Source organism: Diabrotica virgifera, chromosome 9 (assembly GCF_917563875.1).
Source record: "Diabrotica virgifera virgifera chromosome 9, PGI_DIABVI_V3a".
Classification (NCBI taxonomy): Eukaryota; Metazoa; Arthropoda; class Insecta; order Coleoptera; family Chrysomelidae; genus Diabrotica; species Diabrotica virgifera.
In genome coordinates this window covers 202,054,596-202,110,205 of record NC_065451.1, presented here as the reverse complement: position 1 = coordinate 202,110,205, position 55,610 = coordinate 202,054,596, and the positions used below count along the sequence as shown (strand labels likewise).

At 33.0% G+C, this 55,610-nt stretch overlaps 3 protein-coding genes across 3 annotated transcripts; 1 reads left to right on the top strand and 2 right to left on the bottom strand.

Annotated features, from left to right (window-relative positions):
• Positions 1–7,705: 7,705 nt before the first annotated feature.
• Positions 7,706–9,295, bottom strand: LOC126891610 (uncharacterized). Its single transcript, XM_050660792.1, has 2 exons — positions 7,921–9,295; positions 7,706–7,815 (listed from the first exon to the last, which is right to left on the bottom strand). The coding sequence occupies exons 1-2, from the start codon at positions 9,293–9,295 to the stop codon at positions 7,706–7,708; spliced, it is 1,485 nt and encodes a 494-aa protein (XP_050516749.1).
• A 6,199-nt stretch (positions 9,296–15,494) lies between these two features.
• On the bottom strand, positions 15,495–36,033 carry LOC126892091 (zinc finger protein 235-like). Its single transcript, XM_050661526.1, has 2 exons — positions 35,855–36,033; positions 15,495–17,986 (listed from the first exon to the last, which is right to left on the bottom strand). The coding sequence occupies exon 2, from the start codon at positions 17,961–17,963 to the stop codon at positions 16,899–16,901; it is 1,065 nt and encodes a 354-aa protein (XP_050517483.1). The 5' UTR covers positions 17,964–17,986; positions 35,855–36,033; the 3' UTR covers positions 15,495–16,898.
• Positions 36,034–37,515: 1,482 nt separating this feature from the next.
• LOC126891609 (uncharacterized) lies at positions 37,516–38,307 on the top strand. Its single transcript, XM_050660791.1, has one exon. The coding sequence runs from the start codon at positions 37,516–37,518 to the stop codon at positions 38,305–38,307; it is 792 nt and encodes a 263-aa protein (XP_050516748.1).
• Positions 38,308–55,610: the final 17,303 nt, after the last annotated feature.

The following is a 55,610-nucleotide window of genomic DNA, read 5'->3' as shown; positions in this document are numbered from 1 at the left end:
CAACTGAAAATACCAGAGACATGTTAAGGATAGACCGGACTAGTCACAGTGGCGTAGCGTAGTGGGGGCGGCACTTTTTAGAGGGCGGCGAAATTTAACAACAAATAATAAAAATATTTTGTAAATATTTGAACCATTTACTATTTCTATCGCAACGACAAATTCGGGGAATTCCTTTTCTTTGAATGATATTCTGACTTGTTGGAATTAACAATCAGCTAGAATGGCTTCTATCATGGGCGCCCATATAAAAATTTTGAGCGGGGGCAGACGTGAAGATGTTGCACATTATATTTTGTATAATTTAGATAACCATATATATTATACAGCACCCGAAAAGCTAGGGGGGGGCACGGCCCCCCTGCCCATGGGCATGGGCTTCTATTACATACATCGGCAATTATTTTACTATCCTATACGATATTCAGTGTGTGGAACACAGAAAACACGTAATTGTTTATTCTTCATCTAAAGCATCATTATTTCGCTTTTGTTGTCGTTCATTTGAGAACATAAATACACTTGGTGGAGATACGAACGATTTAATACTTGGTGGAAATTAAATCCTAATGTTTCAAGTCACGAATCAAGTGCACTACACATCCAAAATTATTGCAAATGGAAGAAGTTGGAGAGCAAACTTCAAAAAGGACAGACTATTTACAAAAAAGAGCAAGACATAGTGGCAAAAGAAATAAAGAAATGGCAGCAAATTCTTATCAGAATGTTTGATATTATAAGATTCCTTGCCAAACAAAATTTGGCTTTACGTGGACATAGAGAAAATGAGACCAGTACAATAGAGGAAACTTTTTAGAATTGGTTAATTTAATTGCAAAATACGATCCTGTACTTCGTAAACATTTTGTAAGGTCTAAAATGTGTGGCAAAATTTCAATGACTTATATGTCACCACAAATACAAAACGAATTTATTGCCATTTTGGAAAATAATGTTTGCCAACATATCATCGCCAAAGTATTGTTCAATTATATTCGACAGCACTCCAGATCTTTCTCATAAGGATCAAACAAGTCAGGTATTAAGATACGTAGTAATTGAAAATCAGGAGGTAAAAGTAATGGAATCTTTTATAGATTTCATTGAAACTAAAAACAAAACTGCTGAAGGAATTTCAGAGATTTTGGATAAGATTCAAGCTGATGGCCTAGATATAAGCAACTGTAGAGGCCAAGCATATGATAAGGCTGCTGTTATGGCTGGAAAATATTCAGGAGTTCAGCAAAGAATTCAAGAAATAAATCCTAAAGCTGAATTCGTACCTTGCTCAAATCATTCGTTAAATCTAGTTTGTTTGCACGCTACACACCTCAGTTGAGTTGGCTTCAGTAACTTTTTTCGACAATTTAGAACGTTGTAACCCCCTCTGTGGCGCAGTGGTAAGAGCGCCTACCTTTGAAACGAAAGGTCGGGGGGTTCGAATCCTACCAGGGGCAGAAATTTTTCATTTATTATAAATTAATAAATGGAAAATAGTTTCTGTCCTTGTGGGATCGGTACTCACCGGAGGGACCGCAGACGTTCGGAAACAATTACCGTCTCTTTGCAAAGACAATGACGTCGACTTTGCAAAGTAACAAGACACTTACTCAACACACACACTACACATTACTCCCCTGACTTAGTGATAAGTTATACAGTTACGTGGCTAAAGGTTCTAGTTCTAAACCAAAGCCAAAATCAGAGAGAAAAAAAAGAACGTTGCTTTCTTTTTTTTCCTCATCGACACATAGTTGGGAAGTTCTGATAGCAGCTACAGGCAAAAAGGGTTCAAGACCAGAGATATGTAAAGAAAATAGATCTGGCTAGGGATATGCCACTCAATGCATCGGGGTGTAACGCCGATATCAAGTACGGTGGTCTAGCTATCTCTGTCTGTCGTGTGAGCGTATCTACCAAGAGGTGGGAGTAATGGAACGACAGTTACACACAGGCGGCAGCCATCATATGCTAGAGAGAGAAAGCTAAGCGCCGGTAGAGAGAGATAGATAGACCACCGACCCGAACTGTTCCGCGTTACGCTATTTTTCCGAGTTGGGCATATCTATGTGTATAAGATCTTTGTTCAAGACACGCGGTGGAGTGCAAGAGGCAATGCCGTAATAATGGCATAATTACAAAGACATTCTCGTCATTTCGGAAAAACTGACAGATTCAGGTGAAAACTTGAACACTAGGAGAGATGCAGGTGCTTTACTAGTTTCGATGCAGTCATTTTCCTTTCTTTATATTTTGGGCCTGTGGCAACCGGTGCTACATGAAGTGAATGATGCACAAAAATATATACAAACAAGGGGACTTGACATAATATTTATGCGCTCAGAAAGTAAATGTTTTGCAGATGATATTGATAGAGAAAAGAGAGGAATGTGCAAATGGCGCTGTAGGTTATGCAAAAAATATGTGTGAAGTGTGAAGAACTTTGAATTTCCCATGTTCCCAAATGAGTTGAGACGAAAACTGTTTTCTTCGTTAGATAGAGTTATTGTAGAAATTCGAGAGCGTTTTCAACAGCTACAGAATTTAACGGGTAAGTTTGCTTATTTAACGCGGGCTGCATTATTAGATCCAGACAACACTGAATGTAATCTCGACTACGCATCTGACGAAATTGACGAGCAGGATTTCAAGCTGGAAAGACTTCCGACTGCGGACTTTCGTTGCTGCTACAGTCAACGAAAATAAATTGATTAATGCAGACTCACTTGAATCATTTAAATTTATTGTTAAATCCAAGCTGGAAGATACTCTGCACAATATTTTAATAATGTTCCGAATATGTTTCACAGTAGTTATAAGCAATGCCAGCTGTGAGAGAAGTTTTTCAAATTTGAAACTGATTAAAAATTATTTAAGATCGACAATGAGTACTCTAAGAATAACTATGTAATTTGGCTATTTTGTCTATTGAGCAAGAAGTGTGTGATGTGATAGACATTGATGGCGCAATAAAAGACTTTACTCTTAAAAAAAGTAGACGTATAAATTTTTAATTGAAGACGGAAGTTTTGTTTTTAATTCTAACAAATACTCATGTTACTTTTCAATAAAAATATAACATTATAGTATCGTTCTAGTTTTAATTAGAAATTTATTTTATTTAATCTTGTCGATCGTCAAGGTGTACCTAATCTAAGTGATAGGTACCTAAGTTATATCAATGTAAATGTATCTAATTGGTTAAAGCAAAAGAATTTTCGTTAAACGTGATTGTAAAACTTAGATAAACTTTTTTATTTAAAATCTAACCTGTATAATGCAAAATAATGCTGATTGTTCTCGCCGAAAAGTTCTCTATAATTAATGTATGTAATGTATAGTATACATTAAATTAAAATACCTAAATAAGAGGGCGGCAAAATTGTCTTCCGCCCCGGGCAGCCGACACTCACGCTACGCCACTGGCTAGTCATATGCCACTCAATGCATTGAGGTGTAACGCCGACATAGGATAGCCATCTTTGTCTGTCACATGCGCGGGATCGTTTATTTAAAAGAGATAGATAGGCCACCGATCGACTGTCTCCGCGTTACGCTTTTTTGGTGAGAATGCATTGTCTACGCTTAATATGTCAATGGAAAATACTCCTGTAGAGGGCGTCTGCACAAAGGCTTGGGGGAAAGTGGGAAATGAGTAAGAACGGAACGATTTAACTAATGCATCCAGGCTTAAGAGGCTACATCAGCACGTCATCAAAACGGAAATCGCGTTCCAAGATTGCAGCTTTAATTTTGAATATTTTGTTGAGATATTTGGCGCACATAGTCGTAATTTAGTAACGAATGGCGGTTTCAGAGTCCAATTTGAGAAATATGTTAGTATAAAGTCGATTCCTAGTAAAATCATACCTACAATACGGCACTAACAAAACACCAAACAATTACCAACAATACAGAGATACATGAAATTACATCAATTCTAAGGTAAGAAATATTAAATGAGAATATTGGACAAGCTTTCAAAGAAATGGAACACGATTTGTATGAAGCGCAAAGAAAAGTTTGGAAAATATTAAAAAGCAGGAAGAAACTCATTAACGAAGATAGAAGATTAAATAAAATAGAAGTAGAACAATGGACCGCCTATATAGAAGAACTATACCGGGTGGTGAATTGGAAAGCGGGCCATAGGAAACTCAATGTAAAATTCTAAACTGTTGAATTCCCTAATTATTTTACATCAAAAGTCATAAGAAACTATTTGTAGAGAATTGAAATCTGTATTGAAAAAAACTGTTAATAGTGTTCTACGTACAATAATTATTCAAAATTTTGTAAAAATATAATATAATTTTCAGAGTCATACGCCAAAGTTAGGCCACACACAATACAATAATGTGTATAAGGTTGCATTTGTTGACAATGAATTTATTATATTAACAGTTTGAACCATAGAGTTATACAGTTATATATTAGCATAGAGAGAGTGTCATTCAGAGCGAAGTGACGACACCATCTTTTTTATTTAGATTAGTGCTGTTTCACTCTTACGCATAGTAAAGCTGCTACAGTTGTCCTCCTCTTCCGTGCCTATATTCACACTGAATGTAATCATAGATTTTCGATACAATGTGTTAGAAAGAGATGCCGCAAACCAGTCCATGAGATCTTGTCGTCAGGAAGCGCGGAAGGTACGCTCCCTCTATGTTAATATATACCTCTATGGTTTGAACTGTTAATTTTTTTTATTTATTTTATCATATATTGTTTAAAACACAATAAAGTTGATGAGATTCCCTTAGTTAAGGAGAAAGTATTAATAATAAAGATATTTTCTTCAGTCAATAATGTGCTCACTGTCAGTTAAATAGTAACGTGTGGCCCAACATGCCCACACATACCTACTGCGGTAAATACATTATATTTTTCAAAATTTTGGAATGTGTTTAAATCGTAGAACAATTGTAACTTCTGTTTTTAATACAGATTTCAATCCTCTACAAATAACTTATCATGACTTTTGATGTAACATAATTAGGGAAGCAGGAATTCAACAGTTTAGAATTTTACATCGAGTTTCCTATGGCCCGTTTTCCGATTCACCATAGGCGTAACCAGGATGATCCTAAGGGGAGGGTTACAACTACCTAAAAGGGGGGGGTTACAACTACTGGACGGTCTCTGAGGGCTATGGTGTTAAGCGTATAGAGCTCAAAGTACATCCCAATGGTTATAACCCCCAAACCCCCCCTGGTTACGCCTATGCGATTCACCACCCTGTATAAGGAAGGTACTATAATATCTGAAGAGAAAGAAACAGGAAATGAAAACGAATCCAACATAGACATAGAACTAGAAATCACAAAAGAAGAAAAAACGGAAAAGCCCAGGACCCGATGGGATACCAAATGAAGTAGAAATCAACTCGGCAATCAGGCAAGGGGATAGCTTGAACCCATTGCTTTTTAATTTAGTAATGGACAAAATCATAGAAAACATTACAAGTACTGGAAAAAAATGTAAAATGGCAGAAAAACAAATAAAAATCCTTTGTTATGCTGACGACGCAATCGCGAATGGCACAAACTTTCAATACAGTGGCGAAGAACTACAGCATGAAAATACTAACAGCTAAGACAAACTCCCTGTTAGTTCAAGGGAACCCATAAGATGCAAATTAGTAATTAACAACGAACTAATTGAACAATTCTCGAGATTCGAATATCTGGCAGTCGAAATATGTAGTTATGGAGATGTTAAAGAGAGCGTCCGAAAGCAAGCAAATAAAGCCAATTACGTCTCAAGATGTCATCTGGAGAAATAAAAATATGAGGCTGGAAGGGAAAATACGCATATATAAATCATGTATAAGACCGATCATGACGTACGTGACAGAAACAAGAAGTGACACAGCAGAAACCAAGAGGATATTGAGATCATCAGAAATGAGAACGTTAAGATCAATAACTGTGAAAACACTGAGAGACAGAATATCGAACGACAGAATAAGAGATATCTGTAACATAAACGACATAGTACGGTGGGGAAGACAGAGAAGACGAGATTGGAATCAGCATGTGACGAGAATGGACAGCGAGAGAATAGCCCGTATAGCCAGAGATTCGAAGACAAAAGGCAAGAGACCAATAGGAAGGCCCTTTAAAAGGTGGTGAGATAGCTGACAGTCAACATCACAGCTACGAATAGGATCAAAATCGGTTAAGAACAGGCCAAGAGGCCTAATATAAGAAGTAGAGAGAAATTAGGTTCCTAGACGTGACTGGAAATTACTACACAACCAAACATACCTGCTCATTTATTTATTTATTTATTTATAAAAATCCAAACAGGTCCTAAAACCTTTTTACATGGACAGTTATAATCATAAACTTTATATAACAAATATAACTAATATATACAGTCATTAGCACAACTATTGATAGGCAGATGTAGAAGACTTTAACACAAAAACAGCTAGACTAATGATATCTATTATCCATCTACTAGTTTAAAGTGCTCTTGCACTATATGTCTATAGCAACCAACTGACATTGTAAAATCAATGTTTTTTACTAAATTTATATTGTTCGCTAGTTTCAACATGGCCTCTAGAGGAGAGCAAACAGATGTTCTTATTTTTCCAAACAACAACTGATATCTCGTTGCTTTTCGAGGAACATTAAATGGTATCCGCATTCGTAAATCAATTGTACCTGAAATATTATTAATTATTTTATATAAAATCATTGCCATTACAAATTTGCGCCTACTAGTCAAAGACAAAACTTCAAATTCTTCCCTTAGCATGGTTGATCTTATGGTTCCATAATCAGGCCATCGATGATGTTTTTTGAAATACAAATAACGAAGAAACTTATTCTGAACTTTTTCTAGTGCCTCTAAATGTACTTGAGGTTGTTGTCCCCAAATAATGGAACCAAATTCTAATATTGGTCTAACTAAAGTATTATATAATATTTTTATACCCTTAATACTAGTAAAATCACAAGTTTGTCGACATATAAAACCCAGCATACGGTTCGCTCGTTTTGCAGCTTTACCAATATGTGTAGCAAATGACAGTTGATTATTATAAATCAAACCCAAATCCTTGACCTCACTGGTCCTTTTTAAAACATTCAGTCCTATTAAATAATCAAATACTATTGGTTCTCTTTTACGGGTAATAGACATAACGTAGCACTTATTTATATTGAATTTGATCTTATTATTGTCACCCCATAATAAAATGTTCTCAATATCCCTTTGAATCATTACGCAATCCCTAACAGTTTGAATTATTTTGAATAACTTCTGCAAATAATAAGTAATCTGAATACTGGATGACGTTTGCTAAATCATTTATAAACATTAAGAACAAAAGTGGTCCAAGATTAGACCCTTGTGGTACTCCCGAGTTAGCCTTAAATTTACCAGAAGTATTTCCATTGTGTTTTACAACAAAACTCCTATTCTGCAAATAACTTTTAAATAACTTTATTAGATTATCAGATAAGCCAAAATTACATAACTTTCTTAAAAGAACATCGTGTTTTACTTTATCAAAGGCTTTTTCGAAATCCGTATACACTACATCCAATTGCAATTGTTTTTCTAACGCATTGTTTGCAGACTCGGTGAATGAAATAAAACTTGTGTTTATCGAGCTACCCGACATAAAACCATGTTGATGATCATTAATACTATTTTTGACGTGATTATATACATGAGCATGCAATATTTGTTAGAAAATTTTTGATGGAGCACACATAATAGCGACTCCTCTATAATTTTCAATATCTCTTTTGTTACCCGCCTTAAATATTGGAGTAATTGAAGATAGTTTCCATTTTTCTGGAAATTTTGAATAAGTTATTATTAGAGTAAAAATATGTAATAATGGTAACTTTAACCACTCTTGGCATGCCTTTAAAATATACGGGGGGATGCCATCTATACCGGCAGCTTTCTTTGGTTTCAGCTTTTTGACTGCATTATCATAATCTACGCTTGTTATTGATGGTAAATTCAAAACATTGTTATTACTAATAATATTTGTAAAATTAGTGTTATAGCTAGAAATGTCGGTAGAATAAACAGATTCAAAATATTTCGCAAACTCATTAGCAGTATCACTCTGATTTATTTCTTTACCCCCAAAATAAAATATTTCTGTTTGATTAGACTTAGAATTCTTATTATTAATGAAATTCCAGAAATTGTTAAACTCATTTTCTATATTTTCCTCAATTTTCCGTATATATTTCCTGTGCTCTATGTTAATTAATGATTTCAGTTTTTTTCTGGTCTCTATAAATTGATTGTTAAAATAAATTGAAACATGTCTTAACTTTCTAAAATTATTTTTTTGTTTGAGCAACTTTTTGATATCAGGCGTAAACCATTTCGGAAAATTAGAATAATTCTTGTAAATATTATATTGTGGTACAGATCCTTCAAATATATTAAGTACTTTTGAGTAAAAGATATCTAGAGCTTTATCTACCTCTATTTCCTCTGTTACAGCTTCCCACGTCATATTTCTCATCAAATCACACATCAAATCAAAATTTGCTTTTTTAAAATTAAATCTATTACCAACTAACTTATCTGTTTGTCTAAAACTTGATACTGTAAATGAAAGTTGAATTTCCAGAGATGGATGTAATCTATCTTCCTTTACTAACGGTAACTGCTCTTGACATACCTTACAACTATTTATATTATCTGCAGATGCTACTACTTGATATAAAGTTTTGCCCTGCCAGTTTTTTACATTGTTATAAAGCAAAAATGAATTAAAATTTAAAAACTCAATCATACTTTTAAACTTAGCACTTCCATTAGTAAAATCTAGATTTTCGGTTCCTTTAATTTCTGCAATATTGAAGTCGCCAAAAATAAACGTGTTATTAATATCAGTAATACGTGTTTGTAACAATTCGAAGCAATTCGCATAGTCATGTAATTTACAATCTGGTGGAATATACACTCCAATTAATTTTATACTTAATTTGCTATTAATTTTTAAATCCGCAACCAAAATTTCAAAAGATAAACAATGTTGTGTTACTTTTAAAATCTTATGCTCCTTGTTTATTACCATTAATACTCCTCCTCCCTTAGTTTTGCCAGAAATCTCCTGGTTTCTGTCAGATCTCAATAAGTTAAATACATTTATATCAATTAGTTCTCCATCAACCATATCCTCCCGAAGCCATGTTTCTACAGCTACTACTACATCATAATTACCTTCCAAGCAATTTTTATAGAATTCCGCAGTTTTCGTGTTCAGTCCCCTACAATTCTGAAGGTTTATGTGAATCCCTGTCATGAATTGAGTTGTCCCCTGATATCAAATCCTAATCATATATTTATTATTTAATATATTTTTTTTTACACCTATTTTATTTCTACTATACCGTAGTAAATTCTTTTCATAAATTTTTGACAAACCAAATAACTTAAAACAATAATTGAAATAATTTAAAACATCCAGTTTTTCTATAAGTAACTCATTAACAACATCAATATTTTTATCCTCTTATACACTACAAACCAAAATCAACGAATTTAAGTTCCGAATTAATATATCTAAATTACTATCAACAAAAACTTATCAGTCACTAATATACACATTACAGAAACTTTGAGTATAAAGTAGCCCACACACGTTAATTGTCAAGATCCGATTCGCAAGTAATCACTTTAATTTCATCATTCTTCTTTATAAATACTCTACCATCGTAACTCCATGCCTCAGTCTTCCCGAACTTACTCCTTGCCTTCTTCAATAATGAATACCTATGTTTCGTTAGATCTTCATTCACAAATATTTTTGTTTCTCTTAATTGTTTTCTAGCACTTAGAATTTCATTTTCCTTCAAATAAGAACTAAAGTCTACCACCACTGTTCTCGATTTATTAGTTTGCAAGTTTAATTTACCTTGTCTGTATAAATTAGAAATTTCGCTGGAATTGCATTTTATTTTCAATGTGTTGTTTATAATATTTATGACAACGGACATCAAATTTTCATTATTAGTTTCATTAATGCCATCAAAACGCAGGGTCCTTTTCTTTTGAAGTGCCTCTATGTCATCAATTGTTTTTGCTATGTTGCTAATTTCTGTTGTGTGTGTTTCTATGTTTGTTTTCATATTTAATATTTGTTGTGATACATCATTAAGTGTATCCTGAACTGCATCAAATTTTTTCTCCAAATCATCAAATTTTTTCTCCAAATTATCTAAATTCTGGTCCAGTTTTGTCATAAACTTTTGACATACTTTTGATATTATGACTTCTAAACTGTTTTCGTCCAAAGAAGCACCACTTGATAAGATTCCGCTTCTAGTTTTTGTTGCCATTATACGTGTATGGATCCCTTTAGCAGTTATTAATTTAATATTCACCAATACACTGTATTACTGTAATTGCTCAAATTTCTCTATTAATTAGTATATTTCTAACTTACTTGGACCTTCAGTAAGTACTGCAACATCAGTTGTCACCACTCAACAAAGATGAGAACTTTATTACTGAAACGAATTACTACTTATTTTAAAAATTTCGGGAGCACTCATATACACGACTATTCACAACGAGTGACCATGACCATATACTCATAGCCAATATATTATTAATAGATAAATATAAATAACATAAGACACAAATAACATAAACCTTACGCCAATTAATAATTATTTATTTACACCATTATAATGTATTGATAACAAATGAGAAAATTATTTATTATACAAAATAAAAATATTTTTTAGAAATAAATTTCATAAAATTTGCTGAGTTTAGTATACACTCCCACTATTTCCAATTATTTCTCTTTTTTAATGAAAGATTATGTTGATTTGAGCAGGTAGGAATTTTTGTGTTGTGTTTCCTATTCCGAATGTGTCAAAATGAATCTCGGCTGAGCAAATTCAGTATAATATGTGGAAATTACTCTATAATATCATAAATATTATGTATATTTTGAGGAGAAGGCCCTCGAGTCACACTATATCAAATGCTTGCTGTATATCAGCTGCTGTATATCAAAGAATGCTGATAAACAGATTTGTTTCCCTTCTAGGCTCTCTTTTATTCTGTTGACTAATCTGTTGTATGGTTCAGTAACCACACTGTTCTATGGTTGAGTGATTTGGGCGAAAATTTAAAAACATGTTCCTTTACTGACCGGTTTTACAAGTATGAGGTTTTGCTCTAGTGGGGTTCTCAAATGTTTTTTCAAATAACTTGTAGTAAAAAACCGTTTTAAGCAAGTTTCACACCTGTATGGTTTTTCTCCAGTGTGTGTTCTCAAATGCTTGTGTGTGACCAACCTAACGATTCAACTGCCCGCCTATGCCGATGATATATTATCAATAGAACATCAACAGGAGCACAGGAAACATACGCAGAGTTAAAAACACAAACAAAAGGGCTAGGTCACAGAGAAAAGCAAAAATAATGATACAGACGAGAAGAAATATAGTCCGACAAAACATTATAAGTACAAGAAGATGACATTGAAACGGTTGGAAAGTTTACATACCGAGTAGAAATATATGCCAACGGATCAGAAATCAGAAGATGGAGAAATACGTAAGAGAATAATGCAGGCAAACAGAGTCCATTTTGCCCTCTCCCATATATTTCGGCATAAAAGTTTTCTTCTTCTTCCTCTTTATAAGCAATTCTGCTGGTTCATTGGCGGATTGATACCTCTATGGAAGGTTGTCACTCAAATCTTTTGCGCGGTCGGCCGATACTTCTACCGATTGGTGATTTATCTCGTGCTATTTTGACCACAAGTGTCTCCCCCATTCTAGTTATGTGGTTGTTCCATTATTTTTTCTATTCAGTGTCCATTCGTTTATACACTGTACGTTACATTGTCTTCTGATATCTTCACTCATCTTTTGATGTCTCAGTGTATTTCCTGAGCAGTTCCTGAGAAGAGCAGCCACAGACAAACAAGGTGGAGGCAAAAAATAAGGGAAGACAAGGCTCAATTTAGACTGTAGTGCCGTAGAAGAAGAAAAGAAGAATAGGCCAAGTACACTGCCTTGAGGTACTCCGGATTTTATTTGGATGTAGCTGGATAGGATCCCTTCGTATTTAACTTGGAAGTATCTGTCAGACAAACACGATTTAAGAATTTTATTTTATTTATTTATTTAATCAGTTAAGCCCATTCGTACCTTTCGGTGTTGGGCTGTTTACAACTAGTTCAATATCTACATTTCAATACATTTTAATAATTATACAAAACTTTTATTTTAACAATACAATTTTAATAAATATAAATTACTTATTTGACCCATTTTTCTGTCCATATGTTTTAATCTTGTGGTGCTTCTTTGATACTTCTTTTCCATGCTGTTCTATTTTGAGCCAATTGTTTTGCCATACTCCATTGCAGTCCTCTCTTCTCTGCTTCTTGTCTAACTTGTTCTTCCCATCTCATTCTTGGGCGACCTACTTTATTTTTCCCTTGTACTCTGACTTCATATACTTTTTTCGTTATTCTTGTGTCGTTTAGTCTGTGGATGTGGCCCAACCATCCTAACTGTCGTTCCCCTATAATTGTCTCTATGGGTTTTATCTTTAGAGCTTGAGTTATTGTGTCGTTTCTTATTTTGTCTCTTCGTGTGACCCCTTCTATTTTTCTCAAGAATCTCATCTCTGTAGCTTTGATTTTTCTTTTGTTGTTCTTTGTTAGCGTCCACGACTCACTCCCATAGACGATTGATGGTCGAACCACTTTTTGGTACACTTGTGTTTTGACTTCTTTGGGTACCTCTTTCTTTCCAAAGAACGTATTTCTTAATGTATTATAAATTGTCCCTGCTTTTCCTATTTTATTGTTTATTTCTTTGTCTATTTTACCATCTTCTTCAATAATTGTACCTAAGTAGTTGTAGCTGTTTACTTGTTCCAAAACTTGTCCTTCTACCTTAATTTTTATCACTTTTTTTGTAGTTGCCATAACCATTGTTTTACTTTTATCTGTGTTTATTTCCATGTTCATTTTTCTTAGTTCTTTTATATAAGTGTTTATTATTTGTTGCAGTTTCTCTTCCGTGTCAGCTAACAATACTATATCATCTGCAAATAGTAATTCTTGTATTTGCACATTGTTCATTTTCCATTTTCCCAATATCATGTCTTTAGATTTCTCCTTGCATTGCTTTATTGCGTCATCTAGTACCATTGAGAAAAGTAATGGACTTAGTACACAGCCTTGTTTTAGTCCTATCTTTGCCTGGAATTCATCAGATTCTTGATTGTGAGTCCTTATTTTTATTTTATTATTTTTATATAAGGCTTTAATTATTTCTATCATATCCTTTTCTATTCCATTTTTCTTTAAACATTTCCATATATCTTCCCTTCTTATTCTATCAAAAGCTTTTTTCAGATCAATAAAGCATATGTGTATCTCTTTGCCTTTCATCAATAGTTTTTCTCCTATTTGTCTCAATATGAATATCAGATCTTGGGTACTCCTTCCTTTTCTGAAGCCATGCTGGGATTCTTCTAGTTTTATTTCTAGTTTTTCCCTTAGCCTTTTTTCAATTATTCTATTGAATATTTTGGCAGGAACGCTTGTCAATGTAATACCCCTATAATTTTCGCAATTTCTTGCGTCTCCTTTCTTAAACAGTGGTACTATTATATCTGTTTTCCAATCAGATGGTATTTCCTTTGCTGTGATTATTTCATTTAGTAGTTCTCGGAATTTTTCTTTTGAATTTTCACTCATGTACTTTAACATTTCAGCTGTGATTTCATCTTGGCCTGGAGATCTTCCCAATTTTAATTTGTCAATGGCTTCTGCAATTTCCTCTTTTGTTATTTGCTGCATTTCCTCTGTATTTTCGATCATGTCTTCCTCTCTTTCGTGTTGATATTGTTTCCATTCTGTTAGTTCTTCAAAGTACTGCTTCCATCTTTGCATTATTTCTCTTTCTGTAGTTAATATATTTCTTTCTTTATCTCTTATGTTTCTTAATCTATGTGTTTTCTTTTGTCTTAGCTGTTTCAATGTATCATAGAACAATTTTTGGTTATTAAAATAGTTTTCATTCATTTTGTGTCCAAAATCTTCCCAAGACTTCTTTTTTGCCGTTTTAATTTCTTGTTTAATGTCGTTTCTGGCCATTTTATATTTTTCGAAATCGTCCTCCGATTTGGTTTTTAGATACATTTTCCATACTTTTTTCTTTTCTTTCACTTTGCGTTGTATTTCCGCTGTCCACCATTTACTTTTCTTCGAATATATGTTTGTGATTTTAGTTGTTCCGCATACTTCTTTTGCTGTTTTCAATATGATTTCCTTAAATTGCTTCCATTTATTTTCTATTCCTGTGTTAATTGCCTTTATAGTCTCGAACTGTTTGGTTAACTTCTTCTGGTATTCCTCTTTACTATCTATTTCTCTTAATTTGTAGCTTTTTATTTTTTCTTTAGTTATCTTCTTTCTTTTTTCTGTTGTGTTATGTGTGTACACCCTTAGTTCCATTATAAGCAAGTAATGGTCACTGCTTATTTCAGCCTCTCTTTTTACCTTTACGTCTTTTATCATCTTTAGGTCTTTTCTTTTTATTAGGAAATAGTCTATTATGGATTTTTCTTTTCTCGATGAGATTTCTCTAGTATATTTGTGTATGTCTTTGTGCGTAAATTTTGAATTCGTTATAACCATATCATTTGCTATACATAGATCTATGATTCTGTTTCCGTTATCATTTTTCATTTCTTCTCCATGTTGCCCTAAGTATCGTTCAATCCCTTTATTGTCTCTTCCCACCCTACCATTTAGGTCTCCCATTAATATAATGTTTTCTCCTTCGTTGTCCATCTCTGCTTGTAATATTTCAAAGAATTCATCTTTTTCCTCTTTTTTGGCATTATCATTTGGCCCATATGCTACGATTATGCTGGTTATATTTGTATTATCTAGTTTTACTTCCACTACCAATAATCTTTCGTTTATATATCTTTCACCTATTATGTTATTTGTCTTTTCTGTTTTTACTATTAGGCCTACACCTCCCGCGCCCCATTCTTTTAAGTCAACTCCTGACCAATATAAGCGGTAATCATCATTTAGATCTACTATTCCTCTACCTTTCTTTTTTATTTCAGTTACTCCCAAGTAGTCTATATTTTGTAGTTTCATCTCTTCAATTATTTCCTCTTCTTTACCGTTAATACCTCGCACGTTCCATGTAGCCATTTTTATGATTTCCTTTTCATTTTCCTTATGTTCCGTATTTTTATATATCTCACCCTTTTTGTTCCTCGCTATATTTGTAGCTTCATATATATTTTTATTCGTGTCCATTTCATTTGCCAGGTTCGTTGTGTTTGTTTTCATGTCGCTTTCAATTTCTGCTATTCGTTTTTTGGATTTATTACTTCTAGTTTTTTCATAGTCTTATTCCATTTCCATATCTCGCCATTTATAGTTATTTTATTGTATCCAATTTTCACCTTATTTCCTTTTAATTCTTCTTCTTTTGCCATTTTTCTTATTTGCTTGTTCTTCTCACGCTCCTTTGTTGTCATGTCATGATTTATGTATACCTTTTCCTGCTGCAGTTCTTTTAATTTGTATTTGTTTTTCATGATTTGTTCTTTTTCGTCTTCATTATTTATTTCAATTAAGCATACTTTTCTTCCTATTTTATGAGCTGTTTTTACATTAATATTTATCTGTAGAGTGTTTTTTATTATGTTCTCCACGAATTGTTTAAGTTCTGTTTTATTTTCTGTCTCAATTTCAATTCCTGACATCACTATATTATTTTTCCTTTTCTCTCTTTCTCTAGCCATTCAATTCTATCATTTGTTTCCTCTAGCTTCTCTTTTATATCTTTATTTTCTTCTTTTAGTTTTTGATTTTCTTGTCTCAATATCTTATTTTCTTCTCTTATCATTTTTATATCTTCACTGGTTTTGTCACTCTGCTTTTTGAGCTCCGACACCATCTCTATTAATAGATCTAGTTTTTGTTCTTTACTATTTGTTTTAGATGGTATTTGTGAGAGTTTTCTATTTTTTGATCTTTGAGTCGCATCATCCGGATCTCTTTTCCTTTTGCTGTCGTCCGAACAGTCGTCGCTGTCCTCCATGTTCTTGTTTGTTTCGCTTTGTATTATTTTATTATCACCTTCCGCCATGTTCTTGTTTATTTCACGGTATCTTAGTTGGTATCTCAACGATAGGAACTTCGCCCAGATCGACTCTTCAGAAGCTAGGTTCCTCTTTGAGTTCTCAAAATAAGTAGTTTATTTTATTTTTCTTCGCTAAGTATTTTAATTTTTAGAGTTTTCCCTTTTTCCGCGACTTTTACTACAGTCTGGCAACGTCGCCGTGACGTGGAGCGTGACCCGTCTGCCAGCTGGCTGTTGAAACCCGTTCACTTTCCTATGCCAGTTTTTTGTGTTTGATTGTTTATACACTCTTAATTCACACTTAATTAGTAATTTTTGTTTATTTTTTCACTTGTATCGTCAGTATGCACTTTTATAATCACTTTATATTGGAAACTGTTATTTAATTTCCACTACTACATCCAAAATTCGGTAAAATAGTAGGTGGTATTTCAATAACCTTCTCTTGGCTCTACACCGTTCCACGATTTAAGAAGGAGATAAATTTGTAGTTAACTTGGAAGTGTCTGTCAGACAAATATGATTTACGCCCGGTTTCATAATCAACTTAATGTGAACATTAACTAAAGTTCACTTTAACGTTGACATTTACCCATATGAATTGCACTGACAAGGGTACCAACTTAAAACTTAAAGTCCACTTTAACTGATTATGAAACCGGGCGTTAAGGAGGAGATAGATTTGGTAAGTTACCTGAGTTTTTATTTTGAAGAGAAGACCCTCGTGCCACATTCTATCAAAAACATTTTTCGTTACTGACCTGTTTTACATGTATGAGGTTTTTCTCTAGTGTGCTTTCTCAAATGTTGTTTCAAATAACTTGTAGTAAGAAACCGTTTTAAGCAAGTTTCACACTTGTATGGTTTTTCTCCAGTGTGTATTCTCAAATGCACTTTGAAATTACTTGCCGTAAAAAACTGCTTAAAACAAATGTCACACTTGTGAGATTTTTCTCCAGTGTGTGTTCTTAAATGCTCTTTTAAAGTACCTGCTCTATAAAATTGCTTAAAACAAATTTCACACTTGTGAGGTTTTTCTCCAGTGTGTAGTCTTAAATGCTCTTTTAAAGTACCTGCTTGACTAAATTGCTTAAAACAAATTTCACACTTGTATGGTTTTTCTCCAGTGTGTACTCTTAAATGCCTTTTCAAAATATCTGTTTTACAAAACTGCTTAAAACAAATATCACACTTGTGAGGTTTTTCCCCAGTGTGCACTCTCAAATGTTCTTTCAAATTACCTGCTTGACTAAATTGCTTACAACAAATTTCACACTTGTGAGGTTTTTCCCCAGTGTGCACTCTTAAATGCCCTTTCAAAATATCTTTATTACAAAACGTCTTAAAACAAATCTTACACTTGTGGGGTAGTTCTCCTGTGTGAACTGCCATGTGAACCGTTAATTGATATTTATAAGCAAACTGCTTAAAGCAAATCTCGCACTTGTGAGGTTTTTCTCCAGTGTGCGTTCTTAAATGCTGTTTGAAATTACCTGCGCTATTAAATTGCTTAAAACAAATTTCACACTTGTGAGGTTTTTCCCCAGTGTGTACTTTCAAATGTTCTTTCACATTACCTGCTTGACTAAATTGCTTACAACAAATTTCACACTTGTGAGGTTTTTCCCCAGTGTGCACTCTCAAATGTTTTTCCAAATAACCTGCTCGATTAAATTGCTTAAAACAAATTTCACATTTATAAGACCTATCGCCAGCCATAACTTTCATATTTTTGTTTGATGTTTTCCCTTGAGTATGTCGAGTCACATCATTTCCTTGGTAAGACAAATCTTCAACGAGTTTCTCCGTAATTTCCATTTTGTTTTCATTTTGGAGATAACCTAAAATACAAACCAACTATGATATAATTCTTCAATTTGGAAGAGTGATATCATCGTTTAAAGGGGGAATATTCTCAAATTTAAATGTACACGGCGGCCCTCGGAAACTACCTGCTTAATTTGCGTTTTCTCATAAGAAATCATATAATGTATAAATACTAATTTATTTGTGCTTCTCTATAGCATAATTGGTCTGCTATGGCCATAAAAACCCTGAATTTTGTCGACCCATCGATTATTACCGTCATAAAAATATCAAAAAACATGTTTTTTTTTTCAATAGTAAAAATTAGTAAAAACTGAGGCACTAAATCACAAATCCATAGATAAAAGGGTTAGGTTACAAAAAACCAGTTATTCTTTGCCTCGTTCCAATAAGAGTAGCAAGACACGTTCATTTACATAGGCGGACCTGTGGGGGCACAGATTAACCCAACCCACTGTTGGGTTAATCTGTGGTGGGAGTTGAATTTTCTGATTATTTATAGTGAATTTTCAATTATACATACATATTCTGTAATTATAAATAAATATAAATACAATGTGTAAATTATAAATAAAATGAACGAACAACCGAACGAATTGTTCTAAGAGCAGCACTGCATTGTCAGATTTAGACAGCGATTAACATTTTCTATTAGTTTAGTAAGTTTGTAGTGCTTAGTGTTCGTAAAATAGAAAGTTGTTGAATGCTCAATTATATTAAATTTACGGAAATAAAAGGCAGATATCAAGCACTGAGTTTTATTAAATCTTACCCAAGTATACTTTCGCTCCTAGAGCATCTTCAGGGGCATTTCGTTAAAAAAGGAAGGTATCCTCGAATGTTATTAACATTAGTTTGAATTATGGTGACATCTTATAACATATTATGTACTCCATCTAATTTACTTACCGTTGCACGTCATCCGCGTCATAGCCCGTGACGTCACATGATACCAACACGAAATATTTAGGCGGTATAGATGTGTTCTTTTTTAGAATCACTTTGCCGAGTACACCGGCATTATAGCCACTAGACATATTTTATTATATACCTACGCGTAGAAATAATATTTAAAGATTTCTATTAGTATCAACTTAAAGAAATACACAATAATACGTTTAATTTAATTTGTATAAAATGGATTATAAAGCGTTTTTATGAAGCGCATTTGTTCGGAATACACTGTAACTGTCATCGAACGAAGCTGATATTAAGGCATAAATTGGTAACATTTATTTGACACTTGCGGTGATGACACTTCATATTTGTTTATATTCTTTACTATAGGTTTGTTCCAACACGGCCAAGAACCGTCAGATTACCGTTTCGTTACTAGATAATTAACGTTCTATGGGTTCCATGGGAATGAAATAATACGTTCCATGGTACTGCGCAGGACGGTGATCTTCGTGGACCGTCCAAAAGTTCATGGTGGAACAAAACTTATAAGTATTTGTTTCATTATATTTACTGTTTTTATTATGTACTTTAACGTAAGATTATAACTTAATTCTTGTTTTCTATTTCGAAAGTTTTTACTTATTTCCATTGAATATTAATTTGTTTTGCTGTATAATCCACTTCCGTAAAAATTATGTGATGTATTTTATTTAAAACGAATTCAAGATTTTTTTCAAATTGGGCAACAATGTCAACTTAGATCTCTAACGTAAATAATGACGTCCAACGGTAAGAAAATTAAACGGACTGTACATAGGTACTTAACATATACTGGTGACTAGGACCAGACGAAGGACCAACAGATAAAAATTGATTGCCGGTACTTCAATATGCAGAAGTACCCAAGTACCGGCAATCAATTTTTATCTGTTTGTCCTTCGTCTAGTGTATGTTAAGTATATTGTTATATAATTAAGTGTAAATGTTACAATATATTAATTTATTCATATGTTTAACTTACTGACGTTTCGATCTCTACTCCAGAGACTGCTTTCAAAGTTAATAAAAAATAGAAAATAAATAACATAAGAATATATAAATATATAATAAACAAATAAAATAAATATAACTATCACTTATACAGGGTGATTGATTAGTAGAGTAAAGCTCAATAGCTCCGCTATAGTAATAGATAGCAATAAAAGATAGCAATGTTCCATTTAAATGGAACACCCTATATTTTATTTTAAATTCGAATTCCTGTTAACTTCTCCATCACAAAAATATAAAGGTTTGTTATGTTATACAGGGTATTTACAAAGTTTTAAACAATTTTATATGAAAATCGTAACAAGTTCAACTCCCTGTATAAATAAAAATAAGCAAAACAGCAATGGTTTATTAATGCCACATTTTTTAACGTATTGTCAAAATTTTCAGGAATGGTCGATATTGCTAATTTTCTTTATATCAAATACAGGGTGAGTCAAAACGCAAGTACATTAGTTTCTCAGTAATTTTAAATGAAAAACCCTGTATTTTGAATATAATAATGAATGTATAACATTCCCTATATCTAAATTTATTAGTTTTCGAGATATTTTCATTTTTCAATGGACCAGTAGCGTGGCCACACAAATCACCAGAATTTAATAAACTGGACTGATTTTTTTGGGGTTACGTTAATAATGAAGTTTATAAAATACCTCCAACAAGGGATGAGATGAAAAATAGAATACAAAGTGTATTTCGATGTGTTAATTTACAAATGCTCCGTAGAGTAAGTAGCTCATTCAATGATCGTTTTTAGGCGTGCATAAATGTGTTATGAGATAATTTTGAACACCTTATATAATTAAATATTAAAAATATTTTATTAAAAGTAGCTTCTAATTTTTTCAAACATGTTTTTTTGCACAATGTATTACTGATAAATTATGTTTCGTTCTTTATTTGTTACAATGTTACATTTACATACAAAAGTAGTATTTAATTGTCTTCACAAAATGTTGTATTTTGCGTTTGTGTGTTTCTTTGTAAAATTTATTACTAATTTTCTTTGTTTATTTGTTGCATTTACATAAAAAGATAGTTTTTAATTGTTTCAAAAATGTTGCATGTAGTGGTTGTGTTTTTGTTTGTAAAATGTATTACTAATAAATTCTTTTTATTTCTTTATTTGCTACAGTGTTACATTGATTACCGGATTAATAACCGACAATCTTCAACAGTTAATTCAGTCATGGCTAACCTAAAATTTAGATAAATTTAAACACCTAAAATAATTGGCTCTGAAAAATGAAAATATCTCGAAAACTAATCAATTTGGGCATAGGGAAGGTTATATAAAAATTAAAGTACGGTAATGTTACTTTTCAATAATGATATAAAATACAGGGTGTTCCATTTAACATTACTGAGAAAATAATGTACTTGCGTTTTGACTCACCCTGTATTTGATAAAGCAATGTCAATATTTCTTGAAAATTTTGACAATAAATAAAAAAATATGGCATTAATAAACCATTGCTTTTGTGCTTATTTTTATTTATACAGGGAGTTGAACTTGTTACGATTTTCAAATAAAATTGGTTATAACTTTGTAAATACCCTGTATAACATAACAAACCTTTATATTTTTGTGATGGAAAAGTTAACAGGAATTCGAATTTAAAATAAAATATAGGGTGTTCCATTTAAAAAAACAAAAGTTTGGTCTGCCACTGTGTTATCGAACACCCTGTAACATTCTAACTAATTTTGTAATGTGAAGCTCAAAGGTGGCTAAAATTTTTGTTATTAACTTTTATTGCTATCTATTACTATAGCGGAGCTATTGAGCTTTACTCTACTATACAATCACCGTGTATAATGAAATTAGTCTATCCACCATCACAGAAAAAACACAGTACATTCTGTTCTATCACATAGGTATACAGGCAAGATATCAACAAATATAGCCAGATACATACAAAAGAAAGGAATAACACCAGCTTTCAGAACTAATAACAACTTAGGCAAATACATTAAGAACCATAAGAGCAGAAAGAGAAAGCAATTACAGAGTGGTGTTTACAAACTGGCATGTGGTGACTGTCCAAAAACTTACATCGGTCAAACTGGCAGAACCTTTGACAAACGAATAGCAGAACACAAAAGGGCTTTCAACAATAGAAAAACAGACACTTCTACATACACACTTCACCTTCTACCCTAACAACACAAAACATTCCAGGAATGTACTATCAAAGTTCTATTAATGTTTGAATGTCCTGGACATTCAAGGAACATTCGGTGAACATCAGATTAAGTTATTCGTAGAATGTTACCACAAGACATTCTATGAACAAACTACCAATGTCATATTTTAAGAGAGGCCATTTACATTTACTATTCAATTTGCATTCATTTTCAAATTTGCCACGCGTGTATATTATGTATTTAGGCAATCCAAACCAAGTGACTTCTGGTTCTGGTTGGCATACAACAAAAAGTTACAGGTTACAGAGGTTGTTTGTAATATCATTTCATTTCATTGTTTATCGTCGTATTTTGTCTATTTTGGATTCATTTGGATTTCGTTTGCTGTATTTTGTGAACTTTATAAATTTTACCACACTGCAAAGTGATTATTTAAGGAAATTATTATTGGAAACTCCAGATGTTTGCAGAAAGGTAGGGGAAACAATTTTTATTTACTGTTCATTTTTCTCTGATACCTATTTATCAATATTGATGAATTTTGCAAGCAATAACATTATTTCTTTTATTGTTTTAGATATTTATTGAAGCTGAAAATAATTGGGGATTAAGATCCATATACAATTCAGTCAGAATTGGATTTTACCATAAAGTGCATTCCACCAAATTACTATTATAGATATTTATCCATTATAAATAGTTGATTATATCTGGTGGAGTCTCACAGTTACTACTCTAAGCAGCAGATGAAAGCATACAAAAGCCTTCAGGCACATAAATATTTTACAGCTGGATTTGTTTTAAAGTTGGAAGTCACAAGCAACAACTTTGTAAGTACCTACAAGAATATTGAGGAAATCCAGCTTCTCGATACTACTGGGCAAACTAGAAGATTGAAGAGGACAAAGCCTTTTGAACTAGTTTGAATGATATGTGATAGTGAAAAGCACAGCATAATGCTTGTGTGCCTGTGTATGTTAGAATAGTGAGGTTAGAAAAGCATGCATAGTGCTTGTGTGTCTGTTAGATTAGATAAGAGACGCTATGGGGTAAGCTCTTCATTTTAAGGAACAGTAGTAATTTAGGTTAAATTAAAATTGCTCATTGGTCAGAGTTATGACCAGATTGTAATTGTAATGTACAATTCAATACAATGAATCGTCATCGTAGTAATGATTATGGAAAAAAATATATGACAAGATTTTGTGCCATAAAAATGTTTATATTTATCAAGGATGTATTATTTGGTACGGCCACATATACTTCTGGTATATCGTCGGTGACGTGACAATACCTCCTATCTGCGTTTTCATGAATTTTGTCGGAGATGAAAAACTTGTTTGGGCCACCTCCTGTTTTCATATATTTTTTGACTTACAAAAACTACTACAAAACAAGTCAAAACTTACGTATGAAAACAGGAGGTGACCTTAAAAAATGTATTTCGTCTCCTGCAAAACTCATGAAAAAACATATAGGAGGTATTGTCACATCACTGACTATATATTTCAGAGAATGTCTAAAAAATATACTTTGAATGTCCTAAGAACATTCGTAGACATTCATGGAATGTTTCAAGACATTCATGGAGTGTTCCAACAAGACATTATAGCTCCCCACTCCTCAACCTATTCAGTTAGTGACTTTAAAATGCACACATACTAAAATAAATCACTTAAGAAAGGCACTCTGCTGAAACAGCTATATAGTTAGATACATAGTTTAAAAATAAATTTTGTGGAAGTAACAAAAACAAAAGTTGTCAGTGTTTTATTGTTAGATATTATTTATATCTTTGAAAACGGTCTTTGGATACTGGCGAAACGCCAGTAAAAACCTGTAAATAAAAATATATTGTGACCAATTTTAACAAATAATATTTAAAAAATCTCGTACACCTTAGGGTAAAACGAGTAACTGATGTAATATATATATATATATATATATATATATATATATATATATATATATATATATATATATATATATGTATATTCAGTGCCGCCCTCGACGTTCTCGTGAAACGACATGCATAGCTTTAAGTTAAATTGCTTTATATAACATACCTACAACAATTCTTTGTTCCTGACGAAGATGAAAAATTAATAAATACTCATCGAAATATCGAATTCAACAGAATTAAATGTAGTTTCAATCTAAGCCACAGACCGCAATTCCCGATAATTTCAACACTGTTTTATAGTGTTATAGAATATACTTGCACGGTCGATAAATACATCGGATTTCGAATCCAGTTATATATATATATATATATATATATATATATATATATATATATATATATCCTATAACTAGGACAAAAAATTACCACAAAAAATCCCGGAAAAATAATTCCCACAAATTATTTTGGACAAAATATCAACACAAAAAATCTCGGACAAAATATTCCCAAGAAGTATTTGCTGCCGAATGATTTTCTAAAAGTTTTCCCGTGAATGCAATCCACGCAAATGTTTTTCAGCTTCAGTGCATGAGAGTTATTATAGTAATCGCCATGAAACCAGTTTTCGACACGAAAATAATGATTTAGCTATTAAAATTAAGCATGCATTGTAATTTCGATTACCAAATGTCGAATTCTAATTGTGAGTTTTTTCAAAAATCGTGGAAGATATGGGGAATAAGCTAAGGCTTTGGGAATCATGTTGTACTTATTGTCTATTCGTGATGATAACTGCTGGTCCTGAAAAGTTTAACGTCAAAAATATTTAGTCATCATCATCATCATCAATGGCGTTATAACTTTTCCACCTTTTTCTAGGCCGCTAGACTGCATCTTTCCACCTTTTTCTAGGCTGCCAGACTGCATCTTTCCACCTTTTTCTAGGCCGCCCTATGAGTTGGCCAAAGATGCAATAAAAAAATGTGAGATACTAACATATTCGATAACTTACATATTATCGACAGATGCAATAAATGACGTCAAAGTTAGAATAAAAAAAATATGGAAAAAAGAATGGAAAAATATTACAAGGATGTCAAAAAATTTATATTTTTCTTTACATCAAGAACTTCCTCCGCCACCTGAATACATATTTAAATATAACCTGCCAAAGCAAGATATTTCTACTATCGTCAGATTAAAAACTCGGCACGGAAAATATGAGGCACATCTGCACAAATTAGGAATACTTAATGCATCAGCTGTTTTTGTGATAATGTTTCGATTAGAGATTTGAACCATATTTTCTTGGAATGCAAAATTAACGAGAGATATATAAATCAATTATATTACAATTTACGACAAACACAAGTTCATTTTCCAATTAGTATAGAATACCTACTAAGTTGTCATAAAATGGAAATATTTAAATTACTCATAAACTACTTGAAAGAAACAGATATAGTCATTTAAGTGAAATACGTATAAATATAACAAAACTAATAAATTGAGGTAAAAATAAAATAAAATCTGTGGCTAACGGACCCGCATCCAAGCCATTTTTTCACACACACACACACACACTAGGCCGCCCTACAGACCTTCTCCCATCTGGCCTCTCCCCGAACAGCCGTGTCTGGTTTGATTTATGGATAAATTTTTAAAGTTTTTTTATGGATGCACACAGATCCTCAATTACGTTTTCTAAAAACCTGATATCGAATAGTAATGTCCATAAAGTTGTTCCCAAAACCACCAAAAAAGTCAAAATAATCGAAAAGCTTTGTATAACTTTCATGGCGATGCGTGGAACGGATTTTTTGCATTAGTATAATCAAGATTATTGTTTTCAGTATAGTTATCAGTTATTATCATGAAGAGACAATGTTTTCAAGCGAGTTATTCAAAGCAGAGTCATCAAAAGATTTAAGCCAATTACAACATGATTCCCACAGCCTTAAGGCGCGTTTTCACGGTACACTTTGGATGATCATCCTGGATGAATCATCCAAAGTGAAAAATAAATGAATCGTGTAAACTATTAATCATCGAAAATGATCACCCAAAATGAATATTGAACGAAGTTGAACCGAGTTCTACTTTTGTTCACTTTAGGGGATGCATCGCGGATGAATCATGCAAAGTGAACCATGTAAACATGCATTTGTTGCTGTGATTCATCGGCAGTGACTAGTGAACGGCGGCAACAGGTCCACGTGGTTGTTTATTGTCGCATTTAAAGTGCGTAGTTGTTGTGTTTGTACGTTGTGTTTTGTTCTTAGATGGTTTTTTAACATGGCTTGATCTTTTGTAGACCATTCCTTTAACAAACACGTTGACGCCCCCATTTTGTAGCGTCGAATTATCCACGGCCTTACCCACCAACGTCGTTTTTTTCCAATCTTCTGTATTTCAATTTCACTTATTATGCCAATTTCAGCACGTATAACTTCAGTCGGCCCCATTTGTAAATGAACAGACTAGTTCAGTCTTGGTGATCTGTGTAAACGATAATTACTTTCATCGTCGTAATCACTTCGGATGATTCATCCGGGATGATCATCCAAAGTGTACCGTGAAAACGGGCCTTTAGCTTATTTCTCATATCTTCCACCATTCACGGGAAAACTTTTAGAGAACTATTCGGCAGCAAACATTTCTTGGGGATTTTCTGTCCGGGATTTTTTGTGGGGATATTTTGTCCAAAAAAATTTGTGGGGATTTTTTTGTGGGAATTTTTTGTGGGGATTTTTTGTGAGGATTTTTTGCCCGGGGATAATTTGTGAGGATTTTTTGTCCGGGATTATTTGTCCGGAGATTATTTGTCCGGACCCATGAAAAAGACACAAGTTAATAAAATATTAAAATTGAGTCCATTACTTATCTATTCATAATATTTTTAATATCCCTTACGGTACAGTTAAAGAGGTCTATATCACAGATCTTTATTAACGCATTACACTGATATTGTATATAGTTTATTATTGCACAAGAATTATATTAACTACATAGGGCAGTCAATGAGGGTATGTGGCTCCGAATTCTATCCTACTATATCGATTTACGTGATATTTTCACAGTAAGTAGGGAATAGCCCAAGAAACAAAGTCTACCCTATACCGATGTGTGCTTTTGTCTTGGGGGCGGTTCCCACCCCTTCTCGGGGGTGGAAAATTTTTTGCTTAAATAACTACGGAAGTTGCTAGAGAACCTAATACTAAGCAAAAACTGTTCTATAATTTTCTTTCGAAAACTCAATAGTTATTCCTGGTTGATAATTGGCCATTTTCCTTAAAACATAACACCTTTTCAAACGGTTTTTTTTGCGAATACCTTAAAAACTATGCATCTAACATCTAACTAAAAAAACTAAACTGCGCGTCATAGAAAACGGGCACCCTAAAAATGGGTAATTTTTGAGGTTGCGTATCTCCTAAACCTGTTGTCCGATTTAAGTAATTTTTTGAATATCTTATAGCCTTATTCTGTGCCAATATCATTGTAATAATATTTTTGCTAAACAGGTAAACTTTCATTGTTTACCGGGTGTACGAATCAAACTGTGTTTTTTTCTCAAAGTTCGCAACACTCTGTGGAATATCCTAGCATTTATAAAATACTGAAAGTAAAACCCAACTATAGCTTCAGGTTTTCTCAATATTCTGTTTTTTGATTCATTGGCTTATGTTGGATAATACAAAAGTTAGGCACTTTAACAATTAGCCATGTTCTTTTTCAGTACAGGGTGTTTCTAAACAAGTGCAACAAACTTTAAGGGGTAATTCTGCATTGAAAAATAATGACAGTTTACTTTATAATCGTATGTCCGCAAATGCTTCGGTTGCGAGATACGGGATGTTGAATTTTTTGTTACAAACTAACGATTTATTTATTGCTTTAAAACCGGTTGAGATATGCAAATGAAATTTGGTGGGTTTTAAGACGTAGTTATTGCACATTTTTTAACATACAAATAAGAATTTTATATTCACCATTGACGTGTATACGGGTAATATGATCGGTCATATTACCCGTATGCACGTCAATAGTGAATATAAAATTCTTGACTGCAAGTCAAAAAATTCGCAATAACTATCTCTTAGAACCTACTAAATTTCATTTGCATATCTCAACCGGTTTTAGGTCAATAAAATAAATCGTTAGTTTCTAAAAAAAAAATCAACATCCCGTATCTCGTAAACGAAGCATTTGCCCCTTAAAGTTTGTCGCACTTATTTACAAACAACCTATACTGATGAAGAACGTTACTAGTTGTTAAAGTACATAACTTTTGTATTATCTAACATAAGACAATTAATCAAAAAACAGAATATTCAGAAAACCTGAGGCTATAGTCGGGATTTAATTTCAGTATTTTATAAAGGCTAGAATATTCTACAGGGTGTTGCGAACATTGAGAAAAAAAACACAGTTTGGTTCGTACACCCGGTATACAATGAAAATTTACCTGTTTAGCAAAACTATTATTACAGAGATATTGACAAAGAATAAGGCTATAACATATTTAAAAAATCACTTAAATCGGACAACAGGTTAAGGAGATACGCGACATCAAAATGACCCATTTTTTAGGGTGCCCGTTTTCTATGACGCGCAGTGTATATAAAACATTTTTATAGCTTATAAAATAACAAAGTGATTCTTTCCTTTATGAATCTTGCTAGTTATAACACAAAAAGAGATATGGTAAATGGAAAAAACTTGTTTTCTTGATGCATGCTCAAATCAGTGTATTTAACTTGAAATAACAGAGAAACGGTCGATTTTAGGTGTATAATGCTACCAATAACTTTTGTTGTGCTTGAAAAGACCTTTAAAATAAGCAATATTAAATGTCGATTACATTCAAACTATGCGAGATAAACTGTAAAAAATTTGATGACTAACGTATTTTAAGAAAAAAATGAGAAGTATATTTAACCCCTCATCCACAAGAATTGAAATTAATCGTTTTCCTTCTACAATACCTTTGACTATAGTGTTCTTTTTATGTTCAAAAAGTTGGGCGGATTTAACATAAATGGTTTTTGAAAAAGATAAGATCAAATTATTGAGCGCATTTTTAAATTTTCTTAAAAATCTTCCTTTTTCTCCATGTAACTCGAAAATGATAAGAGATGCCAAAAAAAGATGTCATACAAAAATTTAGGTTTCTTCTAGATAAACATTTTGATTTTATTTTTTATAACAGTATCTCTTATCATTTTTAAGTTACATACATGGAGAAAAAGAAGATTTTTAAGAAAATTTAAATATGCGCTCTATAATTTGATCTTATTTTTTTCAAAAACCATTTATTTTAAACCCGCTCAACTTTTTGAACATAAAAATGACACTGTAGTAAAATGTATTGTAGAAGGAAAACGATGCATTTAAATTCTTGTGGGTGAGGGGTTAAATTTACTTCTCAATTTTTTTCTTAAAATTCGTTAGTCATCAATTTTTTGCAGCATATCTCGCTTAGTTTGAATGTAATCGATATTTAATATTGCTTATTTGAAAGGACTTTTCAAGCACAATAAAATTTATTGGTAGCATTATATACATAAAATCGACCGTTTCTCTGTTATTTCAAGTTGAATACACTGTTTTGAGCATGCACCAAAAAAACAAACTCTTTTACCTACTATATCTCTTTTTGTGTTATAACTAGAAGATTGAAGAAGGAACGAATCTCTTTGTTTTTTATGAGCTACAAAAATGTTTTATATAATTTTTTTAGTTAGATGCATTGTTTTTAAGGTATTCGCAAAAAACCGTTTGAAAGGTGTTATATTTTAATGAAAATGGCCAATTTTCAACCACGAATAACTCAAAAAGTATCGAGTTTTCGAAAAAAAATTATAGAACAGTTTTTGCTTAGAATTGGGTTCTCTAGTAACTTCCGTAGTTGTTTAACCAAAAAATGTTCCACCCCCGAGAAGGGGTGGGAACCGCCCCCAAGACAAAAGCACACATCGGCAAAGGGTAGACTTTGAATAAGGAGATATTTTCAGGCTATTCTTAAAATTTCATTAAAATCCATGCAGTAGGATAAAATTCGGAGGTAATAACCTGTTCTTCCTCTCATTGACTGCCCTAACAAGAAAATAGGTCATTACTGTTTACCCTGAGGTTGACCTTTGGCACATGAAACCTAATAAAGTTGATCAAACCACATGTCTTATATTTAACATTGTTAATAATATTATGAATAAACACAACACAATGCATATTTCTTCTTTGCTCTAATGACTGCAAGCCAAATATTTGAAGCAACTCTTTTGATGGCGTAAGGTGAGTATACACATTGTATTTCTTAAGGTATAAATACCTTAGAAATCTTTTTTGTAGCTTTTCTATATGATTAATATGAACTTTGGCTTCAGGAGCCCATACCACTGATGCATATTCCAAGTTTGGTCTGACTAAAGCGTTATATAGTCTAATGGTTGTGTTTATACTAAAGTGTTTGGAATTTCTTATTACAAATCCCAATATTTTGTAAGCCTTATTAACAATATTTATATAGTGTTCATTAAATTTCATGTTAGCCTGTAGGTATAATCTCAGATCTTTACATTTGGTTTTCCTAGATACTACACAATAATTGTCAATTCTATAATTATTTTGAATGTAGTCGATTTTGCGAGTAAAAGATATGACTCCACACTTCTTAATATTCAAGATCATATTGTTGTCCCTAAGCCATTCTACAACTGAGGTCAGGTCCTCCTGTAGTAACTGAGAATCATTTGGAGTATGTAGGTATAGTCTTAAAAAGCTTAAAATCATCAGCATAGATCAAACTAGAAGAAAATTTAAGGGATTGTGGTAGTGAGTTGACAAAAATTAAGAAAAACAAAGGCCCTAAGTTGCTCCCTTGGGGGACACCAGATGTAGCCTGAAATTTATCTGAAAAACACCTACCAATTTTGACTCGTTGAAACCTTGATTCCACATACGATTTTATAAATGTACAAGCATCATGCGAAAAACCAAACTCATTCAATCTCGATAAAAGAATGCTATGGTCAACCATATCAAATGCTTTTGAGCAGTCAGTCATTATTAAATCTAAATGGAGTTTATTATTTATTGCCTCACTAGCAACATTAGAGAGAATGCACAGATTACTAGTTGTAGATAACCCAGGCAAGAAACCATGTTGTTCTGGAGCAAATTCATTTTCAAAATTTTTCAGTATATTCACATAGAGAATAGATTCAAATATTTTAGCAAGGGAATTAAGGATACTTATATAGGGCGATAGCCTTCTATATTGTTTCTATTACCAGATTTAAAAACTGGAGTAATGGTAGCCTCTTTGAGTTTGTCTGGAAAGGTGTTCGTTTTAAGAGATAGAATAAATAGATGTGATAATGGTTTTTGAAACATATCAGAACATCCTTTAAAGATATAGGCAGGGATATTATCACTACCAGTGGCCTTTTTTGGCTTTAATTTTTTTATACTAACCTTCACATCTTCTTCACTAATAACTGTAAAGTTAAAAGATCCCTGTGAACTACCCGGATGTGTGGATGACACCTGATAAATTGAGCTAAAATGATGAGAGAAAGCCATAGCAACATCCTGAGGGCCTAAAGTTCAGATTATCCGAAAGTAAGTCTAACTAATCATTCAAAGCTTTCATCAAAGAATATAGACCTTATAGAAGGGTAATGTCCTGTAACGCTTCAGCATAGGATTTTGTGCGCCAACTGAGTTGGTGCATGTGGCCTGACAATGACTACAGTGTTTACAAGGAACAAATGAACATGACCATCTGTTCCATTCAAACTCTTCTTCTAGGAGAGTATATATTCTTTGCTTTCATTGTGGTTGATTTTTAGTCGCAAGAGTGTAGACATTGACTTGTATGAATATATGAATAAAAATGAGCATGTAGTTTATAATCCAAATATTGGAGTACATACTCCACGTGGAAAAAATAAAAATCGGAAGTAGATACTTGCCTTGAGTAGGTACTCGTATGTACAGTTTGTTGTGAGAATTACTCATTTTTGATATGAATAAAAGGACAACTTACAGTTTAGGGCAACCAAACATAACCAATTTATAGTTGACATTTGATGTAAACTAAAAATATTGACAGTGTTGCCATATTATAAAATATTTCTTACTGTAACATCTAAAATTCAAAAATCGGATAAGAACACAATATACAGTGATGAGCGCGCTAATAACCGGCAAAATAGCACAAAAGATGGAAAACGTATTAAGTTGTGAGATAAAAAGAAATGAAACTAGTCGAGCTGTGAAATTAAGCGATATTAACCTAAAAATTTACACTAAATTTATTGTTTCCCACCTTTAGACGTATCGGACAAGTTTGGCAACTGCCACTGTCACAGTGACAGTTTTAGTAGACATACTCCTCTGATATGTGTAAAGGTGGGAAACAATCAATATAATGTAAATTTAAAGATTAATATCGCTAAATTTCCAGCTCGACTAGTTTCATTTCTTTTTATCTCACAACTTAATACGTTTTCCATCTTTTGCGGTTATTAGTATGCTCATCACTGTATAATTTAAAAAAGAATGTGTGTGTACTTTGTACGCACATAAGAAGTTATACTTCTATTATATAATTTCAACGAAATAAATATACTTAACTGTTTATATTTAATAGAACTGATAAAAGAATCTCTAAAAGTAGAAAGTAAAATCCGGATACAAAACGAACTAACGGAAACAATAGATGTAAAAAAGGGACTACGCCAGGGAGACGCTCTATCATGCATCTTGTTCAACATCGTACTCGTGAAAATAATGAGGGACACAACAGTCAATACTCGAGGAACAATAATTAATAAAAGCGTGCAAATACTAGCATTTGCAGATGATGTTGACATAATCGCAAGATCAAGAAGAGAAATGATAGAGGCATTCAATCAAATAGAACGAGCTGCACAAAATAGTGGCCTTAAAATCAATCAGAACAAAACAAAATATATGCAGGTAAGTAAAAACGCAGAAATAGGGCAGCCACAAAATATAACAATAGGAGAATACAACATTGAGGGGGTAAAATACTTTACATACTTGGGATCCCTAGTCACATCTGATAATAACGTAGCAGAGGAAGTGAAGAGGCGAATATTTATTGCCAATAAAAGTTATCATGGCTTAATTCGGCAACTAAGATCAGACAACGTCGCAAGGAAAACAAAATGCCAAATATACAAAACCCTAATAAGACCGGTACTCACATACGGCTCAGAAACCTGGACACTCACTAAAAGAGAGGAAACATTGCTAGCTACCTTTGAAAGAAAAATCTTGCGACACATATATAAGGGCACAAAAGAAAATGGAATTTGGCGAAGAAGGTACAACTTTGAACTATACGAAATATACCAGGATCCAGATATCATAACATTCATTAAAATAGGACGGCTGCGTTGGATGGGACATGTAGAAAGAATGGAAGAAGGCGAAATACCAAACAAAATATTCAAACAGATGCCAGTAGGAAAAAGAACAAGAGGAAGACCGAAGCTGAGATATTTAGAACAAATAGAAAATGATATAAAAATCTTAAAAATAAAAAACTGGAGAAAAAAAGCACGAAACAGATCAGAGTGGAGAAGAATCCTGGAACAGGCCAAGACCCAGAAAGGGCTGTCGAGCCAATGATGATGATGATGAACTGTTTATATTTGAATTTTATTTAAATATTAAACTAACTTTCTTTACAAAACTTTACAAAAATTTTTATTAAAACTACCAAAAATTAAAAAAAAAACGTGAATCGTCCGGGATTTGAACCCGCGACCTCTCGATCTCCAGTCCAATGCTCTACCTCTTATCTGTTTCCTCCCAAGAGTTCGGAGCCGTTTTTTAATTCTGAACAATTCATTGTTCTAAGTACATACTGTCTGTGTGCGCATGAGCGCAGTATTATGAAATTTTACTCTCAATCGTGCCTAAAGAAGTATAACTTCAAAAATCAAAAACAAATTAATGTTAGATAGAAATCAGAAAATAAATAGAAACATCAATAATATCATTTAGACACTATATTAAAAACATTAAAAATTATATAAAAATCAATAGTTAATAGAAACAAGAACACAATATATAATTTAAAAATCAAAACCAGATGTTAGATATAAATCAGAAAATAAACAGAAACATAATATCGTCGGTATACTGCGAAAACCAGGTAAATGTAGAAATACTGAAATCGAGAAAAAACGTTTTTAAAGTTTATTGCTTTATTTTGAATTAGGCGGACCAGTTGTGTTCGATATTCGATATGCTAATGAAAGATGCATATATCAGAAATAACATTCTATCATTAGTTTGAAAAAGTGAAGAGACCTAGCTGATTAAACCTAAATTTAAGATCAAGGTGCGATCACTTACCTAGTTTTACCTGTAAATCAAAATAAATCACACTGTATTAAAGACACTTATCAGCTTTTTACTGAATATGGTAGATATACAGCAGTAGAAATATATTGTTTTCCGGCAAATATATATGTGCGCTTAGTTGGTTTTACATGCAACAGAACTTTGATTTTATGAAAGTAAGTAGCGATATATTATTTTATTTGAAAATGAAAAGTTGGTGAGGTGTAACTTATTTGTTTATTATATAAATTATCCGCTGAATGGTAAATTGTATCATTTATTGAGTTTTACCTGTATGTAGAACGTAAAAAGCTGAGAATTTTGGTATACTTAACTCAATATTTTAAAATTTGTCATTTACCTGGTTTTCGCTGTATACAGACGATATATAATGTTATTTAGACAGTATAGTAAAAGCATTAAAATTATATAAAAATTAATAGTTAATAGAAACACTAAAAATGTAAAGATTTCTAAAATGTAAATAATAAAATATCTAAAATAGTAAATAGTAATAAAAAGAAACTACAGTAGGAAAAATGAAAGAATACCCATGAACGAACATATAAAACACGCTGTATTTTCCTGTCACTGTGTCACACAAAAAATTGGCCAGCGCAAGTACTTACATGTAATAATTATTGTTACATGCACTTGGACAATTTTCTTTGTGACACGGTGACAGGAAAATACAGCGTGTTTTATATGTTTGTTTATGGGTATTCTTTCATTTTTCCGACTGTAACTTAGTTAAATGAATATACTAACCTTGAAGTAAGACTAAGAATACACTAAATTAAACTGAAATTTAACTAAACTAAATGATAAAAATATTTTAAACAACGTCTAAATTTAAAAAAAATATGGCCACACTCTATGCTCGTTGCCCTAAACTGTAACTTGCCTGAATAAAAATATCGTTATCCTCTTTACTTTATTCACCCTATAGATGAAAGAAGATCACAGAGAACAACCCTCCTTGAAGAACCCTTATGTCACAACCTGTGGGAAGTAGAAATAGGGGTAGGCCAAAACTCAGATGGAAGGATGGTGTAGATGAGAATGAGAAACTGGCAATGGATAGGACTGACTGGCATAATAGACTTGGGAAGGTCGAGGCTCTTTCATAGGGCTGTAGCACTATTCATGATGATGAGATCCGAAGCCCGTTATATCGAGGTTTTACTATATGGTTTGTTCAACAGTAAATGGTTCGAGTTCAATTAGTGTGGTCGTAAATATTATTAAATTTATCTGACCTGGCCCATTGTTAAGACCCACCCGGAGCGATAAGCCACCGAGGTAGACAGAGTTGGTCTTTTGCAATTAACACTGACTAGACGGTACTCCCATAATAAAGCCTAAAATAAATTTTACCTGAAACCAGGCCTTTTATACTATTATCGGTTAATCCGGCCTGTTTATAGTGGTAACTAATTGAACTTAACCATTTACTGTTTAACATACCATACTAAATATTTTTTTTAATAACCTTTTTCAGTTTTTTTGTCTTCTTCAAATGGGTAGAGTTTACTTCCATGTTGTTCTATTTCAGTATTTATAGGACACTCCTTCAAGTCTAACGAATCATATGTATCAAGCCTATTAGATTCTTCCTTAATTTCAAATTTAAAGACATCCAAAAGGGCATCATCCAAGTCATTATACTCTAGGTTTGTTCCAACTCAATACAAAACCGTTCTTGAATCGTTACGCGCATGCGCAATAACGTATAATTATGCGCAGTAACACATTTTTCGATACTGCGCGATTCACGAACCGTTCAAGAACGGTTTTGTATCGAGTTGGAACAAACCTTATATTTTTTCTATTTTACATGCTTCCTCGCTACTTTCTTGTTTTACTTCCATTTTATCACACTTGATTTTGATTTTATGAATTCCAATAATAATCTTACACAAAAAAGTCACTCACATTAAGACAATAAAACAATATGTAATACGCATTATCATTATGTAAAGTGCACTTTACATCATAGATAAATAATATAGTATTACCTTTACATCAACAATTAAATTGAACAAGAAATTTAAGGCCAAATTTGACGTGTTAAAGCACACTTTGACATCCAAGTCCCAAGTATCCAAGTTTGTATGGTTTGTTCGTTAGCGTCATAAAGTTAGCGAAACGGTTTTTTCAAAGTCGTTATTTTGACTTCTACCATAGCTCAAAAAATTGCACCTCGTTTGCGGATAATTGCACCATTCAAAATTTCATTTGCGGAGTTTCCGTTTTCGAGATATAAGCAAATCAAAAGTGGAGATTTCGGCGCAGCGCTAAAAATAAATGTCGATTTTCAGGGTATAAAATGCCGTAAAGTCACTAAATAACCATATCAAAAAATTGCACCTCGTTTGCGGATTATGAATAAACTGGTTTTAATTGAAAATTGTGAAAATTGAAAATGTTATAAAGGAAAAACGATTTTAATGTTGGTTGCCTATACTGTAGTGCAAAGGAATGCCAGAATAATTTTCACTTTTGGTAAACCTAAACTGTAAGGCTAAAAGTAGTATGTACCATAGTCAAAATAACTCCTCCTGACTTAAAGGTAATCCCTCCTTTGAAATTTCATTTGCGGATATTCCATTTTTAAGTTATATCAAAATGAAATTTCTCGAGACAGCGCCAAAGTATATATTTCCATTATCGGGATATTTATTAAAAGCTGTAAAAATAACAATAACTATATCATTTAATTTCTTCTGGTTTGAGGATTACGAATAGACCTGGTTTAAACTAAAAATCATAAAGCTTAAAAATTTTCCGAAGAAAAAAATTTTCCATTTTGGTGGTCCTAAACTGTATTTGCAAAAGTATTATCTGTATTGTAATGTATATCTAAAATGACTGTTTCTGACGTAAGAAAATCCCTCCATTCGAAATTTCATTTGCGGATTTTCCGTTTTCGAGATATAACCAAATAAAAAGTTGAGATTTCGAATAAATTTTCATTTTCTGGGTATAATCACCTAATTGCTCCTCGTTTGCGCATTATAAATAAACTGGCTTTAATTGAAAATAATAAAAATTAGAGGTTTTTTTGGAGGTTAAGTACAAGTAAACATTACAAAAATGAGCTCTACAGAAAAATTTTGTTTTTTCTGCAAAAAAAAGGTAGTTCATGCTGTAATGTGCAGTATTTGTAAGGGAAATTATTTTCACGAGAGTTGTGCAGAAAAATCTGGAGCAATGAAAGGAAATACAATCAAATGTGGTAAATGTGCAAAAAGTGAGGTTAAGTCGGATGAAGTCGATTTTTCTTCAAACAAATCAAAGGAAATCTCAGAGTTTCAAAAGTTATTTCAGAAAATGGAAGAATCTATGGAATTCCTGAGCAGCAAATTTGATACTCTTACAGTGGAAAATCAAAATGCATTACGGGAATTGCGAGATATGAAAAGAGAAAATATCCAATTAAAAACCAAAGTTAGCCAGCTGGAAAAAAGAATCTGTGAACTAGAAATCAAAGAATTTTCCTGTAACCTAGAGATTCACGGAACTCAAATCAAAAATGAAGATCCCAAAGAAGTTCTAATGGAAATTGCTAATGATCTTTTATCATGTAATTTTAATAGTCAAGATGTGTCAGACTGCTTCAAACAAGAAACCAAAAATGGAGCAATAATTGTTGCAAAGATGAGATCACGTGATATAAAAACTAAGTTTATCAAAGCACGAAAAAATCGTAAAATGGAATCTAATATGCTGAGTTGCAACAAAAACAAAGAGAATACTTCAAAGATCTATATAAACGAGCAGCTCACCTTTACAAACAGAAACTTGTTTAACATTGCGTACAAATTAAAAAAGGAAAGGAAATACAAATACTGTTGGACAAAAAATGGTAGGGTATATGTAAAAAAATCTGATGATTCTGAGCCAATTTACATTCACAATGAGGATATTATCAAAACTCTTTAATATTATTTGTGTGAACATTATAGTAAAAATGGAAAATACGTTAGTAAAATGGATAATGATTGTAAATTGCAAATAAAATTTAAACTGGATAAAGTACAGTGTGATAATAGTACTGAGTTTAACATACTCTACCTGAATGCTCAGTCTTTGAGAAATAAGATATTGAACTTTGAAACGTTAGTTGTTAAGTTAAATATGCCAGATTTAATTGTAGTGGCCGAACATTGGCTGAGAGTGGGTGAAGAAACATATTTTAATGTGAATGGTTATAGTTCAGTTTTTGTTTGTAGGGATAAAGAAGGTGGTGGTGTAGGGTTATTTGTTAAAAGCTGTTACGAGTACTCAGAAGTCTACAGATATAATAAAAAGTGTTCAATGTTATTTTTACAGATCGATAGAAGTATTATAGTGGGTGGAGTATATCGACCTCAAGATTTCTACTGCAATGAACTTTTTGATGCACTGGATACAGCACTAAACATATTTGTGAATAAAAAAATTCCAGTTTGGATACTAGGTGACTTTAACATAGACCTTATTCAAGAGAGTATCCCACAAAAATTAGTTTGTCAAACAATTGTGTCCAACGGTTTTAGTATATTAAATAAAACTAACCCTACCAGAATCACCAATCATTCGGCTACATGTATTGATTATGTGATGACAAACACTTTAAACTTTGATGCAACGTTATATATAGTAGATGAAGGTTTCGGTGATCATCAACTGCAGCTATTAAAGGTAAAAAACACATCATTTATAACCACTGACAAGTATTATACAGTAACAACTTTAAACAAACTGAAATTCAAAAATGAAATATACAGCTTGCAAAATCAGATTTGGAATGAACCTGATTCTTTATGTGATGAAATATTACGTGTTTATTTAAATAATCTTAATACAAAAACAATTAAAAATCGATTTCGACAAAAAAGTGCACCATGGTTTAATGTCACATTACATAACCTTGTTTTAAAAAGAGATTTTCATTATAGAAGGCATAGACAATTCCCTAATAGTAAGTTCTTACAAGATGTTTATAAGTCTGTGCAAAATGAACTACTGAAAGCAGTAGGCAAAGCAAAAAAAGACTATTTCACGAATAAATTATCCGATGCACAAGGCAATAGTAAAAAATTATGGGCAACTATCAATCACCTTATTCATAATGCCGAAAATACAAAAAAAACAATAACAATACATGAACTACACTATCAGAACTCGATATATAATAAATCTGAGGAGCTATCAAACCAATTAAACAAATATTTTTCACAAGTAGGAAAATCTCTGTCAAAAAACATAACACCTTCAACAAGCACTCCAATAAATGTATCACCAAAAGATTATATATTTGAATGGCAACAAGTCTTAGAAATTAATGTTCAAGAGGTTGTAAGAAAACTAAAAAAAGGCAAATCTCCTGGCTGGGATGGCTTTGGTGTTGATATTATCAGGGAGTTTGAAGAGGAGCTTCTACCGATTATAACTAAATTAGTTAACCTTTCTCTTGTCACTGGAACAATCCCGAGCTCTATGAAAATGGCAATAGTGATACCACTTTATAAGGGAGGAGACTCAAAACAGCCAGGAAGTTATCGGCCAATATCTCTCTTAACAGCTATGTCAAAGATATTAGAATCATGTGTAAATCTTCAAATCGTAAACTTCTTGAATACAACTGGTGCCTGGTTTAATCGACAATATGGTTTCAGACATAATTCCAGCACAGTGTCAGCAGCTGCCGATTTGATTACAGATATATATAGTAACTTAGACAAAGGATTAAGCTGTGTATTTGTATCACTAGATTTACAAAAAGCTTTTGATACAGTTAACCATGAGTTACTTATCTCAGTGCTTGAACAATATGGTATAACTGGTATATCCTTAGTATGGCTCAGGGATTATTTGACTGGCAGAATACAAAAAGTGCTCTGTAATAATGTACTTAGTACAGCAGAAGACATCACATGTGGAGTTCCTCAAGGGTCTATATTGGGACCAACATTGTTCCTTATTTATATAAACTCCATCTCCAATCTGCCTTTAAAATCAACGCTATTTTTATATGCTGATGATACGGGACTCTTGTATGCAGACAAAGATCCCAAAAAGCTAGAATATGTTGTAGAAAAAGATCTGACAGATATAGATGACTGGCTCAGATACCACAAGCTCTCACTCAATATGAATAAATGTAGTTACACAATAATTTCAAATATTGAAGAACACAGAGAGCTACAGTTAAATTTTGGAAAATTCAAATTCGTTAAAAAAAATGTTACCAAATACCTTGGCTTACACATAGATAATCGACTAACATGGGAACAGCATATATTGAACACGTGTCAAAAAATAGCTCCAGCAGTGGGTATGCTTGGAAGAATTGCTAAATTTATAAGTATCCCACAGCGTAAAATGATCTATCACTCTTTAATAAATTCACATTTGTCATATCTAACTATTGTTTGGGGTAATACAAATCAAAAACAGCTACATCCTCTCATGGTGTTACAGAACAAGGCTGTGAAATATATATTTCAACTGTCAAGACTTCATCCAACTGACGACCTGTACTATCAGAGAGGAATTCTAAACATTGAGTCGCTATACATTTTACAAGTTTGTATATTCATTCATCAAATTAAGCTTTCTCAAACACTTACAAATATTACTCTAAGACGTATAGAAGATGTGCATGACCATAATACCAGACAGGGAGGTAGTTTTCAAACCGTAAGAATGCGAACTACTGGTGCACAAAGAAGTATATACTCAAGTGGTCTGATTTTGTATAATAAGTTACCCACAAAGATCAAAGACTGCAGGCTAGAAAGATTTAAAACTGAATTAAAAGAGTTACTTCTTACTAACTACTACAACAGATAGCTTTAATTGAATATAATTTTATAACAATTTAATAATAAATAATAATTTAATCATTTACTTTAATACAATTTCTTTAATGAATCTATATAGGAAAACTTAACCTTCAGTGTAAAGTAGTCTAAAAAGTTTTATGTTATGTAATCTGTTACCATTATATTTATGTTTATTATGTTACCACAAAACCAGCATAGCTACGGCTCTTGGTTTTTTAATGTATTTTTTTTTTGTATATTGTTATTACGTATTTTAATAAATGGAATAAAAAAAAAAAAAAAAAAAAAAAAAATTGAAAATTTTATAAAGAAAAACGATATTAATGTCGGTTGTGGTTGCCTACACTGTAGGAGCAAAGGCAAAGGAATAGTAGTGATGTTGATTATAGTTACTTTCGAGGATTCGTTACAAATCGTTACTTTTGTATAAAGTAATCATTTACAAAATAAAAATGTGTACCATTTTTATTCAGTTACAATGCGAAGGCAAAACAATCTTACTTTTTAATTAGAATACGGAGTGCAATCCAGCTCTCTGAATCGAGATTTTCGATTCTTATAGGAATCTCATCGGAGAGAGCTTAGGCTGGTTCTCCATATCCTAACTGACCAGCACCGAGAGCTTTTCCAACACATTGCAACTGAAACAAATAGGGTAGGTGACTAGCGTCATCTGGCAATTGAAAGATGAAGTTTTTCAATCCTAATAGCAACATTAATAATATTGAAAAACATTAAAAATATTACTAAAAGATTTTTAAATTGAAAACTTATTGGTCCACTTCCCTGGTGACACCTCCAAGGCTTCTACAATATGCAAGCCAAATGGATGCTGCTTTGAAAACAAAGGGAAGGAATTCTACACTATGCAATTCACATCCCCGTCTGCAGCTTGGTAAAGTTCCAACGGAAAATGCACCTAGTTACTCTACGGAGTAATACGACTATAAAGTAAAAATGTATACCATTTTCATTCAGTTGCAATGCGAAGGCAAAACAATCTTACTTTTCAATTAGAATACGGAATGCAATCCAGCTCTCTGAATTGCGATTTTCGATTCTTATTGGAATCTCATCGGAGAGAGCGTAGGCTTGTTCTCCATATCCTAACTGACCAGCACCGAGAGCTTTTCCCACACATTGCAACTGAAACAAATAGGGTAGGTGACTAGCGTCATCTGGCAATTGAAAGATGAAGTTTTTCAATCCTAATAGCAACATTAATAATATTGAAAATATTAAAAATATTACTAAAAGATTTTTAAATTGAAAAACTTATTGGTACATTTTCCTGGTGACACCTCCATCCATCCATCCATCCAATGGCACTACAGCCCAAATTGAGCCTTGGCCTCCTTCAACAAGCTTCTCCAATCATTTCGATTTACCGCTGTTCTTTTCCATGAACGCGTTCCCAGGAAGTTCCTGGCATCCTCATCGACTTCGTCTTCCCATCTCTTTTTAGGTCTTCCAACAGGTCTTTTTCCCTGCATTCTTGCATTTAGCAATTTTCTGGGGATTCAATTCTCATGCATGCGGACCACGTGCCCTGCCCACCGTAATCTCTGCAGTTTAGTGTATTGTGCTAGAGTTGGTTCGCTATATTGCTAGTATATTTCTCTATTATACCTAATTCGCAAGTTGTTATTTTCACTTATTGGGCCCAGTATACTACGGTATATTTTTCTTTCAAACACATCTAATGCATTGGCAGATTTCTGTGTCACCACCCATGTTTCGCAGCCATAACTTACTATGGGCCTGATTATTGTTTTATACAGTACGTAAATCGTTCGGCTGGACATAGGGATTATACGTTGAGAGAATTGTGGCAACTGCGCTAACCTGTGTTAGTTGAAGCTTCTGTTCGAGTACGAGTTTTTGGTGCAATGGAGCTGTAAGAACGAATAGAATGAGTGAATTTTGAAGCAAGGCTGTCCATAAATAAATCGAAAACAAAGTTTATGATTAATGAGATAATAATTTTACTTTAATTTTTAGAATATTTATTTTTAAAAACTAATTTCAAAACTAAACAATTTTCCCATTCCCTTAGAACAAAAATATTTAGCTACTACATTGTCATATTTTGACGTTTATTTGTGTCAGAGTTGTCAATTTTAAGGTTAATGCCTCTTAATACTAACAAATATATTGTCGTCGAGAGAGCTTAGTTGCCACACTTGTCTCAATATAATACAATGTATGTATTTATGTATCTAAATATGTACAATGTATGTTCCCTATGTCCAGCTGAACGATTTACGTACTGTATACCCGGAGTTTTGTTTTCCGGTATACGTCTCGCGATTTGAATATGTGGCCCATCGCGAAATAGGCTTTATTTGCCAGCACAAGCCTTCTATTTATTTCCGGTTCTTCATTGCTTGCAACCAGATCCATTCCTAGGTACGTGAATCTATTCATATGTTGTATATCGTCAATAAAGTGTTGTTGCGCTGGTCTATTTGATCTGGTTTGTATGAGTAGTTTTGTTTTATTTGTATTTATTGCTAGCCCTACTGCTTCTGCACTCTGTTTCAACTCAACGTAGGTTTCTTCCGCTACATTTATTGTTCTGCTCATTATGTTTATATCATCTGCGTATGCTGCTAATTGGGTAGATTTGTTTGTCTTCTTCTTAACGTGCCCTATCAAGTCCCCTTGACGTTGGCGATTAACATGGCGAAACTGTCTCTGTCTCGAGCTATTCTAAATAGGTGTTCTGCTTTCTTTATTCCTGTCCACTCCCGGATATTCTTCAACCAAGAGGCCTGCTTTCTACCAATTCCTCTGCGTCCTTCGATTTTACCCATCATAATAAGTTGAAGAATATTATACCGGTCTCCCCTTACTACGTGTCCAAAATAGGCCATCTTTCTATATTTGATGTTATCAAGCAGCTCGCGGGTAGCATTTGCTCTCTTAAGGACTGCCACATTTGTCAGCATAGCCGTCCATGGTATTTTTAGAATACGTCCGTGCAGCCACATTTCAAAGGCCTCCAAACGGTTAATGGTGGATATTTTTAATGTCCATGCTTCGACACCATACAAGAGGACTGACCAAATGTAGCATTTAAGTTTTTAAGTATGTTATTTCCTCTCACCGTCAACCGTCTAATTACATATTCAAGAACAAGATTAAAAAGCGTTGGAGCCAGTCCGTCGCCTTGTTTCAGTCCTTGCGTTATCGTAAACGCATCAGTGATCTGTCCTTGAATACATACCTGTGCTTCTGTTTCTGTCATTGTCATTTGCACTAGTCGTATTAATTTTGATGGTATGCTAAATTCTTCCAATATATTAGGTAGAATTGTTCTATCTATTGAATCATAGGCTTCTTTAAAATCTACAAAGAGATTGGGTGCGTTCGGACGACCACAGCGGCTGGACAGCTGAGCTAGCAATAGTTGTCAGACGTAACCGCTGGAAGTCAGCCGCTGAGAGATTTACTAAGCTTTCCCTATCACGACTGGATACAACCACTCAGCCGATTTCTGCTGACAGTCAGCCGCTATGGTCGTCCGAACGCACCCATTGTAAACGTCCATGTCATATTCCCATGTTTTGGCTAGTATTTGTTTAACTGTAAATAGTTGGTCAATGGTAGATCTATTTTGCCTAAACCCTGCTTGATATTCCCCGATGATTTTTTCCGTGAGAGGTTGAAGTCTTCGATTAAGGATGTTTGTGAATATTTTGTATCCCGAACAAAGTAAAGAGATGCCTCTATAATTCTGACACAACAGTTTGTCTCCTTTTTTATGAATAGGGCAGATTATACTTTTCTTCCATTGTTGGGGGATTTCTTCTTCTATCCATATCTCTCGTATTAGCTGGTACATCTGTTGTGTCAAATTCCTTCCTCCTTGCTTGAGTAGTTCTGCCGGTATTTTATCTATTCCCGGTGCTTTATGGCTTTTTTGTATGTGGATTGCCGTTTGGACCTCCTCTAGCTTTGGGGGTCTAGTTAATTCATTTTCTTCTCCATCTTCCCCAGTTCTTGTTGTTGTACCTCCTGCCATGTCTGCTGCTGCCTCTGTTGTTGTAATGGTGGTTGTGCCCCTTTGTTTAATACTTCCTTAAAATATGTCATCCAGGTTATCTTAATTTCGTCCATATCGCTAATGATTTCACCCTTCTTATTTTTGCAGAGGCTAGTCTTCGGTTTGTATCCCTGTCTTAAATGTTTGATAAGTTGGTATGAACTAAGTGTTTATCGTTTCCTTAAACTCCCTTTCTATATTTAGTATCCGTTGGTTTTCGTACTTTCTCTTTTTCTGCCTGCACAGTTTATCTGCTCTTCGTCTTTTGTTCTCAAATTCTGTTTTTCTCTCTCTAGTACGTCTGAGTATGTAATTCTTATGTGCTTTATTTCTTTCCTGTATAGCTTGTTTGCATTCTTCATCGAACCATGTTTCTTCTCTCCGTTGTGTCTTTGTTCCTAGGATTTCTTTCGCTGTGTTTAGTATGATACTGCTTATGGTGTTCCATTGATTTTCTATTGTGGAGTCTGCTCTGTTTTCTTCTAGTAATTTTTCATCCACTGTTCTCTCAAATCTTTCTTGTATCTCAGGGACTTTTAGGTTATCTAAGGTTAGTTTTTCTTGTTTTGGATATTTTTCCTTTACCTTTCGACTGATTTTGCATCTAAACCGTGTCTGCACTAGTAGATGGTCTGAGTCACAGCTTGCGCCACGTCTGCTTTTTACATCTAATATACTCGTCGCCATTCTTTTTTCAGTCAGTATATGCTCTATTTGATTTATTGTGTTTCCCTATGTTTCCCTATTACCCCTATGTACTCTTCTTCTTTTCCGATCTTGGCGTTTGTGTCGCCTATCACCATTTTAATGTCGTTTCTTGGTATTGAGTCATAGATTCGTTCTAGATCTTGATAAAAGGCTACCTTAGTGTCTTCTTCCTGTTCATTTGTGGGACAGTGCACATTTATAAGGGTTATGTTAAAGAAATGCGTTTTTATCCTAAGCTTGCAGATTCTTTCATTGATGGCTTGAAAATCTGTTATCAGGTGCTTCATTTTATTATCTACGATAAAGGCTACTCCAAATTCTTTATTTCCTTCATCTTTACCGCTATACAGTATAGTGTGTGTTTTAGTGTCCCGGCTACGTTTTCCCAACCATTTAGTTTCTTGTACTGCAGTGATTCCTATTTTATATCTTTTCAGTTCGTGTAGAAGGATCCTCTGTGCTCCTGGTCTATTTAGCGTTCTGACATTCCATGTTCCCAGCATAAATTCCATATTCCGTTGCCAAAGTCGTCGTCTTGATATCCGTCCATTCCGAGGCCTATCTGAAGGTTTCGTAGTAGTACTTTTTTACAAGAATAGGTTACTGGCCTATCGCCCAACCCCCTTTTCGGAGGACCATTTCTCCCTTCCTCGTCAGCCCTTACCCTACTTTCCACTGGGGTTGGTTACCCAATCTCCGGTAAGGTTGCTCAGGTTCTCCAGGGTTCACCCGTCTGGTGACACCTCCAAGGCTTCTACAATTTGCAAGCCAAATGGATGCTGCAGTGAAGACAAAGGGAAGAAATTCTACACTATGCAATTCACATCCCCGTCTGCAGCTTGATAAAGTTCCAACGAAAAATGCACCTAGTTACTCTACGGAGTAATACGACTATAAAATAAAAATGTATACCATTTTTATTTAGTTGCAATGCGAAGGCAAAACAATCTTACTTTTCTTACTTCATCTTTTAATTGCCAGATGACGCTAGTCACCTACCCTATTTGTTTCAGTTGCAATGTATGGGAAAGCCCTCGGTGCTGGTCAGTTAGGATATGGATAACAAGCCTACGCTCTCTCCGATGATATTCCAATAAGAATCGAAAATCGCGATTCAGAGAGCTGGATTGCACTCCGTATTCTAATTGAAAAGTAAGATTGTTTTGCCTTCGCATTGCAACTGAAAATGGTATACATTTTTATTTAATACGCTCTGAGCTTCGCTGGTGTCGCTCCTAGCGGATTACTAATGCAACTTTTACCGGTAATTTTTAAATTTATTATTTAATTGTTATCGCTTAATTCTTACAACACAAAAAGTAATTAAATTGTAATCGATTTTTTAAAGATTTTGCTAACCATTTTAACGTTCTATTAATGAAATATTAATTTCTTACTTCGGATACTTTCACAATTATCGTGTAGATGGCGCTCAGATTAATTTATAATTACATATTACAAAATATTAAAAAAACTTAAAATTCAGTATTTAAAACGTAAGTATATTTAAGGTAAAAATATACACCAGAGCTTTGACCAACTAATATTATTTCCTATTAATGTTTTTAATTTCAATGTTTTAAATTAATCACTTTGACATTTATGTCAAATTTCCGGTAAAGGTTTACATACTTGTCACTACTGGCGCTCGCGACTTTTTAATTATCCCCTCTACCTACGAGCTCACAGCGTATAGTCGTATTACTCCGTAGAGTAACTAGGTGCATTTTCCGTTGGAACTTTATACCAAGCTGCAGACGGGGATGTGAATTGCATAGTGTAGAATTCCTTCCCTTTGTCTTCACTGCAGCATCCATTTGGCTTGCAAATTGTAGAAGTCTTGGAGGTGTCACCAGGAAAATGTACCAATAAGTTTTTCAATTTAAAAATCTTTTAGTAATATTTTTAATATTTTCAATATTATTAATGTTGCTATTAGGATTGAAAAACTTCATCTTTCAATTGCCAGAAGTCCCCTACCCTATTTGTTTCAGTTGCAATGTGTGGGAAAAGCTCTCGGTAGCTGGATTGCACTCCGTATTCTAATTGAAAAGTAAGATTGTTTTGCCTTCGCATTGTAACTGAATAAAAATGGTATACATTTTTATTTTGTAAATGATTATTTTATACAAAAGTAACGATTTGTAACGAATCCTTGAAAGTAACTATAATCAACATCACTACTATTCCTTTGCCTGTGCCCCTACAGTGTAGGCAACCACAACCGACATGAATATCGTTTTTCTTTATAAAATTTTCAATTTTTATTATTTTCAATTAAAGCCAGTTTATTTATAATCCGCAAACGAGGAGCAATTAGGTGATATGGTCATTTAGCAATTTTACGGCTTTTTATACCCAGAAAATGAAAATTTATTTGAAATCTTTTATTTAGTTATATCTCGAAAACGGAAAATCCGCAAATGAAATTTCGAATGGAGGGATTATCCTCAAATCAGGAGGAATTATTTTAGATATGGTGGATAATACTTTTGCTAATACAGTTTAGGCCCACCAAAATGGAAATATTTTTTCTTCGGAAAATTCTTAATTTTTATGATTTTTAGTTAAAAGTTAAAAATTTTAGTTTAGTAAAAAGGTATACTCATAATCCTCAAACGAGGAGGAATTAAAAGATATGATTATTTAGTGCTTTTATAGCTTTTGATATTTACAAAAAGGAAATAAACACTTTGGTGCGGCGCCGAAAATTTTTATTTTTTATAACTCTAAAACGGAAAATCCGCAAATTAAATTTCGAATGGAGGGATTTTCTTACGTCAGAAGCAATTATTTTAGATATACATTACAATACAGATAATACTTTTGCAAATACAGTTTAGGACCACCAAAATGGAAAATTTTTTTCTTCGGAAAATTTTTAAGCTTTATGATTTTTAGTTTAAACCAGGTCTATTCGTAATCCTCAAACCAGAAGAAATTAATTGATATAGTTATTGTTATTTTTACAGCTTTTGATAAATATCCCGATAATGTAAATATATACTTTGGCGCTGTCCCGAGAAATTTCATTTTGATATAACTTAAAAATGGAATATCCGCAAATGAAATTTCAGAGGAGGGATTACCTTTAAGTCAGGAGGAGTTATTTTGACTATGGTACATACTACTTTTAGCCTTACAGTTTAGGTTTACCAAAAGTGAAAATTATTCTGGCATTCCTTTGCCCCTACAGTATAGGCAACCAACATTAAAATCGTTTTTCCTTTATAACATTTTTAATTTTCACAATTTTCAATTAAAACCAGTTTATTCATAATCCGCAAACGAGGTGCAATTTTTTGATATGGTTATTTAGTGACTTTACGGCATTTTATACCCTGAAAATTGACATTGATTTTTAGCGCTGCGCCGAAATCTCCACTTTTGATTTGCTTATATCTCGAAAACGGAAACTCCGCAAATGAAATTTTGAATGGTGCAATTATCCGCAAACGAGGTGCAATTTTTTGAGTTATGGTAGAAATCAAAATAACGACTTTGAAAAAACCGTTTCGCTAACTTTATGACGCTTTGTTCGTTATCAACTTCACAGTTTTGTCAGTTGTCACTTCAATTTCAAAATACCCCTGTAGAGAGCGTGTCTGCACGAAGGCTTGGGAGAAAGTGGGAAAGGAGTAAGAACGGAGCGATTTAACGAGTATTATAAATCTATGGATTTAACTAATGCATCCAGGCTTAAGAGGCTACAGTCAAATACTATAGATATAGACTGTAATACATACAACTCTTGAAATTTCAAATTACCTTTGAGGAAACAAAAAAATAGCGCCATCTAGAGGTCTTGCGGTGATAACCAGAGCAATCTAACCTTACATTTATAAAATTGCTTTATTATTGTTTTTGTATAAGTGTTTGAACTATTTTTATTTTAATTTAATTCAGCAAAATTAGCTCGTTATTCAAAAATTAATAAAATTAAATTTGAATGTTTACGTCAAATTTTACGTTGTCAAAACGTAGTTTCACCGCAAGCCGACAACCGCAGCACCGTGGCGCTAGTGGCAACGTGCTTCCAGATTTCTGTGGGAATTGGATGTATTACAGATACAGTCAATAGTATTTGCTACAGTAGCGATCAACAGGTAGCAACAAACGCGGTCCAAGATTGTGGCTGTAATTTTGAATATTTTGCACACATATTAGTAATATAATAAAGAATGGCGATACAGAGCCCAATTTGAGAAATATATTAGTATGTGGAAATTACTCTGTAATGAAATACAATATTAAAAAACGAGCCTGTACCGCCATTAAGAACAAAAAAAATACACTTTCTTCAAATAAACTTTTTTATCCCATAACTAGATTTTGTGTCATTTTGGACCTATGTACTAAAATTTTTATTTCTAACAAGAAATCGAACATATTTTATAACTATAATAATATATAACTCTCATAATAACTAATTAGGCAACATAGAGAAATTGTCACTGTCATTTTGACAAACCTGCGTCAGATTTTCTCTTATCTGTTTTGTTATCTTTATCGATATCTGTTCAGTGCAGTAGTGTATTATTTTAAGAATTCGTTATTGTTGTTTCATAGGAAAGTAGTGTTTATTTATAGTTAATTTATTATCTTTGGTGTAATAGAACTAAGTTGTTGGCCTATTTGAAAAAATAGATTATTGTTAATTGTGAGTTTTAGTTATTCGCTCTGAGCGTTAACAAAGTGTCAAAGCAAAATCGACCGACCTGCTCATGGTGGCGGTTTTTTGAAATTTTATCAGGACGCTTTGTGTATGTTTAAATAAGACATTTAAAAAAAATGCCGTGTCACGCTAGTGATATTATGTATTAATATAAACAGAAAATAAAAACGCACTTAATCTGATATAAATTCTTCTATTTCCAATATTGATTATGAGTTTGATTTTGTATACATAACCTCACTATCGCAGTTTATGTCAATAAATCTTTATTAACGAAAAAGAAAATATTTTTGTTGCACTATAAATTACAGTATAAATTAATAACTAATGAATTCTAACAATTGTATTCGGTTATTATCACTACAAAATAAAATATTCAAGTTTAACAAAATAATCCCATAAGACTCAATGTTAAAACGTCCTGACAAAATCTGGCAGCGTGTCACGTGACTGTAAGTAGAGGGGAGACGCACGGAGCCAATATGTAGGGGTGATTCCATTTCAAATCACTCAATTTTAAAGCAAAAAAATTTTTTGGATCTCCGATTTGTCTGAAAATTGGTATATATCTTCTGCGGGACGTAAAAATAAGATATTTAAGGTCAAAAAACCTCTTCTTCTTTTTTTCTCAAAATGTTATTTTATGCGATTTCACAGTGATTTGGTTTTTATTTAAACAAATTTTCATTTTCTATCGTGAAGTATCAATGAAAAACAATATTTTAATAGAAGAGACTCAAAAATGTCATTATAACAAGTTACTTTGATTCATAACAAGTTTTTGATCAAAATTTATAGTGTAGAAAACGTTAAAATACCGTTTTTTACATTTTTCTCCATTCCCAAAATACATCATAATCGATTTGGCTGAAAATTTGCCCAAAGATAGCCAAAACATAGGACTTATAAGTGGTGAGAAGGATTTGAATTATATTACAATACCTACCAAAAAAGTTACATGCAATATCATAGTCAAAAATATAGGCGTCTACTGTAAGTACAATTAACTCGGAAAATATCGACTTCACGACAAAAATTGTTAAAAAGAAATTGTAGTAATTGTAAATACGATTTATTTGTAACAATTACGGTTCCAACATTTTTGTCGAAAAGTTAAAAATGGCGGAAATATTGAGCAAAACAGGGTCTCCTTTAAAATCAAGATAGCGGCTAACGTAATGGAGGAATTCATTCGTGATTTTAAATTTAGGCTACTATTGACTCCCCTAAAGATTAGAAAAATAAAATTATGGGCAGCTCGGCGTGCAAGGTCAAATGCTATCCCGACTGGACTATAATATACTTTTGAGTCTGATATTACTCCATGTAACTTTTTTGGTATTGTAATGTAACTCAAATCCTTTTAACCACTTAAAGTCCTATGTTTTGGCTATTTTTGGGCAAATTTTCAGCCAAATCGAAGATGATGTATTTTGGGAATGAAGGAAAATGTAAAAAACGATATTTTAACGTTTTCTACACTATAAAATTTGATCAAAATCTTGTTTTGAATCAAAATAACTTGTTATATTGACATATAATGACATTTTTGAGTCTCTTCTATTAAAATATTATGTTTTTCATTCATACTTTACGATAGAAAATGCAAATTTGTTTAAATAAACACTAAATCAATGTAAAATCGCATAAAATATCATTTTGAGAAAAAAAGAAGTAGATTTTTTGACCTTAAATATCTTATTTTACGTCCCGCAGAAGCTATATACCAATTTTCAGGCAAATCGGAGGTCCAAAATTATTTTTTACCTGAGTGATTTGCCATGGAATGTACCGTAGATAGGTAAGTATATTTTACGTAAAAATATTTCGAATTCTAATGTGAGTTCTGAAGCTATTTTCTTGTGCCATTTTTACAATTTTAACTATTTACAATGGGAAATAAGCCACAATAGAGAGTTATCAAGTAAAATTCTATCCATCCGTTATTTTGACACGTAAACGCTATTTTTTTACGGTATAAGTTTTAACGTATATGTAATTTTAGAGTTATCAAGTGGTTGAATTTCTGCTTCACGTTAATAGTTGGCAGCTGTCAGTCAACTTTCGTATTTGACAGCAAAATAATTAAATTTGTTTAAATTTTTTTCTGTTTTTGTTTTCTTTCACCCAAGATACATATTTTGTAATTTTGACTTGTTTTGTACAATTTGGATTTCAAATTTTTCTAAAAAATATGGAAGAGATCTTAGAACAGGCAATGTTACTTGAAGCCAATGACGATGATATAGAGTACTTAATACTAAATCTCGTTTTAAATGATGATAACGTTCAAAATCAAAATACACATCCTGTCTTTAATTTCGATACCTTAGAACCTGATCAAGCCAAACAGTATTTTCGGTTTGAAAAACAGGATATCCCAAGGCTTGTACAATTGTTAGGGATACCAGATATAATTGTAACAGAAACTGGCCATACCTGTACTGGTAAGTAATGCTGAGAGTAACTAAAACTTTAAACTCAACCAAACCAAAACAGTCAACCAAAACCAAGCCAAGAAAACAAAGACAAAACACCTGTTAACATACAAAATAAAATTTCATAACACAACATATTTATTTATTACATGAACATGACAGAACTGAAATGGCCGTGTCACTCCGAGTTCCGAGTCCTGCCGAATTGGTGCGATTCGCTGCTAACGTTACCGTATTTTAAGCCCGCTATCCGACCTACCGTAACGGAGCACGTTAACGTTAAAATCATTTCCGTTATTCAATATTCATACTGCGCATGCTTCATTGCTAAAATAACGTTACCGTATTCTCCTCGAGTTACTTGATAACTCTCTAATATTATTAAAAAATGACCCTATCATTGATATACTATCATTGATATAATATAGTTGATAGTATCACGAGGTTTTTCCTGGTTTTCCCTCGTGATTTACTATGAGATCTCTAACGCAAGAATTTTAATGTCACCGTTGCATGTGGTTGTCTTTTTAAAGACAGATCACATGCTATGATTTTTTTTGTGACGGATATTCTTGAGTTGGGGTTGATTTCATGTAATCGAATGAACTATCTTTCAGTAAAGTCGTCCCAGGAACGCAACTCATAAATATTGGCAATATCATTTTAAAGTCTTCTAACTTTAAAATGTATCACATGTATCTGAATTGCCGATATAAATGAGTCAAATTAAATAAATTATTAGAAGAATTTTTTTACTAAGCAACAACATTTTTGTTTATTCTAGTAGTATTTTTTATTTTGATAACGAAACCCGATTTGGGCTTCAAAACGTTAATAAAAATAATTTTTTAATAATATTGTGGCTTATTTCCCATTGTAAATAGTTAAAATTCTAATGTGAGTATATAAAGTTAGATAGTGCCTTTGGCGCTCTATGAACTAAATAAAATCAGACAGCTCTTGTTTCGCTTCACAACGAAATGATTATATTATTATTAGTTCGTGCAAATACCTATGTTAACATAAAATTTTCACCCATTTTGGTTTACTTTTATAAATATTTATTTACTATATAATAACAAAATTGTTTTCCATTACTTCCATTTATCGCGCCTATGGAGTAATAGAGAGATATTTGCTGAGTCTTTTTTGCACTTGCTGTATTACAGCACGCGTTATTTTGACAGTAGAGCATGCGCAGATGTGATATCTGGCTTAACGCTGCGTTATTGGAAATCATACGGCCTGCCGTTATTAGGGGAGTCGTTACGCTGTGCGGTATTCGTTGCGCTATTTTGTTTTCAGGTTATGTTTGTTGTTTACCTTTCATTTAAACCAAATTTATTCGTAATAATTTGCTAAAACAGTAGCAAACGAATTAGATTTACGTCTGATGACGATTTATGTTTATTAAAACAAGTTTTATGTCAAAATCCATTGACTTCTCCAGAAAATTTTACGTTAGATCAGGAAAACATGAATAGAGGATCAAGGATTCAATGATCATTATTGTTTCTCTTGCTCGATATTTGGAAGAAAATACAAACCTTTCTTCCATCTAAATTAAATTCTGAATTTTGAGTACAAATTAGATAAACAACTAACAACTAATCTTAATCGAGCCGTAAAATACCGCAACCAAAATGTTGAGCAATACCTGCATTTATGAAACGTCTGAGAAATGCCAATTCTGTCAAAATAGCACGGTGTAAATAGCGCAACGTAGGCTGTGTTAAATTTGCAATATCTCTCTAATATGTCACCTTCAATGCCAAACAATCCCAAAGCACTGTTGCCAAAGTTTCGCAGACCTTACGAAAAAAGGTATGATACTATCTCCCGAAGTTATATTGATGACGCGCTACTGTATGCTCTTAAGAGGCTTCATCAGCACGCCATTCAAAACGGAAATCGCGTTCCAAGATTGCAGCTTTAATTTTGAATATTTTTTTAAGATATTGGGCACACATAGTCGTAATTTAGTAACGAATGGCGGTCTCAGAGTCCAGTTTGAGAAATATCGCACCATCAGTGCAATACTGTTGTAAGTCAAATTGCAAATAAGAAGCTCTCTGAGACTACCCCGACCAGTACTGAAGGGCACGCAGTTTTGCACGGAACTTATGTTCAAAAACGCAAAATAGTTAAACTATTGTAGTTGTTATATTTAGCCGGTTGAGCATTTGAAAGTTACTACAGTTTTACACGGGATAGATATGCATGTTTACAAGCGAATCCCATGATTATTACATTTACATAAAAGTTTTGAATTACAACACTGATGGTGCGATATGTTAGTAAAGTCGATTCGCTAATCTGAAACACAACTGTCTATCATAGGCGTAACCGGGGGGGTTTTGGGGGTTGTAACCCCCCCCCCCCATTGGGATGTACTTTGATCTCTATACGCTTAACACCATAGCCCTCAGAGACCTTCTAGTAGTTGTAACCCCCCCCCCTTTCAGTTATGTAACCCCCCCCCCTTAGGATCATCCTGGTTACGCCTATGCTGTCTATGTAACGTTGGTAACTTTTTTTTGAAGTTA

What these genes read in the sequence shown, in the direction of transcription:
- LOC126891609 (XM_050660791.1), top strand. Translation starts at nt 37,516, where the DNA reads ATGTGCAGTATTTGTAAGGGAAATTATTTTCACGAGAGTTGTGCAGAA.
- LOC126892091 (XM_050661526.1), bottom strand. Translation starts at nt 17,963, where the DNA reads ATGGAAATTACGGAGAAACTCGTTGAAGATTTGTCTTACCAAGGAAAT.
- LOC126891610 (XM_050660792.1), bottom strand. Translation starts at nt 9,295, where the DNA reads ATGACAGGGATTCACATAAACCTTCAGAATTGTAGGGGACTGAACACG. An exon ending in GAAACCAAAGAAAGCTGCCG is followed by an intron (nt 7,816 to 7,920) that starts GTATAGATGGCA and finishes CAAAATTTCCAG; the next exon opens with AAAAATGGAAACTATCTTCA.